The sequence below is a fragment of the Papaver somniferum genome, chromosome 11 (assembly GCF_003573695.1).
Source record: "Papaver somniferum cultivar HN1 chromosome 11, ASM357369v1, whole genome shotgun sequence".
Taxonomy (NCBI): Eukaryota; Viridiplantae; Streptophyta; class Magnoliopsida; order Ranunculales; family Papaveraceae; genus Papaver; species Papaver somniferum.
Window position 1 is genome coordinate 98,087,220 of NC_039368.1, and position 72,089 is coordinate 98,159,308.

Below are 72,089 nucleotides of genomic sequence, written 5' to 3' on the forward strand. Positions count from 1 at the left end.
CAACACCAGATCCCCTACTTGAAAAACTCGAGGTTTCACAGCTTTGTCATATGCTCGGGAAATTCTATTTCTGTATGCTTGCGCGTGATCTTCCGCTTTAGCTCTTATGGAATCCAAAGTGTCTAGCTCCGCCACCCTGGCATTCGATGCTTCGACTTCATTCCATTGGACTCCACTTGCCTTGGCAATCCTAGACGATGGGATTTTAATTTCCGCTGGGAGAATGGCGTCTGCACCGTAGATGAGGGAATAGGGAGAGGCTCCAGTAGAGCTCCCTGGAGATGTCTGATATGCCCAAAGCGCCATTGGCAGTTGTTCGTGCCATGTCCGAGGGTTATCGTGCATTGTCCGTTTGAGGATTCGAATTAGAGTCTTGTTGGTGCTTTCGGCCTACCCATTCCCTTGGGGGTGGTAAATGGTGGATAAGACTTGTTTAATTCCATATTCTTCAAGTAACTCCCGTACTTGCTTGTTGGCGAAAGGAGTGCCGTTGTCGGTGATGATGTGTTTAGGCACGCCAAAACGACAAATGATATATTCTTTAATGAATGATGCAATTGTGGCTCCAGTGGTCCCTCATAGAGGGATAACTTCGACCCATTTGGTAAATACTCCGTTGCGGTTATTATATACTCATGTTGCTTCGACGATGACAGGTTGATTTTCCCAATGATGTCGAGTCCCCATCTATAAAACGGCGGTGCATGGACAAGATATCCATGGATTTGACATTTGTGGCATCTTTGGACAAAAGCAGATGCATCTTCCTCCAAGGTCGGCCAGTACTACCGTTCGTGTATTTGGAGAAACAACTTATTTTTTCTTTGGTGCTCGCCATCGTGCATTTCATTCAGCATTATTGGGATTTCTGCCTCGCCCAGGCATCGTAAAAAACCTCCCCCAAAACGTTTTCGATACAGGATTCCTTCATGGAGTATAGATCTCTTGGATCTTTTCTTCACCTTGGTTGCGTCTTTCTTGCTGTAGGGAGTATGCCGTCGCGAAGATAACTGATGTACGGCTTTTTCCAGTCCCCAGCGTGGTCAACATTGAAAACTTCCAATTGATGCGGCGGTACTTGGCCATTGGAGCAAGATCCTTGGAGCAATCGAGATTGAGCCTCCATTTCTGTCCAGTAGTAGCCCAGGCGTTGAAGACGACGGTAAAGTGTTACCACCAGCGTTTGACCGCAAATTTCGCTATGAATATGGTTAAGCTGCTGCTGTACCTCTTCATCTCCGAGGCATCTTGACAGGGAACCATCTGGGTTCCGGTGGTACAACATCCCCTGAAGCATGAAGAATTTTTGTAAGGCTTTGAGACTGACCTTCCCTTGGGAAAGCGAGCTGTTAAGTTCTTGAATAATCGGTGTTCTCCAATCGCTGGTTTCAGTCTCTTTAGATTATGAAAGCCATGTTGACGCTATGGTTCGTCTTTTTACCGTAAGGGTTTCTTCCAAACCTTCGAACTGCAGCTTCAATGCTAATGTGGCTAGGAAATCAACATGTTTGTTGTTGCTACGGCCAACATGCGTTATGGTTGCATCGGCGAAGTAATTTAGTAGCTTTTGCGCCTCGGATCTATACATGGCCAGTGTCACCTCTTACAGTGCGTATACGCCATTCATCTGGTTACCAGTAATTTAGAATCACTTCTTATTTCCAGACGTATGGCTCCAGCTTGCTTGGCTAATGACAATCCTATGATAAAGGCTTCATATTCTGCTGAATTATTGGTAAAATGAAAGTCCAGCTTGAAGGAATGCGAGAAAACTTCACCGGTTGGGGATACTAGAACCACGCCTGCCCCTCCGGTAGTATTGCTAGGGGTGGCAGAGCCATCGAAAAATAGTAGCCACGCTTCTTCTTTGACAAAAGAGATTCCGGAAAATCTCCTGGAAGGTCTTCGTGCAGTGTTGTGGTACCCTCTCATGGGAAAGATGCTAGTAAATCCGCGACCGCCTGTCTTTTGGTAGCTCTTGGTGAAGAACATGTTATATCAAACTCTGATATTTGGAGGAGCCATTTGGCCGGCCTTCCTATCAGGGCCCGCTTTGAAAGAAGGAACTTCACATGATCGGACTTAGATATCAACACCACTTTGTTTGAGAGCAGATAATGCCTAAATTTCTGGATGGAGTGAATCAGGGCTAGGCACGCTTTTTCTGCTTTGGGATATCTGAGTTCGGTATCCCTCAATGTCCGACTGGAGTAGTATAGTGGGTGCTTAGTTCCTTCATCATCTTCTTGGGCGAGAAGAGATCCAACAACAGTATCACTAAAAGCAGTGTAGAGACACAACGATCTTCCTTGTACAAGAGATTTCATTACGGCTGGGGATGACAGTATTTGTTGAATCTTCCGGAACGCCTCTTGTTGTAGCGTCATCCAAATAAAACTTGCTCCCTTCTTCAGCAATGGGTTGAATGAAGCAAAAAGCTGAGCTAAACCCGGTATAAAACGCCGAATGTAGTTTACCTCACCCATGAAGCTCTAGAGTTCTTCACAGTTTGGGGATGCGGCATCGTGAGGATGGCCTGGTTTTTGGCTGGGTCGACTTTGATTCTCTATGCGATCACCTGGAAACCTAGAAATTTGCTCGAAGAGACGCCAAAGGCACACTTCAAAGGATTCATTTTTAGCTTGTATTCACGACACCTTTCAAACACCTGTCGCAGAACCTCTTTATGGGCCGCCCGGGTTCTTGATTTAACCATTATGTCATCCACGTAATCTTCAACTTGCTTATGCATCATATCGTGGAAAATTACGGTCATGGCACGTTGGTAGGTGGCGCCAGCATTCTTCAAACCGAAAGGCATTATGGTATAGTAAAAGTCTCCGAGAGGAGTTCGAAAAGTTGTCTTACTTGCATCGTGCTCGTACATATTTATTTTATTGTTGCCGATGTACCCGTCCATGAAAGAGAACATACCTTGTCCAGTGGTGGCGTCTACCAGCATATCAATGTTAGGAAGAGGAAAATCGTCCTTGGGGCAGCATATGTTCATATCCCTAAAATCAACACAACACCTGATTTGGACGCTCTTCTTCTTTACTGGAACCACATTGGACAACCATGTGGGATGTTGAATGGGTTTGATGAAACCGACAGCTAGTAATTTTTGAATCTCCGTCTTGATTTGTTCTTCCACATCGTGTCTGAACTGTCTCGGAGATTGTTTGACCGGTTTGGATCCGGGTATTATATGTAGATAATGAGTGACAAGTTTCTCATCCAGGCCAGGCATTTCCTCGTACGTCCACGCGAATACATCTTGATATTCCTTAAGAAGGTCCACAAGTTTTGCATGTTCGTCGGCCATAGAGTTGAGCTGATGGAGACAGGCCGTGGAGATTCCTCGTTTCCGATGTTGACAACTTCAAGTTCATATGTGGTGGAGTTAGTTCCGTCCTGAAATTTTCGTGGTGCATCCGGCACCTCCTCCCGTGGCTCGCTGCTGTGATTGCATTCCATTGAGCGGAGAGACTGGGTGGTAGTATCCCCTGCTAATTGCTAACAGCGGCGCCGATATGCGATTTTCCCTTTTTCGTCACGACTTGCAATAAAAGCCTGCCCCCGCTTGTTATGAGCATGAGCCATAATTCCGTTTGATGAGGGGAAATTGGCGTGCTTTTTCTTTGGATGGATGGCACGAGATTGGGTCTCTTTGTGCGGCGATGCGAGTTTGTCCTCTTCTTCGATTGATGTCCATGTCGGGAGTGGAGTGCAGCGAAATTTGCCTGACAAGTCCCGCGAGTTTTCCTTTGGTTCGAACATCTCCATACCACAGATTGGTGCATAAGGAGTATGGTTGAACATGGTTTCGGTTTTCCGCTGGAACCGGACCAAACCAGACCAATTAGAAAGAAACCAAACCGAACCATTTCCTAATGGATTGGTTATGGTGTAAAAAGTGAAAAACCGATAGTGTTGGTTTTGGTTTGGTTTGACCTCTAAAACCGAGCCAAAAACCATTGGAAAACCGATTAATTTTTAAACTTAATTTCTATCGTTGATTTACAAGTATTAGATTCTACCCATTGATTTAGAGGATAAATAGAAATCCTAAATCTAAATTTTCATTATGATATTCTCCCTCTTTTTGTCTTTCTCCTTCTCTAAGTCGCCTCCCTTCTCCACCGCCAACTACAGCCGCTGCTACTCGACTTTTTTCTTCCCGTCTTCTTTTTTTTATTTTTCAATAACTAAATTAAGATATATTATATATCTTCTTTTGATCTCTAGAATTAGATTAAGCTTTAACTATTCTTGATATTTTTTTTATTTTTTTTTTGTCTGTAAATTTGTGTAAACCAGTACTATCGGCAACTATGATTTTTATATCTGTAAATTTGTGTTTCTTTTTTTTTGTTTTACATAATTATTGGTTAACCAAAAACCACTGGGACAAATCGAAACCAACTGGAACCATTTGGAAACCGAACCAATGGTTAATGGATTGGTTTGGTTTAGATTTTTAGAAACCAATAGTATTGGTTTCGGTTTTGGTTTGGCTAGAAACCGAACCAAAACCGACCATGAACATCCTTAGAGATAATGACGTGGGAACGCGAATAACTTCTTCATTCAACATGGTTTTTAGGCACTGGTGATATGTTGAAGGAATGATCATGTTATCGCGGAACCACGGTCTTCCCAGTATCATGTGGTAGTCTGGCTCCTTTTCGATTACCTCGAACTTTGCCTTCGACTGGATTGGTCCTACTGACAGATTCAGGTTGATGTATGCATACGTGCTGGTTTGGTTTCCTTCGAAATCTGTCATCATTGTAGGTTGTCGTACAATTTTGCTTGGCTGCACCTTGGATGTCCTGAGCGTTCTAAGAGTAATAACATTGGAGGGCCCGGTTACGTCCTTCTTCTGCCATCATGTCTTCTTAGTAAACATAACATTTTTAACGGACATCTCTGACATTCTAGAAGTATCCAAGCGTAAAGGAACCAAACACGCATCTAGGGCTATTTGATAAATCGCAGTAAATGTCTCCACTCGCTGGTCTTTTGAAAGGTGTAGAAGTTCACATAAACTTTCTACCAACACAGCTGCTTCCTGGTTCACCGGTTTCTGATTGGTAGTGAAGTTGACCTGAGAACAATCATCTGGGACGTCAGTCTCCAGTGCTGGAATTTTCGAGGCGGGTGAACTGCTCAAATCTGATGTAAATCTGACAAGAAAGTTGAGTATGTTGTTTATCGTCTCCTTCATCGGGTCCATGTTCCTTGTGTGGATCTCCTGAACCCGTGTCAATTCGGCTAACCTTGGAATTTCTCCATTGTCTGTGCCATTGGTTGCCGTGTTGGGAGAAGAGACATCGCTATTCGCCAGAGTTGGAGTGGAATTTGGGATTACAGACTCAGCTCTAAGACCGACCATCTTCTGGAGATTGGAGTTGCAACCGAGAGATTTAACCTTCCACTGTGGTCGCCAATTGTTTGAGGGTGAAAACGGTTTCTGCTGGTTTTGGTAAATTTGTGTGTGTGGATGATAAACGAGTCTAGACCCTAAACAATGTACTGCACGGGAGTACTTTTGATTCGAGAGATCAATCTGTACAACCCTGGCCTAAACCAAGAAATGGCTGTTCCAGGCTTGCTTCGGTCACAAAGTGAATGAGAAGGTTGGTCTTAGGGAGGGAGGCGAAGAAAGTGTTGAGACCAGAATAGTTGATTCTAAAGGTGTGGTTGTTTATGACTTATATCAGAAAATAGAACTATCTAGCTGAATGAAAAGCTATCAGGTGATTTCTGGATACTGTGTTGCTCTCCTGACCAAAACTTTTTGTTTGGTGGAAATAGGTGAAACCTATTTATGCAAGTCGTAGTAAAACGTACCCTGGTCTCGTAGGAAGTGGAAACGATTGAGTAGTGGAAGAGTGGAGTAACGTGTAATGTTAGAATTTATGCTTGCATGATGAATGAAACGTTTACACCATTACTTCTTGCCATTACTAACCGCCCCTCTTCATGACACTTTCTTGTAACGGGCGTATTGCACGCCGCACGATGTAAACCGCCAGACCAATACCCTGATGAGTATCCCCCAGTTTGTGACATGTTTAATGTCTCGAGTGTTTTCGTGGAAAACATGCAAAACTTTGCTACGTGTGGCAAGTTAAAATCAAGAGGCTTGTCGCAGGAAAATAGCATGTGATGCTATTAGGCTCGTCTTGGCTGGTTGCCTAAAAATTGCCACAAGTCTGTCAGTTCGGTGGCGAACTTCGATGGCTGAGATCGCATCTCATGAGGAAGGGTAGTCGTTGATTATGGCTACCTTGTGTTGGCGCCTGATAATGGCGCAGTGGAGTTTTGGTGTACGCCAGTGGCAATGTGGCATGTCTGGCATGGCTCGTGCATGCCAGTGGCACGGTGATACAAGTGGCGCCTGACGCAACCATGGTCACTAGATTTTAGGCGGCTGGTTGCCTAAAAGTTTCCGCAGGTCTATCAGTTTGGTGGAAAACTTGGATGGCTAAAATTGTATTTCATGAGGAAGGGTAGCCGTTGATTATGGCTACCTTGTGTTGGCGCCTGATAATGACGCAGTGGCGTTTTGGTGTACGCCAGTGGCAATGTAGCATGGCTTGTGCATGCCAGCGGCATGATGGCGTAAGTGGCGCCTGGTGTAGCCATGGCCACATGATTTAGGCGGCTGGTCGCCTAAAAGTTACCACAGGTCTGTTAGTTTGGTGGAAAACTTGGATGGCTGAGATTACATCTCATGGGGAAGGATAGCCGTTGATTGTGGCTACCTTCCGTTGGCGCATGAAAATGGAACAATAGCATGTTAGTGGCGTTGCGGCATGGCTGGTATAGTTTGTGCATGCCAGCGGCGAAGGTGCAAGTGGCACCTGGCGTAGCCATGGCCGCTGGATTTTTGGCACGTTGGTGTTAGATTCAAACGTGGTGTGGCAACATCAGTTTTAATGGCTACATTGATTCCCATGTTCTGTGGAGCATTGTATGAATCGGTTGGCGCGACAACTTTGCCTAAATTAGGGTTTGGCGTGTCGAAACCATAATTAGCATTTATGACATGTAGCATGCGGTAGGTTGCATGTTTGGCATGTACGATTGGCATGCTTTTGGCATGTTTGGCATGCCATTTGGCATGTGCGCCTGGCATGCGCTGGCATGCTATTTGACATGTGCGCCTGGCATGCGCGTTTGGCATGTGCGCTGATGTGTTTTCAAAGTTGTTGTAGTGATAAGATTCGTTCAAGACTTGTAAAAGAACATTTTAGACTTAATTTTAAATAAAAAAAATATAGGAAACTTAAATAAAAGTGATATGAAAAATATGGAGAAGATTGGGGCTATGGATTCCACTAATTACCAATATCAAAGTGATTTATATTCTCTAATTATAATTATGAAAATCCTTCATTCAAATTGATTCTAAATATTGCAAAAGTTGATTTTTTAGAAATAACAATTGTAAATCGAAAGTATGGGACATCAAAATCCTAGGCTAGCATGCTCCATCAATTGAAATAACAATTGTTTAACAAAATCCATTTTATCTATTTATTTATCAAGGAAAATAATCAAAATATTGATTCATGCTCAAAATTTGTTTACAAAGATGAAATGGAGAGAAAATAATGAAAATCGAGTGTTTGCAACGTTTATGATTGTTGCAAAACACTGTTACAAATAACGATAAAAAAGAACTATTGTTGTTGTATCTCTGCGACCCTCGTGTGGCTATCGTTGTCACTGTAGCATGAACGACTTCCTCTGGTGGTCTTTTGTTCTTCGTGTTCTTGGTGCAGCAGCAGAAACAGAGTTCTGAAAACTCTTGATTCACGCCTCCTGAGCTCTCCTCTCGACCCCAAACTCTCTGTACCTTTATTCTGCAACACCAAAACCCTTTATATATCCAATAGCACCAAGAAATCTCGCTATAACTCAAGATACTTCTCTCTTAACTCGGCCTTGATGAAAAATATTCTTGGAATATTTTCTTCCCTGATTTAGCTTCTCACGCTGTTTCCCCACGCCAAATTACTCTCAAGGCATCCATTCATTGTCCAGAAGTGTTCCAACATGCAACAACCACGCGAAAATCTCTTGGTCACTCAATCAGGACTCTGAATGGAAAACTAACCCGTGGTGCTCTGATTTCATATCTTGGGTTATCTAGCCAAATTTGATCGAAACAAACACCCATAACAACTTTTTTCTAACAAATCACATCTACCCATGAAGTTTCAGCGATTGAATCGCACAAAAACTCCTCCAAAATCCGATCGAAATTATGCCAGTGAAGTGAATATTTTTCCCGCCATTTTTTATTTTTGAAATGTTGAAGACAAAGTGCCCCTATCCTTTTATGGGGTGCGAATAGCAGATGGGTGCTGAGGGTGAATTTGTGCTACGCATAACCTTGGGTGTCCCTTAGCCAAACCCGGGGTCCGTATAGCAAATGTCCTCCAGGGGTCCAAATAGCACTTTTTGAGCAACTTTTTCCACACAAGTGTATTTCTCCAAAAACACCTACATAAACATAAAAACACCATAATAAGTACAAAATCAAGCACTAGCAATAGAGACACTGAGAACAATTCAGACACAAAAATGTGTCTATCAAATACCCCCAAACTTATTATTTGCTAGTCCTCGAGCAAATCTAATATAGAAAATAAAAATGACTACACTTAGCACATGCAACAAGCCGTTAAACCACTAGGTGGCCCTAGTGGCGGAGTATTGTCTCCGGAGGGTTTACCAGAGGTGTACCCACAAAACCTTTACTCCAGACCCTAGCTATCTACGCAGAACCTTGGAAGGCACTAAAGAATCTCCTTGGTTGGCATACTCTCATTGACTACAGGAAGAAGTACCCTGATGCGAAATTCCAATTGCTGTACACGAGTTTGCACTCAACATACTAAAATTCATATATAAGTGAAAGAGCTCTACTCAGATAGTTTCTGTACATCATAACCGGAGTCAACCAATCACATGGAAAGATTAAGAAGATGGATAAAGAGATGGTTAAAAGTGAACAGTGTTTCCCATATCTGTCTGAAGGCCTCTGCCAAGGTGAACCTATCCTAATGTACTGAGATACCGGTCTGACTAATGTCAACACAACTGGCATATACAAGGGGACCAGTGGTCGATAAACCTAACTCTAGGTCAACACAACTGGCATATACAAGGGCACCAGTGGTCGACTTTATTGAATTTATTTCGGTTGGTCTAATGGTCTGGTCTCATTTTTTTTTTTAATATCTCAATCACTCTATTCCACCCTAGCAAAGGTAAAAACTTGAATCGTGTGCCCCACCAAATCACTTAATAAAAACAGAAGGATTAGGATTCAACGAGATATGGCGAAACTACCATTTTTTTTTAATTCTAACACCTGAGCTCTGTGCTTTTATGAATAGACTCTTTAGATGTTTCCATCTAATCAGATTGGTTCCTCCACTCCTACAACCAAGATGTTCCCATCCACTTAGATTCGTTAGTGCCAACCTTAATAAGCATAAATTTCTAGGCTCTGGAGTTTATTTATTGCAACTAAAAGCTAACAAAAAGTTTCTTCCCCACCCCCAAACTTAAATCTAACATTGTCCTCAATGTTTGTAATGAAAGAGCAATACCAAACAGTAAAGTAACATGAGAAATTAGTAAAGAGAGAAGTCGAAAAGATAGTACCTGGGTGAAGAGAGAAATCAAAAACTAATATACAACATACAATCGCCTCGATGGTCAATCAAGGGTAAACAGGGACCCCCAGAGGGACCTCCTCAATATTACCTGTAGGAAAGGGCTCTAAAAAGGGTTTCAATCTCTGACCGTTGACCTTCGAAGAACTACTACCATCCGGTATCTCGATATCAACAGCTCCATGAGGAAAGACAGTGCGAACAATAAAAGGACCCGTCCACCGAGAAAGTAACTTCTCAGGGAAAAGATGCAAGCGGGTATCATACAGAAGAACTTTTTGACCTAGAGAAAATGACTTTCTTAAGATATTTCTATCATGCACAAGTTTCATTTTGTTCTTATACTCCTTAGCATTATCGTATGCATCTCTACGAATCTCTTCCAACTCACTGAGCTGGAGTTTTCTATGGGATCCTGCCTTGTCAAGTGAAAAATTTAGCTGCTTAACAGCCCAACAAGCTCTATGTTCTAACTCAACAGGTAAGTGACATGCATTTCAATACACAAGCGATAAGGTGACATTCCAATGGGGGTCTTAAACGCAGTACGGTAAGCCCATAAGGCATCAGTAAGCCTAGACGACCAGTCTTTCCGATTAGGATTAACTTTTTTCTCTAATATACGTTTTATCTCCCTATTGGAAACTTCTACCTGACCACTAGTCTGTGGATGATACGGGGTAGCTACCTTATGTGTAATACCATATTTCTTCATCAAAAGCCTAAAAGGTCCATTACATAAGTGCGACCCTCCATCACTAATTATAGCTCGCGGTGTACCAAAACGTGTAAGTATATTATTTTTCAAGAACTCAATCACAACCCTATGGTCATTGGTTTTACATGCAGCCTCCTCAATCCACTTAGAGACATAGTCTACAGCGACAAGGATGTATAGGTTACCAAAAGAATTAGGAAACGGACCCATAAAGTCAATACCTCACACGCCAAAGACCTCCACAACTAAAATAGGGTTCAAGGGCATCATGTTCTTACGAGAAATGGTTCCTAATTTCTGGCAACGTTCACAAGTCACACAGTAACTGTCAGAGTCTTTAAACAACAAAGGCCAATAGAATCCACACTGCAATATCTTAGCAGCAGTTTTCTTAGCACTAAAGTGACCCCCACAAGCATGATCATGACAAAAGGAAATAATAATGGACTGGTCACTCTCAGGTATACATCTCCTAATAATCTGGTCTGGACAATACTTAAACAAATAAGGATCATCCCAAAAGAAGTGCTTAACCTCAGCTAAAAACCTAGAACGATCTTGTTTACCCCAATGTTAGGGCATTCGACCAGTAACAAGATAGTTCACTATATTCGCATACCAAGGTAATTGGGTAACAAAGAACGATTGTTCATCAGGAAAGCTATCCCTTATATGAAAGGAATCATCAGGGGAACTAACAACTAGCCTAGACAAGTGGTCTGCTACAACATTTTAGGCACCCTTTTTGTCTCTAATGTCTGGAGAAAACTCTTGCAACAAAAGGATCCACCGAATCAATCTAGGTTTTGTATCCTTCTTAGACAAAATATTTTTCAAAGCAGCATGATCAGTATATATGATGATCTTAGAACCTAAGAGACAGGGTCTAAACTTTTCTAAGGCAAACACAATGGCTAACAGTTCCTTCTCGGTAGTGGTATAGTTCAACTGGGCATTATTCAGAGTTTTGCTAGCATAGTAAATCACATAAGTAATTTGTTTTCTCGCTGACCTAGCACAACACCAATAGCATAATATGAAGCATCACACATGATCTCAAAGGGTAGGTTCCAGTTGGGTGCCTGGACTATGGGGGCGGTAGTGAGTAAATTCTTAAGCTTCTCAAAAGCCTCTAAACAAGCATCATCAAAGACAAACTTAACATCTTTTGCAAGAAAATTGCAAACAGGTCTAGAAATTAGGCTAAAATCCTTAATGAATTGACGATAAAAACCTGCATGCCCTAAGAATGACATAATATCTCTTACGGTTTTTGGGACCTGTAAAGTCTTAATAAGGTCAACTTTGGCTTTATCTACCTTTATACCCTTAGAAGATACGATATGCCCTAAAACAATTCCTGAACGAACCATGAAGTGACATTTCTCCCAATTAAGCACTAAATTTTTTTCCTTACACCTAGCCAACACTAGTGACAAATGATGCAAGCACTCATCGAAAGACGAACCAAACACTGAAAAATCATCCATAGAGACCTCTAAGAACCGTTCTACCATGTCAGAAAATATGCTCATCATGCAACACTAAAAAGTCGCAGGGGCATTACAAATCCCGAAAGGCATGCGTCTATACGCAAAGGTACCAAAGGGACGGGTAAAAGTGGTTTTCTTCTGATCTTCTGGGGCAATAACGATCTGATTATATCCAGAGTAGCCATCTAAAAATCAGTAGTGACTATGTCCAGCTAATCTCTCTAGCATCTGGTCGATGAAGGTAAGGGGAAAGTGGTCCTTCCTAGTGACCTTATTCAATTTCCTATAGTCAATACAAACACGCCAACCCGTGGTCACTCGGGTCGGGATTAACTCATTGTTATCATTCTGTACTACAACAATATCGGATTTCTTAGGTACAACCTGAACGGGGCTGACCCACTTACTGTCTGAAATGGGGTAGATAATGCCTTCATCTAACAACTTAAGGACCTCGTTTCGAACTACCTTTTTCATATTAGGGTTTAGTCGACGTTGCATCTCCCTAGAAATTTTGGTATCACTCTCTAAATAGATCTGATGCATACAAACAGTGGGACTTATACCTTTAATGTCAGCTATGGTCCACCCTAAAGCTTCCTTGTTGTTTTGAAGGACGGTTACTATCCTACTTTCCTGGTCACTAGAGCTGGCAAACGGGCGTGCCGGGGCTGGCTTGTTACAGGTTACACGGGTACGGGTTAACACGGGCGAAAGCTTGCGGGTTGTTATTCTTCACGGGTAGTCATTTCTTTAACCCGCGCCCGTAGAAGGTAAAGCTTGCGGGTTCACGGGTTAGCCCGGTTTAATTAATTAAAAATAAAATTAAAATTTAATGAAGTTAATTTGTGATCCTGAGGTCCATAGCCAGCCATTATCTTCATCAGAAGACAAAAATTATCAAACCCTGACATCTCAATTCTCCTAGTTCTTTGATAAAAAGCCATAGAACTTCAGTTTCTCCATTGTTCTTCTCTCTTTCTCGAAAATCTTCATAATCAGATCAGGTGATTAACCAAAAATATCAAAAAACTAACATAAACCCAGAATCAATTACCAAAAGACAAACATAACCGAGGTATTAAAACCTCAGAGCTATTGAGGAACAAAGGAATCAAAAACCGAGTAGCATTTCTATCACCAGAGCCTTCACGACCACAACAACACTTTCTTCAACTTCAATCCATCATCCAACTGCATCACCTTTTTCTTCTATAGAGCATCATAATCACAGTTCAACCACGAGCTCAAAATGGATCCATCATCGCCAGCAAAAACTCATCAGCAATGCAGCAAACTTCATCGATTACAGCAGCTAACATCACATACTAGAGCTCCATTCAAACTAGAGACTCAAATCTCAATGGCAGCAGCAAACCACTCCGTCATTCATCACTACATACCCTGTTAACCTTAGAACCTATCAAGCTTGAAACAACAGTTTATGTTCCATCCTCGTTAATCTGCCCGCATCACCACTACACCCATAGTTCAAGTCCAAATCTCCAAGCAAATCTGTAAATATCACAAAATCTAAATCAATTAAGCAAATCAAATTTCAACAAAAAACTCGATTTGTAAAATTGATTCAATTAAGCAAATCTCTATTCAATTTAAACAATTCAATACCTTTGCCAGCAAATCTCTATTCCTTTAAATTCAAACTAAAACACCATTTAAACAAAACCCCCAAATTTAATCGTCGTTGTTGAGAGAATTGAAGCAATTGGCTTGAATCTCAATCCGAAAACACCACAGATCCCCTTTCAATTCACGACTTCTTCATCTTCTTTTTACTTAATTAACTTCAATAACACCATTACTATTACTAACACCAACTGAATATTTTACCTCAACTCTCTGTCCCAATCTCACCATTATCATCTCTAATTTTCCACCAGCCGAAGAACGCAGAAGAAGAGAAGGAGTAGAAGAAAAAACAAGAGAGAAGAAAGAGAACGATGTCTGTTCATTCAGTTTTAGGTTTAGCTTTTTATACCTTAAATGTAGGGATAAGATTAACCCTAGATAATCCAACGGTAAAATTAAATATAGTTTATTAATTATTATTATTATACACGGGTTAACAGGATTACCCGCGGGTTTACGGTCCGGGCACGGGTTAACCCGTTTTCTCACAAGCCACCATTTCTCTAACCCTAACCCTAACCCGGCTTGTTTATAACCCAGCCGAGCCGGGTACGGGTTTTCACGGGCCGGGCACGGGTTTTCACGGGTCGGGCACGGGTTAATCCGCGGGTTTCGGCTTGTTTGCAAGCTCTACTGGTCACTATCCAAGACGGAAGAAATAATCACAGGTAAAGTCTTAGACGGGCCTAAAAACCTATATTTCAGGGAATCTGGCAATGGTTTTAGGTCCAACTTAGGAGGCTCTTCCAATGAATGAACTAGGATAGACTTAGAAACTGGTAGTGGTTCGACTTTAGGTTTCCATCCATTACTAGTATCTAACAAATGGGTTGAATCTAACAAAGCATTCACCTCATTAATCACATTATCATCATCAAAATCAATCCCAAAGTGAGCTAGGCATTTCTCTAATGGATCTTCTAACAAAGTGTTTGGTAATGACTCCTCGACTAATGTTCCTATCATGTTCACCTCTTCTATGTTCGACTCATCTAGTTCAGAGGGTAGCTTACTAATATTAAAAATGTTCACCTCAATAGTCATATTACCAAAAGACAATTTCATAATACCATTTCGACAGTTAATGATCACATTGGATGTAGCTAAAAACGGGCGACCTAAAATTACCGGTATCTGGTTCTCTGGGTCAGGGACAGGTTGGGTATCTAGGATAAAAAAATCCACTGGATAAATAAACTTGTCAACCTCTATGAGAATATCCTCGATCACACCACGAGGAATTTTAACGAACCTATCAGCTAACTGAAGTGTCATCTGGGTAGGTTTCATCTCACCAAGTCCTAGCTTAAGGTACACATGATATGGTAGTAAGTTCTCACTAGCTCCTAAGTCAAGCAACGCTTTATAAACACGGTATTTACCTATTGTGCAAGAAATGGTAGGGGACCCTGGGTCTTTATACTTAGGAGTAGTGGTATTCTGAATAATAAAACTCACCTGACTAGCTAGAAAGACTTTCTTCTGGACATTAAGCTTTCGCTTTCGCGAACACATATCCTTAAGAAACTTGGCATAAGAGGGAATCTACTTAATTGTATCTAGTAGTGTAAGGTTGATAGTTACCTGCTTAAAAACCTCCAGTATATCATTAAAATTGGACTCTCTCTTAGTTGGAACTAGCAGCTGTGGGAATGGGGCTCTAGGGACAAAGTCGGGCTCAATATGACCCTCACTGGTCTCTTTAGAGACTCTATCAGTCTCCTCAGTTTCTGGTTCAGAAGGGTGAACTATAGCATGTTCACTATCAGGCATGAAAACCTTGTTGTCTATCACTCTACCACTTCTAAGGGTTTTAATAGCATTCACATGATCAGATGGTCTTTCACCTATTTCATTAATTCCTCTAGGTTTGGGTTGAGTCTGACTAGGAAACTTACCTATTTCTCTTAAAAACTCATTTATCTGACTAACCTGGGTTTTCAACTCGGAAATAGCCTGAGAGTTAGCATGACCTATTCTCTTATTTTCTTCTAAACCTTGAGCAACAGATTGCTGAAACTGCACAGTGGTACGATTTAACAAAGCAAGAGAATCTTCTAAACTCATAATCTTCTTATCCGAAGGGTTCTGAAACTGTGCCGAAGCTGAAGGATTCTTAGTATAGCCAAAACCTGGGGGAACCTGAGCATTACTAGACTGACCTTGATTCTGGCCATTGGACCAAGAAAGGTTTGGATGGTTTCTCCAACCAGGGTTATAGGTTTCTGAATATGGGTCAAACTTCTGTCGGTTATCAAACCTAGTGTTGTTATAAAGAGCATTGGCTTGCTCTTCAACAACATGTCCTTCCCAAAAAGGCTCATTTCATCCACTACTACCACTAGAATGACCTAATTCTAAGGTTTCTAACCTTTTGGATATAGCTGCTATTTTGGCATCTGACTCATGAGATCCTTCTACCGTATTAACATTTCCTCTACTTAGAAAGAATTGTTTTCTGAGGTTCCCTACTATTTTCCCATTGTTGGGTCTTATCGGCCATTTCATTCAAAAATGTCATCGCTTCATTAACAGTTTTATTCTCAAACCCACCTGTGCATAAGGACTCAACCATGGTTGTTGTTGAATAATATAAACCCTCGTAGAGGATCTGAACTAACCTAACCTTCTCCAAACCATGATGAGGACATTGATATATCAAGTCATTGAACCTTTCTAAGTACCTATATAAAGATTCTCCCTCATGTTGGGCAAAAGTACATATTTGTGTCCTAATAGATGATGTTTTATGCCTTGGGAAAAATTTATGTATAAAGGCAGAAGTAAGTTGGTCATAGGATTCAATTGACTCAGAGTCCAAACTATACAACCAAGATTTGGCCTTATCTTTTAAGGAAAAGGGGAATAACCTAAGTTTCAACGCATCATCACTTAGGTTTTTAATTTTCAGAGTACTACAAACTTCCTCAAATTCCCTAACATGAAAATAGGGGTTCTCATTCTCCTTCCCTAAAACCATTGGGAGCATATGTAAAGTCCCAGGTTTAAGTTCATAATTTTCCTCGGTATCAGCTAACTTGATACAAGACGGACGAGAGGTCCTATTTGGGTTTAGAAAAGCTTTCAAAGTTGCCATTTCTGGCACTACCAAAGGACTAGGAGTACTAGGGATACTTTCCTCACGAAGAGACAGATTCTCAAAACTGAAGTTTCCAAAAACGGGGCTCTCAAAAGAAGATTCTTCGATCTCCCCGCCTTCACAAGAAGAACTACTAGGTTTGTCACTAATCAAACGACCTAGAGTGTTTCTTTTCCAAGCCCGTTTAAAAACTTCGGGCATACACTAGAAAAACAAAATTAAAAAAAAAGTCCTAAAAAGGAAGGGATGTTCTATGCAAACACAAACAAGGCCGACTCCACCACAGCAAACCTACTGATTTCTAGCAAACAAAAAGCATGATGGCTCCACTTAGATTGTTTCTAGACCAGCCTCTAATCCTTCGAACGGGAATTCGTTACAATTTAAGCAAACCCCTCTGGAATCAATTCGAGTTAAAGTAAGTTGAATAGAGGCGAGGGAAGCTCGGTGGAGCTTTGATACCCCAGGCCTCACCGGTATTACAAGGCGGCGCGGTCACGCATTCAACTTACAAAAACCGTCAAGAACTTCGAAGTATGCTTAAAAGAGTAACCAATATTTTTCGAATGACTTTCCTGTTAAGCTCGTTACCCTATCGGTCTCTTTCTAGTCAAAATTTTAGGCTTAGGTTCGCGTTTGGTGTCGTTTTCCTAAGGAGGGAAAGAAGAGAACGGTGATGAAATCCGAGCCCTTCTCTTGTATGGCCATTCCTTGCCCTTTACTAGGAAATTAAATCAGCCGTTTTCAAGTCCTCAACATATATATGCATATGAAGGAAGACAGTAACTCGTTGACAGGGGATTCGCGAGTGTTTCGACAAACTTACCTCCCGTACCAGACGGGGGATGAACCTTTGTAGTCGACTCGGGCCACGACTCCTATGTCATGTACGAACCCGAGGGGCCGAGGTGATATCGTAATCACCGTCCTTCTCTGCAAACAATTTATATTTAAACTACCCTTCCGTAGGGTTTAAAAAATAATGTCCCAAAATTTAAAGTCCAAAGTCCAAAAATATAAAGTGCAAAAGAAAAAGAAAGTCTAAAAAAATAAAAATGTCTCTCTTTTTTTTTTATAAAATAAAAAAAATCTTCTTCTTTCGCTCCTTTCGCTTTGCCTTTTACTCGAAGTCTTTAAGTGTTTACCAAAAGCTTTGGAAAATTTTTATTTCGCTCCAAATTCCGAATTCTGAAAGAAAAAGACAAAAACCCAAAAACGTAAAGAAGAACAAATAAAATAAAAACCTAAAAAAAAAAAAAATCTAAAAACTCTAGCCTAAAGACAAGTCCGCGTAGGCGGCGCCAAAAATTGATGTGTTTTCAAAGTTGCTGTAGTGATAAGATTCGTTCAAGACTTGTGAAAGCAGATTTTAGACTTAATTTTAAATTAAAAAAATATAGTAAACTTAAATAAAAGTGATATGAAAAATATGGAGAAGACTGGGGCTATGGATTCCACTAATTACCAATATCAAAGTGATTTATATTTTCTAGTTATAATTATGCAAATCCTTCATTCAAATTGATTCTAAATATTGCAAAAGTTGATTTTTTAGAAATAACAATTGTAAATCGAAAGTATGGGACATCAAAACCCTAGGCTAGCATGCTCCATCAATTGAAATAACAATTGTTTAACAAAAACCATTTTATCTATTTATTTATCAAGGCAAATAATCATATAATAATTGCATAAATTAAATAAAATAGAGATTACCACATTTCATTGGAAAAATAGCTTCCTCCGTCGCCCCAGAGGATGGGTTTAGCTCATCATTATGTAAACTTGCTCAAAATATTGATTCATTCTCAAAATTTGTTTACAAAGATGAAATGGAGAGAAAATAATGAAAATCGGGTGTTTGCAACGTTTATAATTGTTGCAAAACACTGTTACAAAGAACGATAAAAAAGAACTGTTGTTGTTGTATCTCTGCGACCCTCGTGTGGCTGTCGTTGTCACTGTAGCATGAACTACTGCCTCTGGTGGTCTTTTGTTTTTCGTGTTCTTGGTGCAGAAGCAGAAACACAGTTCTGAAATCTCTTGATTCACGCCTCCTGAGCTCTCCTCTCGACCCCAAACTCTCCGTACCTTTATTATGCAACACCAGAACCCTTTATATATCCAGTAGCACCAAGAAATCTCGCTATAACTCAAGATAATTCTCTCTTAACTCGGCCTTGATGAAAAATATTCTGGGAATATTTTCTTCCCTGATTTAGCTTCTCACGCTGTTTCCCCATGCCAAATTACTCTCAACGCATCTAGTCATTGTCCATAAGTGTTCCAACATGCAGCAGCCACGCGAAAATCTCTTGGTCACTCAATCAGGACTCGGAATGGAAAACCAACCCGTGATGCTCTGATTTCATATCTTGGGTTATCTAGCCAAATTTGATCGAAACAAACACCCATAACATCTTTGTTCTAACAAATCACATCTACCCATGAAGTTTCAGCGATCGAATCGCACAAAAACTCCTCCAAAATCCGATCGAAATTCTGCCAGTGAAGTGAATATTTTTCCCGCCATTTTTTATTTTTGAAATGTTGAAGATGAAGTGCCCCTATCCTTTTCTAGGGTGTGAATATAATATGGATGCTGAGGATGAATTTGGGCTACGCATAACCTTGGGTGTCCCTTAGCCAAATCTGGGGTCCATATAGCAAATGTCCTCCAGGGGTCCAAATAGCACTTTTTGAGAAACTTTTTCCACACGAGTGTATTTCTCCAAAAACACTTACAAGCATAAAAACACCATAACAAGTACAAAATCAAGCACTAGCAATAGAGACACTGGGTACAATTCAGACACAAAAATGTGTCTATCATGCGCCTGGCATGTTTGTTTTTGGCATGTTTGGCATGTCGTTTGCATGTTGGCGTGGTTTTGGGAAGCCAACTTAGTACGGTAACCTCTTGACATAATTTCCACCCTTTTTAAAGCTGTGGAAAATTTATAGCAACCTGATTGGTCAATGAAAGTAGGGAGCCGTCCAAGCATGGGCGTGGCTACCCTTTTGGTACGCATGGCAGGTTTAGTGCGACCTGATTGGTCAATGGGGAGTGGGTCCGGAAAGTATGGGCCTAGCCACAACTTATGTGCATGTGGCGAGTTTAAGGAGACCTGATTGGTCGAGGGAAATAGGTTCGGTTTAGGATGGGGCGTGGCCGATGGAAAATGGCGTCGGTTGGCCTAAGACATGGCCACGCCTCTCTTTGGTGCCTGCGGCTCCTTGTTTTCTGATTCTGGGCAAGATTTTGCATCTGCTAATCCATGGCAGATTGTTTACCTAGTTTGCCTAGGCTTAATTTCGACAAGAAAGGTCTGATATACTGTGCAAGGCACAAAACCCTAACTTTTGCAGATTAGTCAGGATAATTGATTGAATTCTATGTGTTGACACAAAGTTCTTTTAAGTTCGTTTCCAGAGAGCAACATGCTTTCTGATTGAATACCTTATGCAAAAACCTTATCCTTGATACTTGGAAATTCGTGCTACTCTTCTGCGAGTGAACACAAATCGTCATGCCATATCAACATTAAGGGTTCAGCCGGGGAACATAGCACAGAAAGCATTTAAAGAAACTTATATTAATTGAGTATAGGCAAGGTGCCAAAATTTACAGAATGCTTGGGATTGGTTCTACATGCGCCAGTCTGGATAAATTTCATGTAAATATATTGAACGGCTCAATAAATATGCCAGTGAAGAGGTTGACACTCATGGCTCCGCTTCCTTACAGAGTGACGTCACATCATATGCAAGGTTTTACGATTTTAACCCTAAGCTAAAAACTACCATCAACACCTTTTTATGGCAAAGCAATAATGTATCATGAATATGTTTATCAAAAGATAAGATGTCCTTAATTCGTTGCGCTAGAAGTACAATAGTTGAGTCAAGCTCTTTTTCAACAGGTACCTTGTCCTCTTGGCAACGTTTCTCAGTTTGATTCTTCAGCGGAATTTCTCTACCAAAGATCTTTAACTTCCCTACAAGAGAGCTTCGGGAAAGTATAAAAAGATCATTTCCTTCTATTATGGCATGTTTCTTAGACTCGTATCTGGATGGTAACAATCTGAGAATTTTGCATACTATTTCCTTTTCAGGTATAACCTTTCCAAGAAAGAAAGATGCATTAACAATCTCAGAAAGTTTAAAGTTAAACTCCTCGAAAGTATCGTTATCATCCATTTTGATATGTTCACATAAAGGGAAAAAAGTCTAGCTTCTTTTTCAGAATCATCTCCCACGAATACAGTCTCAAGGATATCCCATGCTTCTTTAGAAGTCCTACAAGTCAGTACGTGGTGTAAATGATCATGACTAATTATATGTATAATAGCATTCAAACCATCAAAATTCTGCTCTGCAAGAATCCTTTCTTCATGAGTATAATATGAAAAAGCGGGGGTCTAACAACACCACCCAATATTTTGCTTAGCAATCTGTATGGACTAACTCTGAAATACTTTATAGAGAATCAACTAGACAGTCAAACTCAATCTAATTAAAATTATCTCAAGGAGTGAATATCTCTCTCTTGTTTTGAGTTACTCGAGCTAATAAAAATCAACGAGTCTTTAATCAAACACAAGGAATAACTTGGATGGTACCAAAGACCAATATCCAAGGATCAATCAATGACAATCAACAACCAAAGGTTGGATTACTCTAATTGATGATCTAACGCACAACCTATATTATTTAAATTATAAAGATAAAACAATATAATGTGGAAGTTGAAATAACACAGACACAAGAAATTTTGTTAAAGAGGAAACCGCAAATGCAGAAAAACCCCGGGACCTAGTCCAGATTGAACACACACTGTATTAAGCCGCTACAGACACTAGTCTATTCCAAGCTAACTTCAGACTGGACTGTAGTTGAACCCCAATCAGTCTCCCACCGATCAAAGGTACTATTGTACTCCCTACGCCTCTGATCCCAGCAGGATACTGCACACTTGATTCCCTTATATGATCTCACCCATAACTAAGAATTGCTACAACCAAAAATCGCATCCTTTGACAATAAACAAATCTGTCTCACACAGACAAGTCTATCAAAAGATCAATCTGTCTCCCACTAATAAACCCTAAAGGTTTTGTTCTGTCTATTGATAATAATCAAGGTGAACAGGAACCAATTGATAGTCCAGTCTTATATTCCCGAAGAACAGCCTAGAGTTATCAATCACCTCACAACAATCTTAATCGTATGGTAGCGAAACAAGATGTTGTGGAATCACAAACAATGAGACGAAGATATTTGTGATTACTTTTTATATCTTTCCTATCGGAGATATCAATCTCAAGCCAATCAATCTGATTGTAATCGTACGATAGAAGATGCAAGATCAGATCTCACAACTACGATAAAAGTAGTATCGGTCTGGCTTCACAATCCCAATGAAGTCTTTAAATCGTTAATCTGGTTTTAGAAGAAGAAAACCAAAGGTTAAAGGAGAAACGACTCTAGCACGCAAACTAGTATCACACGTAAGGTGTGGGGATTAGTTTTGCACAATATTATATGTCTCCTTTATATAGTCTTTCAAATCAGGGTTTTGCCTTGGTAACAAAGCAATCAAAATCCATCGTTAGATGAAAAACTGATTTAGATTCAAGCTAATATTTCTCAACCTTTAGATCAAAAACTTAGCTTGTTACACACACTTGACATGTACGCTTCTAGGTTTGTGTAACCGTACCCAAACATGTACATTGTTGGTTCAACAATAGTTAACCAAATGGTTAGCCATATGAGCATTTCATATCAACCATGTTCTTCTTCACCATAACTAGTTTAAATGACTTCAAGATGAACTAGTTAGAGAGTTGTTCAATTGCAAGGAAATCTTATGTAACTACACAAGACACAATTGAAGCAAAGATGATTTGATTCACTTGAATCGGTTCATGAACTTTATAGCCACGGTTTGCATACTGCATTCCTTAGACTTTATAAGTTTAAGTTCAGAAATCATCTTCAGATATATAACCTTGTTAAGCTCACACTAGGTTCGCGGACTTAAGCAACCGGGCAGAGTTTACAAACTCCAGCAGAAAATCTCGGCAAACCTTCCGCCGATTCGCGGACTGAGTTCGCGGACTTGGAAACAAGCCATTCTTCCGGTTTCTCTTGATCAACAAATTTCGCAAACTTTGGTTCAAGGGATAAGACTTATGTCCATCATTGGTTATGTAATTTAAACTCTCATTCCAATCATTGAAACATTCTTAGAGGATGTTATATAGTTGTTACACCATTTCTCGTCAAAGCAATTTTCAAGATGATTGAAACATACTAGGTAAAGATAAACTTGATCGAAGCGAAAATCTTACCAACACATATTTCGAGATATAGATAGGCGAGGTATACTCGGCTTGAAATACCAAATGTGTATAATAAAGTCTATATATATAGTATATGACTTTTTGTCTCAAGAAGTATGAGATGGAGTAGATAGACTTTTGAGTGATAGATAAGTTCAAGTATTCACATACCTTTTTGTCGAGAAGTTCCACCGGTTCCTTGTGTAGTTCTTCTACTTGTATGATGAATCGCCATGAAGTCCCTGAGCTCAACTACACTTTCTATCCTAGTCCTAGACTTAGTATAATATACTAGAAATCAAGACTTATAGTTTTGATCACTAACATTGACAAACATGCTTGAGATAGCAACGCATGCGAGGTCGATCGAGAAATGCTCTAAAAATCTCTCCCTTTGTCAATTTTAATGACAAAACTATCAATACATATGGAATACAAAAAAGATAATAAACTTTAGTAGCTCCTATTCCATATGTCTAATATTCAACATTCCTCGAAATCTTCGTCACTTCCAAGTACTCCAATGATCCCAAAGGTTGTATGTTTAGCATCACCGTTGTTGAAGATCCGTAGCTATAACAATGAGAAAGCATCGGTCTCGATCATTGTTATACAGTGTCATAGTATTATTACACAGTGTCAAAGTCCAATTGCATCACGACTTCAACAATAATACTATGTTTATATGTATCACCCCCCCTTAGTCAATACTCCATCTCACATGGAAACCACTCCCCCTTACACAATGATTCGAAAACCATATGTATTTGTAGTGTGAACTACATATTAATTCTCCCTATTTTTTCTATAAAATTGGCAAAGGTACAAGAACGGGATCATAATGAAATTTCTGTAAAAGACATTTCATGACTAAATAAAAAGAATACATATCATCTAGTTTAGATGCAATCATATAGCCGAAGCTAATAACATTCATCAAGGAGTTTAAAGATACAAGATAACCCCTCAAAAATGCCACAGCCGCACACCCCTCAAGATATGACCATTAAGCACAAGTTCAAAAGAACTCTCCCCCATTTGATGTCATTCCCGAAAGAACAACAAGAGCGACCTTAATTTTGAAAGAAAAGAAGGATTTTTATTGGACACCAAAAACCATACGAATGATTTTCTATATCCAAAAACTCAATCAAATTAATCACAAGTAAACCCATGATTAATTTAATCGGAATACACAATCAAATTAAACACAAAAGTGATCAATTCAATTGATTGTACTCCACATAAGAGAATTTATGGAGACACGAAAATACTCAACTAGATTAATTACAAGAGAACCCATAATTAATCTAATTGGAATACACAACCAAACTATTTACAAAAGTAATCAATTTAATTGTTATTTGTTTTGCTCGACACAAGTATACTTACGGAGCAATAACTAAATAAACAAACAAGATGATTAATTTAGTTCAAAATACTCAACATAAAGTACCTTACGGAACAACCAACGGAGCTAATAAAAAATTAATCAACTCGGTTGTGTCGTGCTCAACATAAGACACATTACGGAGCCTCACGGTACTACATAAAATATGGATCAGGATGATCAATACTGAGGAATACACAAGGATTCATTCTATTTTCCTTCACTATTTGCATAACGACAATAATAGACATAATCCTTGAACACAAAATATTTTAACCTATCTTCCATCAAATAATTGACAATATAGGCTTAACTTTTGTATTTGTTAAAAGTCTATTCATTCTTTTGCCAGTACGTGAATACCGATCACAAACAACTTTACTTTTGACAAAGTATGGGACAAACATAGTTCTCGGACGTAAACACCAATATCCCATAACAAATTGCAATATTACAAATCATAAAGATTAAATACTGCAAACCATCATCCTCCAAATATTTATAGAATTTAAACCAATAAATCTAAAAAAAATGAAAAATAATAGTTATGTGTAGTCACAATCATTGATATTCAAAGCACTAGTTATTCTTCCAACTAAGCCAAAAAGAAGATATACTAGGCAATAATAAATAAAACTCAATTTTCCTTGATAATTTCATACCTCTGGAATGGTTCATCGAAATAGGAATCACCGATATCCTTGATTTTGTTGACCATATAGACTCTATGTTCATGAGTGAGAACATTAGTTTTTGGATCAATAAAACGAGCAAAATGTCGAGCCTTAGCGCAGTCAAGAATAACTTTCTTCTGATTCCTAATCAAGATGTTCTGAGTACCAAGGATTTTTGCCTGTCCATCAATAAACTGGTTTATCTGCAGTTGAAGGTTAGCAAGTTCATTATTTACATCATTCTGAATGAGAATTAAATCCTTGACATATTCTCCAATCCAAGAGTTATATTCTTTTCTTTCAAGAATCTTCTTCAGAATAAACTCTTGAGCAGGATCACCTTTTTTGAGATCATCCTCTACAGTAGGGTTAACTTCTTCTTTGGGAACAGTTTCCATCAAGTTCCTTTTTGAAAATTAATGAACACATATACGAGATATATATATATATATATATGCTCAAGAGTACACCCTAGATAGAAACCCTAGAGTTCCTTGAGGAGATATGGACGTTCGTGGACTAATCCATGCGCCAAAAACTGGACCCACTCCGGAAAACTGCATACTGTGTTGCTTTCAAAATCAACCCAAATAGAAAGATCACAGTGATAAAAGAAATACTAAAATATCACATCATAAAACACATAACAGATGACAATCAGCTGAATACTTGAGCATCTCTCAAACATCATCCTTGTATCTCTCAAGTTAGATACAAGAATGGAACTCTTCTACTATTAGGTAGCAGAGGGAGACATAGTCTCACCATAGGTATTGAGAGAGTAGTTGTGATTTCCACCTGGATATTTGATCTCAGCATTTCTTGTCTTCCCATGGTAGTTTCCATTTTTAGGGAAATTTCTCATAGTTCTTCCTGAAATCTCAAGAGATGGAGCTTCCTGATTACTGAGTCTAGGACCTCTAGAGATCGGTTCAAGAGGATTTTCTGAGATGGGTTTCCAAACTCTAGACTTAGATTTACCAGAGACGTTCTTATAAGCACAGGTCATGCTTTCATTAGCAGCATACGAATTTAAACCGCTAGAATGCACCGAAGTCCTGTAATGATTCCTAGGAAAGAGATCATTTTTGTAAGATGTCTGGTTTCTTGTGAGCATGAGGTTCACTGCAGTAGTTGACTGACTATTTACTCCATTAACAGTAGAAAGAAGCAAATTACGAAGTTTAGAAATTTGTTTCTTCCTGGAAAAGCAATGGATAGCATAGTGATTTCCTTTACCACAGAAAGTACAGGTTCGTGGAGAAGACACAATAGACGGCATCTGCTTTAACTTTATAGACCTGTGAGAAGATTGTAATTTATATAAACTTTTCTCGACACAATATTTTCTTGGAGGATATTTCGTCATGTACTGTATGTCAAGAGGAATAGTTGGAACAAAAGAATTTTTCCTTAGGACAAAGTTTTCCTTTTTCAAGGTCATACACTGTTCATGGGCTCGTGAAAGTGATGCATATAGCTTTTCTTTAACAACACGAAGTCCATCAAGATCAGATGAATGCGTCTTGATCAAACGTTTTTCTCTAATTGAGCCTTCTTTGACAACCTTTTCAAGATCACAAATTTTTTCACGCTGTAGATTATTCTCTTGAAGAAGTTTCTCAATATCCTTAGATAAGGACTAAATAATGTTATAGAGTACACGTTCTCGATCAATAGACTTTTCAAATTCATCGATGAGTTGATCATGATTCTGAAGATCAACAAACTCAATAGAATTTTTTGCGATTCTGGTGAGCTCCATTTAAGATTTTTTCATTGTGTCCAATGTCTCATTGGAGAAAGAGTGATCAACACAAGATGAGACAATTTTCCTACCTCGGGATTCAGAAGAATCAACTAAGGAGCAATCCTTTGAGGTATTCCCAAGACAACTGACATAGTTGAAAGCTTTAGGAGGCATCTTGGTATGCGTAAGAGATTTTATCCTCAGACTCAGATTGCTACAAACACAGACTTGTAAGGTCTTGAACGTGTTTGCCTGCTCTGATACCAATTGATAAAGCGTGGGTTTAACAACACCACCCAGTATTTCGCTTAGCAATATGTATGGACTAACTCCGAAATACTTTATAGAGAATCAACTAGACAGTCAGAATTAATCTAATTAAAAGTATCTCAAGGAGTTAATATCTCTCTCTTGTTTTGATTTACTCGAGCTAATAGAAATCAGCGAGTCTTTAATAAAACACAAGGAATAACTTGGATGGTACCAAAGACCAATATCCAAGGATCAATCAATGACAATCAAAAAGCAAAGGTTGGATTACTCTAATTGATGATCTAAAGCACAACATGTATTATTTCAATTGTAAAGATAAAAAAATATAATATGGAAGTTGAAATAACACAGACACCAGAAATTTTGTTAACGAGGAAACCGCAAATGCAGAAAAACCCCGGGACCTATTCCAGATTGAACACACATTGTATTAAGCCGCTACAGACACTAGCCTACTCCAAGCTAACTTCAGACTGGACTGTAGTTGAACCCCAATCAGTCTCCCACCGATCCAAGGTACAGTTGTACTCCCTATGCCTCTGATCCGAGCAGGATACTGCGCACTTGATTCCCTTAGCTGATCTCACCCACAACTAAGAGTTGCTACGACCCAAAATCGCAGGCTTTGACAATAAACAAATATGTCTCACACAGACAAGTCTATCAAAGGATCAATATGTCTCCCACAGATAAACCCTAAAGGTTTTGTTCCGTCTTTTGATAATAATCAAGGTGAACAGGAACCAATTGATAATACGGTCTTATATTCCCGAAGAACATCCTAGAGTTATCAATCAACTCACAACAATATTAATCTTATGGTAGCGAAACAATATGTTGTGGAATCAAAAACAATGAAAAGAAGATATTTTGTGATTACTTTTTATATCTTGCCTATCGGAGATATCAATCTCAAGCCAATCAATCTGATTGTACTCGTACGATAGAAGATGCAAGATCAGATCACAGAACTACGATAAAAGTAGTATCGGTCTGGCTACACAATCCCAATGAAGTCTTTAAGTCGTTACCTTGGTTTTAGAAGAATAAAACCAAAGGTTAAAGGAGAAAATATTCTAGCACTCAAACTAGTATCACACGTAAGGCGTGGGGATTAGTTTTGCACAATACTAGATGTCTCCTTTATATAGTCTTTTAAATCAGGGTTTTGCCTTGGTAACAGAGCAATCAAAATCCACCGTTAGATGAAAAAATGATTTAGATTCAAGCTAATATTTCTTAACCATTAGATAGAAAACTTAGCTTGTTACACACACTTGACATGTACGCTTCTAGGTTTGTGTAACCATACTCAAACATGGACATTGTTGGTTCAACAATAGTTAACCAAATGGTTAGCCATATGAGCATTTCATATCAACCACGTTCTTCTTCACCATAACTAGTTCAAATGACTTCAAGATGAACTAGTTAGAGAGTTGTTCAATTGCAAGGAAATCTTATGTAACTACACAAGACATAATTGAAGCAAAGATGATTTGATTCACTTTCATGAACTTTATATCCACGTTTTGCATACTGCATTTCTTAGTCTTTATAAGGTTAAGTTCAGAAATCATCTTCAGATATATAACCTTCTTAAGTTCGCACACTAGGTTCGCGGACTTAAGCAACCGGGCAGAGTTTACAAACTCCGGCAGAAAATCTCGGCAAAAGACCTTCCGCCGGTTCGCGGACTGGCACTCACGCAACTAGTTTGTCAGCTCCAGCAGAATTTCTCGGGATGAGAAGTTCGGCAGTTCGCGGACTTGGCAACAAGCCATTCTTCCGGTTTCTCTTGATCAACAAAGTTCACAAACTTTGGTTCAAGGGATAGGACTTATGCACATATGTGTTTCCACAACAATACTTATGTCCATCATTGGTTATGTAATCTAAACCCTCATTCCAATCATTGAAACATTCTTAGAGAACGTTATATAGTTGTTATACCATTTCTCATCAAAGCAATTTTCAAGATGATTGAAACATACTAGGTAAAGATAAACTTGATCGAAGAGAAAAGCTTACCAACACATATTTCGAGATATAAATAGGCGAGGTATACTCGGCTCGAAATACCAAACGTGTATAATAAAGTCTATATATATAGCATACGAATTTTTGTCACAAGAAGTAGGAGATAGAGTAGATATACTTTTGAGTGATAGATAAGTTCAAGTCTTCACATACCTTTTTGTCAAGAAGTTCCACCGGTTCCTTGAGTAGTTCTTCAACTTGTAAGCCATGAAGTCCTTGAGCTCAACTACACTTTCTATCCTAGTCTGAGACTTAGCTATGATAGACTAGAAATCAAGACTTATAGTTGTGATCACTAACATTTACAAACATGCTTGAGATAGCAACGCATGCGAGGTCGACCGAGCAAAAAGACTTCATTTGGATTGTGAAGCCAGGTTAACCATTGGTTTTCTTCTTCTAAAACCAGGTTAACGACTTAAAGACTTCATTGGGATTGTGAAGCCAGACCAGTACTACTTTTATCGTAGTTGTGTGATCTGATCTTGTATCTTCTATCGTACGAGTACAATCAGATTGATTGGATTGAGATTGATATCTCCGATAGGCAAGATATAAAAAGTAATCACAAACATCTTCGTTTTGTTGTTTTTGATTCCACAACATCTTGTTTCGCTACCATACGATTAATATTGTTGTGAGGTGATTGATAACTCTAGGCTGTTCTTCGGGAATATAAGACCGGATTATCAATTGGTTCATGTTCACCTTGATTATTATCAAAAGACGGAACAAAAGATTTTAGGTTTTATCTGTGGGATATAGATTGATACTTTGATAGACTTGTCTGTGTGAGACACATTTGTTTATTGTCAAAGCCTACGATTTTGGGTCATAGCAACTCTTAGTTGTGAGTGAGATCAGCTAAGGGAATCAAGTGCACAATATCCTGCTGGGATTAGAGGCGTTGGGAGTACAGCTGTACCTTGGATTAGTGGGAGACTGATTGGGGTTCAACTACAGTCCAGTCTGAAGTTAGCTTGGAGTTAGCTAGTGTCTGTAGCGGCTTAATACAGTGTGTGTTCAATCTGGACTAGGTCCCGGGATTTTTCTGCATTTGCGGTTTCCTCGCTAACAAAATTTCTGGTGTATGTGTTATTTCTATTTCCGCATTATATTGTTTATCTTTATAATTGAAATAATACAGGTTGTTCATTTAGATCATCAATTAGAATAATCCAACCTTTGGTTGTTGATTGTCATTGATTGATCTTTGGATATTGGTCTTTGGTACTATCCAAGTTATTCCTTGTGTTTGATTAAGGACTCGCTGATTTCTATTATCTCGAGTAAATCAAAACAAGAGAGAGATATTAACTCCTTGAGATACTTCTACTTAGATTGAGTCTAATTGTCTAGTTGATTCTCTAGAAAGTATTTCGGAGTTAGTCCATACAGTTTGCTAAGCGAAATATTGGGTGGTGTTGTTAGACCCACGCTTTTTCAATTTGTATCAGAGCAGGCAAACACGTTTAATACCTTCCAAGTATGTGTTTGTAGCGATCTTACTCTATGGACAATAGTATTATCTCTATAAACGCGTCGCCAGAAATAAAAGTTCTATCTCATCAAATTCTATTAACGAGAGAGTTTCTTCAATCTCGAATATAGACGAACCTTGTGTTTTGAGGAGACAGACTAACATCGACATGTGTGATCCCGATTACCCTTCAAAAGAGAGCTTCTCTGGAGATGAACGGGATTCTATTAAAGAGAGTGAATTGATTCTAAATCTTGTTAGAATTCAAGATTATAGATTTAATCCGTTGAAGCACCATGTCAATACTCTTCTTGGTGAAGTAAGTGATTGCAAATCCAAAGGTAATGTTGAAGGTCAGTCTTCGTGCACGACTTTTGAGGCTAGCCTCAAAAGGATGCCTTGGAAGTTGAACATTTCTTGAGAAAGCTCTCTATTCAAGGATGCTCAAAGCAATCCAATATGCCAAGTACTTCTGACACAACCAAAGATGGTTCATGCTCAGAAGTAAAAACGGAATACCCTTCTAGTAAAACGGATGTGCCTGAAGTCACCATCACTCAAGGTTGTTGCACATCAAATGGAGGGAAGAAATCTTCTAACGATGATATTATGACTGTACTATCTAATCATTCTGATGATCAGAAAGTATGTCTTGTCTGTGAGACAAAGAGTTTTGTTAAACGAAAGGGAATATCTAGGTTTAATAAAAACTCCTTGTTTCAACTTCAACACATCTTAGATTTAATTATTAAAGGTGTAACTGACATTCGTATGACTAAACCAATTGGTTTTCGTACCTACCCTGTGTATGTTACCAGGAAAGTCAGTTCAATGAGTTCCTCGAACACTCAAGAACAAAACAGACGTCTTAATAAACATCGTCTATATGAAGATCGTGTCATGGTGTCTGGAAATAACGCTGCCCCTAATGAGAAAGGAAGTTCAGAAGAAAGAAGAAAAATTGATGAAATGAGAGATAATCTGAAAGAGATAATTAAAGGTTATAAATAATTCGTACTTTGATGACAGTAAGTTTTATGATAATTTCTCACATAAAAAGGGATCCCTCCCTAGATTCAGGAGGAAAAAGAGACTTGTCCATAAACACAAATATCTTGATGAGCTCGTGGCTCATACTTGTACTAATTAATCACAAGGTTTGAAGAGCTTACTCATAAAAAACTTGTTGAGTAAGATGTGTTAATATCAGGTATACTTTTGGCATCTGTGTCTGTTGAGTTGAGCTATCTTCTTATCGTCCATAGCTGAACTTCTGTTTGCAGACTTACTGTGCCTAAAGTATTATTTGTAGAATTTTCTTCTCTTTTTTCTTTAGGAAGTCCTCGTTTCAGTCTTTTTTTTTGTTATAACCATGCTCAAAATTGCTTTCCTGAGTTATGGAATTTTTCGAGTCTTTTGTTGCAAAAGCCCCTTTTGGTCTCATGTTGTACTCGAACGGATACCCGTGTTCTGGGACGGGTCAACTTTTTAAGAAAACCCTAGAATCCCTTCCCTAAGAGACCCTTAAATACCAAACTATTGAGTTACGAAAGTCACGTACGCATACTCTAGGTTGGCTTCTGGGTTGTCAAGAATGTCTTATTCTTCATCTTGCTATGGTGGTTTTGCAAGAGGATTCCTTGACAAAGGTTGTGTTGTTGAGTCCAAGAAGAAAAGAACCCTTGTAGATTAAGATCATCCTAATGCTTCATGTTATTTTGCATATGTTCATGAGGATGCTAAAAAGGATGATATGATTTTTGCTGAAGTTGTTCATGATTTTCTTAAGTACTTTGGGGAAGCAAAACAAGAGCTCATTGTTACTCTGAAAATTCTTGATGCGTTGAAAAATGAGTTGGAAAAGGTTACTGCTGACCTTGATCTCATAAAGTCTTACATCGATGATCTTCGCAAAGAGAATCACCTCTCTAATGATGCAATGAATGTTGTTGTTCACAAGCTCAAAGACCCATTGTCTCATGAGGATTCTGAACCGTCCATATGATCTTAGTTCGTGTTCAGAATAGCACTGGAGTTTGTTTTTCTTTAGCTTGTTTTATTTGTTGCCTAGTATATCTTATTTTTGGCTTAGTTGGAAGAATAACTAGTGCTTGGAATAGCAATGATTGTGACTACACATAGCTATTATTTTTCATCTTCTTGTTCTTTTTTAGGTTTATTGGTTTTAAATTATAAAAATATTTGGAGGATGATGTTTTGCAGTATTAATCTTTATGATTTGTTATATTGCATTTGTTATGGGATATTGGTGTTTACGTCCATGAACTATGTTTGTCCCATACTTTGTCAAAAGTAAAGGCGTTCGTGGTTGGTTTTCACGTACTGATAAAAGAATGAATGGACTTTTGACAAATACAAAAGTTAATCCTATATTGTCAAAATTTTGATGGAAGATAGGTTAAAATCTTTTGTTTTCAAGTATTATGTCTATTAAATATCGTTATGCAAATAGTGATGGAAAATAGAGTGAATCCTTGTGTATTCCGCAGTATTTATCATCCTTGATCCATATTTTATGTATTACTGTGAGGCTCCGAATGTATCTTATGTTGAGCACTATACAACCAAGTTGATTTTTTTAGCTTAGTTGGTGTTCTGTGAGATATGTTATTTCGAGCATATTAAACTAAATTAATCATCTTGTTTGGTTATTTAGTTATTGCTCGGTAAGTTTTCTTATGTCGAGCAAAACAAATGACAATTAAATTGATTACTTTTGCGATTAGTTTGGTTGTGTATTCCAATTAGATTAATTATGGGTTCTCTTGTAATTAATCTAGTTGAGTATTTTCGTGTCTCCATAAGTTCTCTTATGTTGAGCATAATCAATTGAATTGATCATTCTTTGTGTTAAAATTGATTGCGTATTCCGATTAAATTAATCATGGGTTTACTTGTGATTAATTTGATTGAGTTTTTGGATATAGGAAATAATTCTCATGGTTTTTTGTGTACAATAAAAATCCTTCTTTTCTTTGAAATTAAGTCGCTCTTGTTGTTCTTTCGGGAATGACATCAAATGGGGGAGAGTTCTTTTGACTTAATGGTCATATCTTGAGGGGTGTGCGGCTGTGGAATTTTAGAGGGGTTATCTTGTATCTTTAAACTCCTTGATGAATGCATTTAGCTTCAGCTTTATGATTGCATATAAATTAGTTGGTATGTATTTTTCCTTTTGTCATGAAATGTCTCTCTCGGAAATTTCATTATGATCCCGTTCTTGTACCTTTGACAATTTTATTAACAAAAATGGGGAGAATTAATATGTAGTTCATACTACAAATACATATGGTTTTCGGATCATTGTGTAAGGGGGAGTGGTTTCCATGTGAGATGGAGTGCTGAATAAAGGGGAGTGATACATATCACTATAGTATTATTGTCGAAGTTTTGATACAATTGAACTTTGACGCTGTATAATAATACTATGACATTGTATAACAATGATCGAGAACTATGTTTTCTCATTGTTATAGCTACGGATCTTCAACAACGGTGATGCTAAACTTACAACCTTTGGGATCATTGGAGTACTTAAAAGTGACGAAGATTTCGAGGAATTTTGAAGATTAGACATGTGGAATAGGAGCTATTAAAGTTTCTTTATCTTTTTTGTCTTCCATATGTATTGATAGTTTTGTCACTAAAATTGACAAAGGGGGAGATTGTTAGAGCATTGCTCGGTCAAACTCGCATGCGTTGCTATCTCAAGCATGTTTGTAAATGTTAGTGATCAAAACTTTAAGTCTTGATTTCTAGTCTATTATAGCTAAGTCTCGGACTATGATAGAAAGTGTAGTTGAGCTCAAGGACTTTATGGAGATTCATCATACAAGTAGAAGAACTACTCAAGGAACCGGTGGAAATTCTCGACAAAAAGGTATGTGAAGACTTGAACTTATCTATCACTCAAAAGTCTATCTACTCTATCTCATACTCTTTGAGACAAGAAGTCATATGCTATATGTATAGACTTTGGTTATACACATTTGGTATTTCGAGCCGAGTATACCTCGCCTATCTATATCTCGAAATATGTATCGGTAAGCTTTTCGCTTCGATCAAGTTTATCTTTACCATGTGACGAAATTCATGATATGTTTCAATCATCTTGAAAATTGCTTTGACGAGAAATGGCGTAACAACTATATAACGTCCTCTAAGAATGTTTCAACGATTGAAATGAGAGTTTAGATTACATAACCAATGGTGGACATAAGCATTGTTGGGGAAACATATTTATGTATAAGTCCTATTCCTTGAACCAAAGTTTGCGAACTTTGTTGATCAAGAGAACCGGAAAAATGGCGTGAGCCAAGTCCGCGAACTGCCGAAGTTCTCAAACCCAAGAATTTCTGCTGGAGTTGACAAACTACTTGCGTGAAACTAAGTCCGCGAACCGGCGAAGTTATCATACCCGAGAATTTCTGCTGGAGTTTGTAAACTCTGCCCGGTAACTTAAGTCCGCGAACCTAGTCTGCGAACTTGAGAAGGTTATATATCTGAAGATGATTTCTGAACTTAAACTTAAAAGGACTAAGGAATGCAGTTTGCAAACCGTGGATATAAAACTTCATGAACCGATTCAAGTGAATCAAATCATCTTTGCTTCAATTGTGTCTTGTGTAGTACATGAGATTTCCTTGCAATTGAAAAACTCTCTAACTAGTTCATCTTGATATCATTTGAACTAGTTACGGTGAATAAGAACATGGTTAATATGGAATAAAAATATGGCTAACCATTTGGTTAACTATTATTGAACCAACAAGTGCATACGTTTGGGTACGATTAACAAACCTAGAAGCGTGCATTGTCAAGTGTGTATAAAAAGATAAGTTTTCGATCTAACGGTTGTGAAATATTAGCTTGAATCTAAATCAGGTTTTCATCTAACGGTGGATATTGATTGCTTTGTTACCAAGGTAAGTTAATTACAAACCCTGATTCGAAAGACTATATAAAGGAGACATCTAGTATTATGCGAAACTAATCCCCACACCTTACGTGTGATACTAGTTTGCGTGCTAGAGTTGTTTTTCCTTAACCATTGGTTTTCTTCTTCTAAAACCAGGTTAACGACTTAAAGACTTCATTGGGATTGTGAAGCCAGACCGATACTACTTTTATTGTAGTTGTGTGATCTGGTCTTACATCTTCTATCGTACGAGTACAATCAGATTGATTGGCTTGAGATTGATATCTCCGATAGGCAAGATATAAAAAGTAATCACAAAAATCTTTGTTTCATTGTTTTTGATTCCGCAACATCTTGTTTCACTACCATATGATTAATATTGTTATGAGGTGATTGATAACTCTAGGCTGTTCTTCGGGAATATAAGAACGGATTATCAATTGTTTCCTGTTCACCTTGATTATTATCAAAAGACGGAACAAAACCTTTTAGGGTTTATCTGTGGGAGACAGATTGATCCTTTGATAGAATTGTCTGTGTGAGATAGATTTGTTTATTGTCAGAGCCTGCGATTTTGGGTGTAGCAACTCTTAGTTGTGGGTGAGATCAGCTAAGGGAATCAAGTGCGCAGTATCCTGCTGGGATCAGAGGCGTATGGAGTACAGTTGTACCTTGGATCAGTGGGAGACTGATTGGGGTTCAACTATAGTCCAGTCCGAAGTTATATTGGAGTAGGCTAGTGTGTGTAGCAGCTTAATACAATATGTGTTCAATCTGGACTAGGTCCCGGGGTTTTTCTGCATTTGCGGTGTCCTCGTTAACAAAATTTCTGGTGTCTGTGTTATTTCTATTTCTGCATTATATTGTTTATCTTTATAATTGAAATAATACAGGTTGTGCGTCTGGATCATCAATTAGAATAATCCAACCTTTGGTTGTTGATTTTCATTGATTGATCCTTGGATATTGGTCTTTGGTACCATCCAAGTTATTCCTTATGTTTGATTAAGGACTCGCTGATTTCTATTATCTCGAGTAAATCAAAACAAGATATAGATATTAACTCCTTGAGATACTTCTACCTAGATTGAGTCTAACTGTCTAGTTGATTCTCTAGAAAGTATTTCAGAGTTAGTCCATACAGATTTCTAAGCGAAATATTTGGTGGTGGTGTTAGACCCCCGCTTTTTCACATATGTATGTAGTGCGTAACTACTAATTAATTCTCTCCCTTTTTGTCAATAAAAATTGTCAAAGGTACGAAAAAAATGGGATTGTAATGAACTCAAACAAAAGATATTTCAAGACTTAAAGGAAACACATCAAATTTTATTTAGATGATATCGCAGAGTATAAAATACTTAGCGTCTCATCTAGGAGATTTAAGATACAAGCATCCCTGTAAATTCCACGTCCACTCTCCCCACTAAGCTATAGCAATTAAGCACAAGTTCAATTAAGAACTCTTCCTTATTTGATGTCATTCCCAAGAGAACAACATGGGTGACCTTACTTTAACGAAAAAGAAGGATTTTATCGGAAATTAACAAATCACATGGATTTGTATCCTAAACATCGACATATATTAATCTCAACGCCAGTTACGAACAAAGAGATAATATTAATCGATATGACTCAACATAATAAAATCTTACGGAGTGGATAATGCAGTAATTACACAGAACTGTGATCACGAGTAGATCAATACTGTAAAAATTTCCTCAAAAGGTTTGTTCAATATTTAGGTCATAAAACTTAATAGATTTAACTTTTGAGCACATATGAGATATCAGTTCAATTCACAAAAGTAAAGGACACATATATCTCATAAGACATTATAATATATTAAACCAATAGTGATTAAATACTACAAGTTCATCTTCCAAAAAAACTAGAATTTAAATGAATAAATCTGAAAACATGCAAGACGAAAATTGTCGGAAATAACTTGTGTACTCACAATATTTGCTATACCAAACCCTAGTTAATCCTTCTTGATTGCAAGAATAAATTCTCACAAGAAGTTTTCTAATACTTTAAATTCTTGAAAAAATCTATATCATCTCTAAACTCTTTATCAACAACAGGCATAGGAACATGCGGTTCATGAATAAAAGAGTTAACTCCTCCAAACATGTTAGGTTGTTGCTTGACAATTGCTTCTTGTATCTCAAGAGATTTTTGTAGACTCGCTTTTAGTCCTTGGACCTCCCTCTTGATTTTCTTAAGTTCTTCAAGAAGAATTGCAAACCTTTGCTGATTGGAGCGACCGGCTCTAGGTTTCTTCATATTCTTCCTTTTCCTTCTTATGAGATGAATCAAAAGGATAGGACATCTCTTGTTGGTTTCTAGTTGGATGAACATCAACAACCATTGGAACATAGATTTCATGAGAAGATTTTGTGCTTGGAGTCTCCATAATTTGTAAGAATAAATGGATTTGCGAAACACAAATATATTGCTCAAACAAGCAAACTTCTTGTAAAAGAGATATGAGTCTTGGTGAAGAGGATATTTACCATGTAGGGTTTCGGAACACAATTGTTCAGTACTACAAAAAATACATAAAACTGAAAATACGGGGGGTCTAACTACCACACCCAAAAATTCGTTTGGAAATCTGAGAGGACTTACTCCAATACACTTTTTAGAGATCAACTAGACAGTCAGACTCAATCTAGAATAAAGTATATCAAAGAGTTTAATATCTCTAACTCTTAATTCAATCCGCAATCAGCAAATAGAAATCTTCGAGCCCGATTGAATATAAGATGAATTACTTGAATGGTAGAAAAGACCAATGTTCAAGTGTCAATCAATGTAAATCAACAAACAAAGGTTGGATATTCTAATTGATTGATCTTAACGCACAACCTGTGATATTTCAATTATATAACAAAATATAATGCGAAAAAGAAATAACACAGACACCAGAATTTTGTTAACGAGAAAACCACAAATGCAGAAAAACCCCGGGACCTAGTACAGTTTCAACACCACACTATATTAAGCCGCTACAGGCACTAGCCTACTACCAATTAACTTCAGACTGGACCGTAGTTGAACCCTAATCAATCTCACATTGATTCAAGGTACAATTGCGCTCCTTACGTATCTCATCCCAGCAGGATACTACGCACTTGATTCCCTTAGCTGATCTCACCCACAACTAAGAGTTGCTACGACCCAAAGTCGAAGACTTGATAAACAAATCTGTCTCGCACAAAAAAGCCTATAGGATTGAATAAATCTGTCTCCTACAGAAATACCCAAGAGTTTTTGTTCCGTATTTTAATAAATCAAGGTGAACATGAACCAATTGATAAAGCGGACTTATATTCCCGAAGAACAACCTAATATAATCAATGACCTCATAATAAACTTAATCGAATAGCGAAACAAGTTATTGTGGAATCGTAAATGATGAGACAAAGGTGTTTGTGACTATTTTTATATCTTGCCTATCGGATATATAAATCTCAAGCCAATTTTACAATTGCACTCAATCACGATAGAAACAACAAGATCAGATCACGCAACTACAAAGAGAATAGTTGGGTATGGATTCACAATCCCAATGAAGTCTTCAAGTCGTTAACCTACAGGGTCTCAAGAAGAAACCTAAGGTTAAAGGAGAATCGAATATAGTTATGCAACTAGTAACACACAGGAGGTGTGGGGATTAGGTTTCCCAGTTGCTAGAGTTCTCCTTTATATAGTTTTCAAATCAGGGTTTGCAATCCAAGTTACCTCGGTAATAAAGCGTTCAATATTCACCATTAGATGAAAAACCTGATTCAACCAAGCTAATATATTTCAACCGTGAACCTTTAGATCGAACTTAGCTTGTTACACATAAATGAAATGTACCCTCACTTAGGTTTATGTAACCGTACCCAAACGTGTATACCATGTTGGTTCACAAATAGTTAACCGAGGTTAGCCATATAATTACTTTCATATTAACCTTATTCATCTTAACCATAATTAGTTCAAATGACTCAAATGAAACTAGTTAAAGAGTTGTTCAATTGCTATATTCACATAGATTTATACAAGAACACAATTGAAGAAAAATCGGTTTGATTCACTCGAATCAATACATGAACATTATAGCCACGGTTTGCAAAGATTGCATTCCTTATTAATAAATGTTTAAGTTCATGTACACTACCGATTTTAGAAAGTAACCACTTAAGTACGCGTACTTAAGTAAACGGTTTTTTAAGTTTGGTTTTTCAAAACTCAGCAGAAATTCACGGACGTGAACTTCCACCAGTATGCGTACCGGTACGCATACTTATCCAGTCTCCTTCAACCATTTTGTATACACACAAGTATGCATACTTCAGGTTCCCAGTTTTGGACTTATACACAAATGTGCAAACACACTCTCTGCTTATATCCAAAGAAGGTTACATGATTCTAAAATCTTTATTTCAATCATTGAAACATTCTTCTATAATGACAATAGCTGTTTTTACACACTATTAGCATCAAAGCAATTTTCAAGATATTGAAATAATCATTATCGAAACATTCCAAGTCTTACACCAAATGATTGTATCACACAAACCATGTAAGATGTTACTCGGCAATTTTCTCATGATATAAGATGAACTTGGTCGAAGTGAAAGCTCACCAACACATATTTTGAGAAATATGTAAGTGAGATATACTCAGCTCGAAATCTCAAATGTGTATATAGAAAACTATATAGTAATACGACTTATGTCTCAATATAGGAGATAAAGTAGAAATAGACTTTCCAAGTGATAAATGAGTTTAAGTTTCCACATACCTTTTTGTCGATAAAGTTACACATACCTTTCTGTCGATGATTATATCGATATTGAAATAATCATTATCGAAACACTCCAAGTCTTATACCAAATGATTGTATCACACAAACCATGTAAGATGTTACTCGGTAATTTTCTCATGATATAAGATGAACTTGTTCGAAGCGAAAGCTCACCAACACATATTTCGAGAAATATGTAAGCGAGATATACTCAGCTCGAAATCTCAAACGTGTATATAGAAACCTATATAGTAATACGACTTATGTCTCAATATAGGAGATAGAGTAGAAATAGACTTTCCAAGTAATAGATGAGTTTAAGTCTCCACATACCTTTTTATCTATGAAGTTCCACAATCTCTCCTTAGTAATTCCCCGTCTTCAAGTGATAAACGCCGTGAAGTCTAAGCTCAACTACATAAACTATGTCCTAGTCCGAGACATCTATAAATAGGCTAGAAATCAAGACTTATAGTTTTGATCACTAACATTGACAAACATGCTTGAGATAGCAACGTATGCGATTTCGACCGAGCAGTGCTCTAAAAATCTCCCCCTTTGTCAATTTTTATGACAAAACTATCAATACATATGGATTACAAAATAAATAAAAAATTTAGCTTCTCATACAAATGCTTGATCTCCTTGGTATCTTCAACATGACTCGAAATCTTCGTCACTTCCAAGTATGCCAATGATTTCAAAGGTTGTAAGTTTAGCACCATCGTTAGTTGAAGATCTGTAGCGATAACAATGAGAAAACAAATGCTCTCAATCATTGTTATACGGTGTCATAGTATTATTCCACAACATCAAAGTTCAATTGTATTACAACTTTGACAATAAGACTATGGTGATATGTATCACTCCCCCTTAGTCAATACTTCATCTAAACATGAAAACCACTCCCCCTTACATAATGATCCGTAAACCATATGTATTTGTAGTATCACAGTACACATTAATTCTCCCCCTTTATGTCAGTATAAATTGGCAAAGGTACGAAAACTAGTGGGATCCTCATGAAATTTTCATAGAGATACCTCATGACCAAAAGAGAATACCATATCAACTTTTTTAGATGCCATCATAAAGCCGAAGCTAAATGCATTCATCAAGGAGTTTATAAAGATACAAGATAACCCCTATAATATTCCACAGCCGCACTCCCCACAAATATTTGGCAATTAAGCACAAGTTCAAAAAGAACTCTCCCCAATAAAATGTAACTCCCGAAAGAACAACAAAGGCGACCTTACTTTCACAAGAAAAGAAGGATTTCTTTGGACATAACCAAATTGAAAAGACGAGGGTACCCGAATATACCTTAATCTAAAACTTTTCCACCTATAAGTCCCTTATTTCTGAAAGTGATTGCCTATGGAATGTGTCGAGACAATACAACTAATCGGTTGCACACTTCGTGTGATCGTTTATGGATACGAGATCGATACAATACAACAACGAAGTATGTTTACTTGATAATAGATTCGGACTTAACCAAATACTATAGGATTATCTATCAAGTAAACGAGAATTAAAGTTTTTGTATTTTACTTCTAACTATAGTAAAAACAATTATAATTGCGAAAATAGAAAGTAAAAGACACAGCAAGATTTTATTAACGAGGAAACCGCAAATGCAGAAAAACCCCGGGACCTAGTCCAGATTGAATACTCTCAGAATTAAGCCGTTATACAAAATCTAAACCAACTTCGTATAGTTGAGACCAAGCAACTAAACCTATAGTTCACCTAGTTTCCTCAGTATCCCTGCGCCTCCAACTTGTAATAAGTCACGCACTTGGAACAATTCCTTTGGTTCATATTCCAAACTGTAAAGGAACAACAAATCTGTTCGGTAACAACTCTTTTCAAACAACGTAATATGAGTTTGACAAAAGCTCTCTCGTTTAACTAATAAACACCTTTGTCGGGTCCTTAGATCTCTTTCTTACCAGTCACCAAAGTGATTGCAAGCCTTAAGCAATCAATACTATTAATCACAAAGAAGTGTATTGATGCCGATCTACACAACTAATCAATCACGATTATCACAAGGATAAATCTGATTATAGTCGGATCCCTTTCCAGCCGAAACAAGTATTGTGCACACCAAAGATTATGAACCCAAAAAGACTTTTTGTCTTCAAATCTTCTTTGATCTTCAATAAACACCTGCATACAATCAAGTTGAATCTCTTGTGATCAATCACACACAGAACGGAGTCTGTTAACGTTGGATTATCACAAGACGTCTTTAGATCTACAAACAGTCTAAAGATCCCCGTCAAAACTTCGATCTAGTTTGAGTGAATCTTATATCAGAAGAGAAGATTCGCAAGCATAAACAAACTAGGTGCAATCAAAGTTCAACCACCGTTAGTCAATCAAATCAATCGAAAACTAATAATAAACCGCAATTATCTAGTTTCCCACCAACGGTACTAATAGAGCTTCTCAATCCCAAAGAAGTCTTTAAACTGAGCGGCGGTAAGAGATTTCGCCTAATTAGGGTACTTTCCTCTCCGAATAGGCGGCTCCACCAATAACAACACAACTAAGGTAGTTTTGCTGGCTCTGAGGATTAGTTTGCTAGAATTGCAAACTTCAGTATTTATAGACAAGGAAGTTTGGACACCGAGGAATTTCCGAAACCGAATATTCTCAAAGATATGCAATAAACACAAAATCGGTTTTCATAATTCTTGGAAATGCTCTGTCCAAATATTGACGAAATTCCAATACAAAAATATATAATCAATAAATGCACATTAGTAATTATTATTTTCTAAAGATATGTATTTAATTGCTGGAAATTAAATACCATATAATAACCAAGAAACCTTTAATACAAATGGAAAATGGGTCATTTGTCCAAATATTTTTAAAACATGGTTCAAATGGACGAGTAAAAATTAGTATGGGTGAAATGGACTCCAAAAAATAGCAAGGATGAAACTGGATTCATCCTGGCTTAAACTTAAAAAATAGCGAGGATGAAACTGGATGCATCCTGATGTAAATTAAAAATAACAAAAATCATTTGAAAATGGGTAGGATGAAACTGTTTACATCCTGGCTATTTTTACATTTTTGTCCATTTAAACAGTATCAAAATCTAGATGTCTTTTTCACCCAGGATTTGTTGATTTTGGTCTTTTTAACCAATTTTGTGTGATTAAAAAGATTCTCAATTAATTTCGATTCTGGGATTCTCCTTAGCTATCAAGGAATATTTTGAGCAATTAATGATAAGAGTTACAACCCTTGTTCAAAGATTGACGACATCCTTACTTTGTAAGTCCTCTTTCATACTTACAATTTTGGAAACGAAATGCAATCGACTTCCAAGAACCATGTGATTGATTATTCTATCAAATCACCAATCATGGGTATCACAGTTCTACCAAAACAAGTTTCGGTTCTACCTCCATGTGAGTATTGTGCATAATCACACTAGTTACCAAAACTCGGTTGACTAGGTACTAGGATCGGTTCCCCGCATACTTATGGTAACTACCTGTAATTTGATGCACATATGCATATGATCAGTTCCCCTCACTTCTAAGAACTTTTTGCACATGTTCATAGGATCGGTTCCCCTCACACTAATAACTTGTGGCACCTCTTACAAGGATCGATTCCTCTCTTGCAAATTTACCTGCACCTTTTACTAGGATCGGTTCCCCTTTCACTAATAAAAGTTGTTATTTACAAGGTATCGACCATACCATCTTGAGTGGACTTAAGATCGGTTTTACTAATAAAAGTTATACCAATAACTTAAGTCAGGCATCCGTGAATAGTTTTACCAGCCACATAAACAAGTTTATGATAGGTTATACACATCACGCATGTTGGTAGTTCAAAATAGATTTGCAATGAATAGCATAACCAATAATCCTAGCGATTTCCCTTTCGATCCACAAATAAGTTTGTGTACTTACTTCCTTTAAACTAATGTAAAAACATTGTTTCCTAGGATGAAATCTTCACTCACACCCATACATAATCACAATAGCATTTAAACGACTATGTCGATGTCTTATATACAAAGTTTAATGGTTAAGAAATAAACCTCGTATTGTATTCCTTAATACTATGTCTATCTAGAGTTTCATACACATCTTCGCAGTTTCATTTTCAATATGCACGACTTGAAAGATACATTGGGGAATGAAACAGTTCAGGTAAAATATTACTAACCTCAAGAGGAAGGATGATTGTTGTCGTTGTAGCTCCATACTTCTTCACATCTTCAAGTCTTCATGTAATACTTGTAAGTCTCAAATCCTAATACTTTCAAGCTAACCTATACGAAGTTGACTCTAGTAAATAATCAAGCGACTCTTTAAATGAGTTTTGATTCACTAAAATATGACAACCAAGCTTGACATACCAACGCTTGGTGGGTTCAACCGAGCAATGCTCTAACATAAATCACATGAAAACATGAATTTGAATCTAAAGTATACAATTGAATTAACCACAAGATAATCCATGATTAATCCAATCGAAATGCACAACTAAATTAACCACAAGAAAACCCATGATTAATTCAGCCAGAATTACACAACTAAATTAACCACAAGAAAGTGATCAATTCAATTGGTCATGCTCGTCATAAGAGAACTTACGGAGAAACAACTAAACTGACCACAAGAGAATGATCAATTCAATTGGTCATGCTCAAACATAAGAAACTTATGGAGCAACACAGTACATGCACAAAAATGTGGATCGGAGATTGACCAATACTGCAGAATAGACAAGGATTTATTCAATTTTTCATCACTATTTGTACAATTGATAGACGCATATATGTGTCTATTTTGTTCTCAATTCTCTGTATTGTTAGTACTTGTTTTCGTCCTTATTATGGTATTTTGCGTGTTTGTAGGTATTTTTTGGAAATAAATAATTTTGGAAAAATCGGCTCGAAAAATTATGCGGAGCATCCCCGGTGGAAATTTGTTATTCGGACTCTCATTTTGGTTAAGGGGCAACCCAATTACTAAGGGGCCCTCAGTTGGGCATTTGCTACTTTCACTCCACAGACGGTTAGGGGGACACCCTTCTTCACGATTTGAAAATTCAAAATGGTGGGAAAGTTCATGCAGTTCACGGAAGAAATTTGTGTTCGATCTTGTGTGGGCTTTGAGCGAGATTCAATCACTGGATTTTGTTTTGATTGACCTGCTTGGGCTAAACAGGGATTGTATGGTTAATGGATTCGATCCAGTTGGGCTAGAACATCGAGTCTTGGTTAAACAGGGAAGAGAGATTATCACGGGATATTGGATGATACGTAACTGCATGGGAGAATATTTTCTTCTTTATTCAACAAGATTCGACCAATCAAGCCAGGATAAACAAGGAAATCCATCTCAGAACAAACGTGTGAGAAGAGAACAGGAAAGTAGCTAACAGAAGACGCGTGAAAGGTGAACAGGGAAAGAAAATATTCCCGTGAAAATAAAAATCATTAAGGGAGAATTATTTGCATTTAACTCGGATTATCTCGGTGCTTTTGAGTATAAATATGTCTATGGGGTTGAATAGAATGGTTGTCGAGAGTTGGGAGAGAGTTAGAGACGTAAAAATCAAAGAACCAGACGCTGTGAAGAAGTTCCTGCTGCTGCTGGAACTGAAGAACACGAAGAACATTGGACGAGGCAGGAAAGTCGTTAAAAGCTGTCGCTTTATTGCGACACTTTTCCACTCCTTTCCGCGAATGAGTCGTTGTACCAACAGAACTATATCTGTGTCGTTGATTTTGGACGCCTTCTGTGGGTCGCAGAATCCTGTTTTATACTATTTACTTATCTTTCTCTTCATTGTAAAACACTTTTGAGCATCAATGAAATTCTTTGAGAGGTTTTCCAATATGATGAGCGACTAATTCCCTCGTAACCAAGGCAATGGAGGAAGCTATTCACGCAACATAAATGGGTAACTATTTCATTTAATTATATAATTCACCTAATCGCTGCTTTTGCAGAGTTTTAAATTATTTGAATGATTGTCTTAATTATTTGTTATTCAGTTTGATAGGTTATACTTGGTTAAATCTCTTGATAATCTATGCTTAAAGTTTACAAATAAAATTTGAGAATTTGTATGATTGATAGTGAATTAAAGATAAAAGAGGACTTAAGAATAGAATAGAATTTTGAAATATTTATCAATAGATTTTGCGTAATAGTGGAATCTAGTGTCTTGGTTACCTATCGCACCCATTGTTAATATTTTTGTATATATATTTTTAAATCTAAAAATCCATTATCTTTACAAGTCCGAGCAACGAACTTTTACTACCACTTTCAAAACTAAAACAAAATGGCGCCGCCGACGCGGACTTGTATATAGATTGATTTATTTTTTTTAGGTTTATTATTTTTTTTAGAATTGTTTGTTCCTTTTTACGTTTCTTTTTGTCTTTATTTTGCAGGTTCAAAGTGAAAACTAAGGACTTGGAGAGGAAAAATCTTAAAGCGAAAAGCGAAAAGAGAAGAAAAAAAGGACAATTTTAGGATTTAATTTTTAATTTGTAATTTTTTTAGAGTGTGTGAGGAAAACTGTAATTTTTTTTTTATTTATTTTGGACTTTGGACTTTAAACAATTGGACTTTGTTTTTTTTAACCCTACGGAAGGGTATTATTATTAAAAAAAAAAAAATTTATATAAACTGTGTGCAGGGAAGGACGACGATTACTATATCGTCTCGGCCCCTCGGGTTCACACACGGCATAGGAGTCGCGGCCCGAGTCGACGACAACGGTTCATCGCCCGTCTGGTACGGGAGGTAAGTCCAATCGAAACACCCGCGAATCTCCTGCAAGCGGGTTACTGTCTGCCTTAAGGTGATAATTGTTTGAGGACGAACCGGACTGTCTTTATTTTCCTAGTAAAGGGCAAGGCCTGGCCTAAACAAGATAAGGGTTCGGATTTCATCACCACTCCCTTCTTGCCCGCCTTAGGAAAACGAAACCTAACGCGAACCCAAGCTTTAAAATTTGGAATAGAACGAGACCGATAGGGTAACGAGCTTAATAGGAAACTCGTTCGAAAAATATTGGTTGCTCTTTAAGCACACTTCAAAGTTCATGATGGTTTCTGTGAGTTGAATGCGTGACTGCGCCGCCTTGTGATAGCGGTGAGTCCTTGGGTATCAAAGCTCCACTGAGCTTCCCTCGCCTCAATTCAACTTACTTTGACTCAGATTGATTCCAGAGGGGTTTGCTCAAATTGCAACGAATTCCCTTTCGAAAGATAGAAGCTGGTCTAGAAACAATCTAAGTGGAGCCATCATGCTTTTTGTTTGCTAGAAATCTTTAGGTTTGTTTTTGTGGAGTCGAGTCGGCCTTGTTTGTGGTTGTGTAGAATTACCTTGCAATTAAGAATGTCGAACTGGTATGATAGAAGCCAATACAATGAGTATCGACCTGAATTTGAATATGGACATCATCATTTTTATGACCATGTTGGGAATAGTGGTTGGGAACGCCATCCTTTGGAAGGATATGGGTCATACCCTGGTGAGCCCAATTACTATCCACACATGCATCAGTCTTACGAGCAAGAAGATTATAGTACTAGTTCTTCGTCTCTAAAGGATACAATCAAACTATTAAAAAGTAGTCCTTTTTATGATCCTTCTGATAATTCCTCTTTACTAGAGTCAACACGTAAGTTAGCTGAGATGAATAGTATAATTATAGAAGAAAGAACTACAATAATGAGTGAACCTTCTTTAGAAGACCACCTCAAGCGGATAGCTGAGACGAACGAAAGAATTGCTCGAAATTACTTGAATTGCCAATATAGTATATCCAATAATACCCTTGAGAATGAAGATAGTTATTTACATAATCAAGATAACAAGGTTAGAATTGGTAGTACTACTTGTTTAGATAAGGTTCAATCATCTTTGTACTATTATGATGATGAGGATAGCATTAATGAAGAATCTGAAATATGTAGGCATAGTGATCAGGAGTCTAGTAATCCAATGAGCTGTGTTGTGATTATATTATTTCTAGTTCAAATCCAAATAATTTTTATGATTATTCACCTATTCAAAAGGACGAGGATTTGATTAGGGATACCACCGTTTTATACGATGTAGTTTTTCCTTTTGATTACGAAGCTGATAGTGGTTTAGAGGAACGGGTTCATTTCGAAAATACTGTTTTAGAGTCTAGCGACTTAGAAACAATAGTCTTGGAAGAAGAAGATAGACCCGTAGAGATGAGTGAAGATGCACTACCTGATAATAACTTAGAAGAATTTCTTGAACATTTTAAGGACTCTGAAGATACGGAAATTCAAGAAATAATTAGAGGTCTATCTAGAGACACTGAAAACTCTAAGTTCGGGGGTGATTATCACTTCCCTAGTGCCTTACCTTTAACTCTCAGAAAGTCCCCACACTTAAAACTTGATATCTGTGCCTCGACCATTTTACAAGATTACCTTCATACTCGTTTTCCCGAGCCTAATGATGTCCATGAAGGAGTTCAGTTATTAGAAACCCATCCTCTGGTTGATGTGGTTTGCCCAGGCTATGATACCCAGATTGACTTTGTTTTCCCACCAAATAGTTTTCTTTCAACTGTGGGAACGTTTATATTCCAAATGTGTCGAATATTAAGTTCTGAGACTAAGCCTAAGTACTTTAGGTTAATAGAATCGACACATTTTCCTAAGAATGACCACTACTCTCACTGTGGTCAACTTTGCAATTCATATCTGATTGACTTAGAGGATCCGCAATTATTTAGGTTATTAATTCGTGATTCTAAGTTCGTATTTGAGTTTTTCCAGACTCTAGGACCTAGTAATTTGGATCCAATCTATGAAGAAACGCAGCCAATAAAAATATTCTATTTAGACCCTTTCATAGAACCTGAACCTGAACCGCAATTAGCGATAATTTTCAGGAAAATAGGTAAGGGCATGCTTTTCTTGTCCATTTTCTTGGTTCACTGCAGTTTCCTATGGTCATCTCTATTTGGTTTTGAAGACCCAAAATTATTTCGACTGTTACTTTATGGTTCGAGTTGACCAATCCTTTTCTAAGTCTGGCTGAAGACTTTAAACTTAGCACTTCTTGGAGGTAACCCAATCTCATGCAACACGGTAATATCCTTCCTTAACTCTTTTGCTTCAAATGGTAACAGTTTCTCCTTGTTCATGCTTTTAGTTTTATCTTTAGAACATTGAGGACAATGTTAGATTTAAGTTTGGGGGTGGGGAAGAAACTTTTTGTTAGTTTTAAGTTGCAATAAATAAACTCCAGAGCCTAGAAATTTACGCCTATTAAGGATAGCACTAACCAATCTAAGTGGATGGAAACATTTTTGTTTTAGGAGCTGAGGAACCAATCTGACTAGATGGAAACATCTATAGAGTCTATTCATAAAAGCACAGAGCTCAGGTGTTAGAAATAACATGATAGTTTCGCCATATCTCGTCGAGTCCTTTTCACTTTCTATTTTTAGTTTTCTTTTATTTCAAGTGATTTGGTGGGGCACACGATTCAAGTTGTTACCTTTGCTAGGGTGAAATAGAGGGATTGAGTTACCTTTTCAAAAAAAAAAAAGAAAGAAAGAAAAGAAACCGGACCAGTTAGACCAATCGGAATAAGTATTAACACTTGGATAGCAATATGCGTGTGTTCTCCCTGTTTCCGTCGCCTAAGCAAGCGTGGAATGCAGGACCCGTGGGAACTATCGTGTAATCTGCTGACAAGAAGCATGCGCTTGGATCAAAAAGATCTATTCATGCCGTTAAGTTAAAAAAAAAAAAGGGGGGGTTATTGTTCTGTGTAGTCAACTGCTGGTTCCCTTGTATTTGCCAGTTTGTTGATCTAGATTTAAGTTATTGACCTCTGGTTCCCTTGTATATGCCAGTGCGTTAACATTAGTCAGACCGGTATCTCAGTCATTTAGGTTAGGTTCATCTTGGCAGAGGCCTTCAGACAGATATGGGGAACACCGTTCGCTTTTCAACCATCTACATTTTTCTTTTTCCATCTTATTAATATTTTCATGTGATTAGTCTGACTCCGAGTATGATGTCCATCGTGAAACTATCTTAGTAGAGCTCTGTCACTTATATGAATTTTAGTATGCTTGAGTGCAAACTCGTATACAACAATTGGAATTTCGCGTCAGGGTACTTCCTCCTGCAATTAATAAGTATGCCGACCAAGGAGGTTCTTTAGTGCTTTCCAAGATTTTTCGTAGATAGCTAGGGTCTGGAGTATTGGTTTTTGTGGGTACACCTCTGATAAACCCACCCGAGATTAACTCGGTCACTTTTCAAGAATAAATTTTGCTCGAGGACTAGCAAATAATAAGTTTGGGGGTATTTGATAGACGCATATGTGTCTATTTTGTTCTCAATTCTCTGTATTGTTAGTACTTGTTTTCGTCCTTATTATGGTATTTTGCGTGTTTGTAGGTATTTTTTGGAAATAAATAATTTTGGAAAAATCGGCTCGAAAAATTATGCGGAGCATCCCCGGTGGAAATTTGTTATTCGGACTCTCATTTTGGTTAAGGGGCAACCCAATTACTAAGGGGCCCTCAGTTGGGCATTTGCTACTTTCACTCCACAGACAGTTAGGGGGACACCCTTCTTCACGATTTGAAAATTCAAAATGGCGGGAAAGTTCATGCAGTTCACGGAAGAAATTTGGGTTCGATCTTGTGTGGGCTTTGAGCGAGATTCAATCACTGGATTTTGTTTTGATTGACCTGCTTGGGCTAAACAGGGATTGTATGGTTAATGGATTCGATCCAGTTGGGCTAGAACATCGAGTCTTGGTTAAACAGGGAAGAGAGATTATCACGGGATATTGGATGATACGTAACTGCATGGGAGAATATTTTCTTCTTTATTCAACAAGATTCGACCAATCAAGCCAGGATAAACAAGGAAATCCAGCTCAGAACAAACGTGTGAGAAGAGAACAGGAAAGTAGCTAACAGAAGACGCGTGAAAGGTGAACAGGGAAAGAAAATATTCCCGTGAAAATAAAAATCATTAAGGGAGAATTATTTGCATTTAACTCGGATTATCTCGGTGCTTTTGAGTATAAATATGTCTATGGGGTTGAATAGAATGGTTGTCGAGAGTTGGGAGAGAGTTAGAGACGTAAAAATCAAAGAACCAGACGCTGTGAAGAAGTTCCTGCTGCTGCTGGAACTGAAGAACACGAAGAACATTGGACGAGGCAGGAAAGTCGTTAAAAGCTGTCGCTTTATTGCGACACTTTTCCACTCCTTTCCGCGACTGAGTCGTTGTACCAACATCACTATATCTGTGTCGTTGATTCTGGACGCCTTCTGTGGGTCGCAGAATCCTGTTTTATACTATTTATTTATCTTTCTCTTCATTGTAAAACACTTTTGAGCATCAATGAAATTCTTTGAGAGGTTTTCCAATATGATGAGCGACTAATTCCCTCGTAACCAAGGCAATGGAGGAATCTATTCACGCAACATAAATGGGTAACTATTTCATTTAATTATATAATTCACCTAATCGCTGCTTTTGCAGAGTTTTAAATTATTTGAATGATTGTCTTAATTATTTGTTATTCAGTTTGATAGGTTATACTTGGTTAAATCTCTTGATAATCTATGCTTAAAGTTTACAAATAAAATTTGAGAATTTGTATGATTGATAGTGAATTAAAGATAAAAGAGGACTTAAGAATAGAATAGAGTTTTGAAATATTTATCAATCAATTTTGCGTAATAGTGGAATCTAGTGTCTTGGTTACCTCTCGCACCCATTGTTAATATTTTTGTATATATATTTTTAAATCTAAAAATCCATTATCTTTACAAGTCCGAGCAACGAACTTTTACTACCACTTTCAAACCTAAAACAACAATGACATGTAATAAACTTAATCCTTGTAAACAAAAGCTTTATCCTTTCTTCCGTCAAAATAATGACATAAAAGTCTTTAACTTTTGTAATGTCAAAAGTTCATTCTATCTTTTATCAATACTTTCATACCGACATAATAGAGATAACTTTTGAACAAATATGGGACATTCACAGGTTCACGGACATAAACAACATATCCCATAAAAATTTGCAATATATAAAATCATAAAGATTAAAATTGCAAAAATCATCTTCCAAATAGCTTAGAATTTAAATAAGTAAATCTAAAAACATTGAAGATGAAAATCGTTGGACATAGCTATGTGTACTCACAATAATGGCTATTCCAAACCCTAGTTATTCTTCTAAAAACAAGAAATAAATTCTCAAAAGAACATTTACTAGACATAATTAAATCAAAAAACAACTCTAAAATCAAAGAGTAATCACAAGCTATAATCAGAGTTCCGGTACGGAAGCTTCACTGGTTCCAAGACTTTCAAATTTGTGACTAACTGGATCAACTGCATCTTCGAAAAAGATATCCTCATTGAGAAGATCCTTAACTTGTGACTTCATGAGAACAAGGTCAGAATCAACCTTTTTCAAATCAGTTCGTAACAAGTTAAGATCATTTACATAGTTTTCGAGCTTCAGTTGAGTCTTTCCAAGATCGGTGAGAAAACCATGAACTACTTCAACAAAGACCATCTCAGCATTTTCTCGATCATGATGAGAGAACGCATAATAGAATGAGGCACAAGATTCGAGTTCTTCAGACTTAACAAGGGTTCTCTTCTTCTTCAAAACAAACTCCAAATAAACCGAATCATCAATTGAATCGGCTGGTAAATCCCAAGAAAATGGAGTAGACCCCATCTTTAAGAGATCACAACAAGAGAATGCGTACTCTCATCAAGGTTTTGGTATATATAGGTTTCACAAGAACCAGAATTCAGGGTTTCCAAGTTTGGTTCAATCCTATGTTAAGAGAAGTACACGCACGTACATAGACTTATCCATATACAAAAAGGTTGCGAAGAAGATTTTAGCAAATATTGCTTGGTGAGTAAATAAAACTCAGCTCAAAAAAAATTCTCACAAGAGAAAAATTTAGAGCATAGCAATTTGACATCCCATTTTTTTTTAAAAGAAAAAGGAAAAAAAAAACGAAACAACTAAACAAACAAAGATACTCAAGCAACAAAAAATGTTTGCGAAAAAACGGGGGTACAACAACCACACCCAATATTTCGCTTAGCAATCTGTATGGACTAACTCCAATATACTTTTAAGAGAATCAATAAGACTCAATCTATAAAAAGTATATCAAAGAATTATATCTTTCTTTCTCGATTCAATTCTTACTCAAGCAAATAGAAATCTGCGAGTCTAATTGAATACAAGAGAAAACACTTGAACGGTACCAAAGACCAATGTTCAAGTATCAATCAATTTCAATCAACAACCAAAGGTCCGATTTCCAATTGATTGATCTTTAACGCACAACCTGTGATATTTCAATTAAAAAGATAAACAATATAATGCGAAAATATAAATAACACAGACACCAGAATTTTGTTAACGAGGAAACCGCAAATGCAAAAAAAAAAAAACCCGGGACCTATTCCAGATTGAACAAACACTGTATTAAGCCGCTACAGACACTAGCCTACTACAAACTAACTTCGGAATGGACTGTAGTTGAACCCCAATCAATCTTACACTGATCCAAGGTACAGTTGCTCTCCTTACATCTCTGATCCCAGCAGGATATTACGCACTTGATTCCTTTAGCTGATCTCACCCATAACTAAGATTTGCTACGACCCAAAGTCGAATACTTTAATAAACAAATCTGTATCACACAGAAAAGTCTACGGTAATACATAAATCCGTCTCCCACATAAATACCTACAAGTTTTGTTCCGTCTTTTGATAAATCAAGATGAACATGAACCAATTGACAACCCGGACTTATATTCCCGAAGAAAAGCCTAGTATTATCAATCACCTCATAATAATCTTAATCGACGCGGCGAAAGAAGATATTGTGGAATCACAAACGATGAGACGGAGATGTTTGTGACTACTTTTATATCTTGCCTATCGGAGATATCAAACTCAATCCAATATTTGCGATTGTACTCGGACGATAGAAACAACAAGATCAGATCACACAACTACGAGAAAGTAGTATCGGTCTGGCTTCACAATCCCAATGAAGTATTTAAGTCATTAACCTGGTTGTAGACAAGAAACCAAAGGTTAAAGGAGAATCGACTCTAGCTTACACAACTAGTATCACACGTAATGTGTGGGGATTAGGTTTCCCAGTTGCTAGAGTTCTCCCTTATATAGTCTTTCAAATTAGGGTTTGCAATCAATGTTAGCTTGGTAACAAAGCGTTCAATATTCACCGTTAAATGAAAACCTGATTAGATTCAAGCTAATATCTTTCAACCGTTAGATCGAAAACCTAGCTTGTTACACACAAATGAAATGCACGTTTCTAAGTTTGTGTAACCGTACCCAAACATGTACATTTGTTGGTTCAACAATAGTTAACCAAATGGTTAGCCATATGAGAACTTTCATATCAACCATATTCCTCTTCACCATAACTAGTTCAAATGACTCAAATGAACTAGTTAGAGAGTTATTCAATTGCAAGGAAATCTTATGTAACTACACAAGACACAATTGAAGCAAAAACGATTTGATTCACTTGAATCGATTCATGATCTTTGTAGCCACGGTTTGCAATTAGCATTCCTTAGTTTATATATATATATATATATAAGTTCACAAACAATCGTCTTTAGATATAACCAACTCAAGTTCGTGGACTGGGTTCGCAAAGGTTGTGTGATCTGATCAACACATATGGAATACAAAAAAGATAAATAAACTTATGTAGCTCCTATTCCACATGTTTAATCTTCAACATTACTCGAAATCTTCGTCACTTCCAAGTACTCCAATGATCCCAAAGGTTGTAAGTTCAGCATCATCGTTGTTGAAAATCCGTAGCTATAACAATGAGAAAACAGAATTCTCGATCATTGTTATACATGGTCATAGTATCATTACACAGCATCAAAGTTCAATTGCGTCACAAATTTGACAACAATACTATGGTGATATGTATCACTCCCTCTTAGTCAATACTCCATCTCACATGGAAACCACTCCCCCTTACATAATGATCCGAAAACCATATGTATTTGTAGTGTGAACTACATATTAATTCTCCCCCTTTTTGTCAATAAAATTGGCAAAGGTACGAAAACATGATCCTAATGAAATTTACAAAAGAGACATTTCATGACCAAAAGAGAGCATATATCAACTTGTTTAGATGCAATCATAAATCCGAAGCTAAATGCATTCATCAAGGAGTTTAAAGATACAAGATAACCCCTATAATATTCCACAGGCGCACTCCCCACAAAGATTTGGCAATTAAGCACAATTTCAATTAAGAACTCTCCCCCATAATATGTCATTCCCGAAAGAACAACAAGAGAGACCTTAATTTCAAAAGAAAAGAAGGATTTCTTTGGACATAACAAATCACATACGAGTATGAATTTGAATCCGAAAAATACTCAATTAGATTAATAACAAGAGAACCCATAATTAATCTAATCGGAAATATACAACCAAATTAACCACAAAAGTGATGAATTTAATTTATTATGCTCGACATAAGAAAACTTAAGGAGCCTCACAGTAATACATAAAAGATTATGGATCAGGGAAGATCAATATTGCGAAATACACAAGGATTCATTCTATTTTCCATCACTATTCGCACAATGACATACAATAGACATAATCCTTGCAAACAAAAGATTTTAACCTATCTTCCATCAATAATTGACATAATAGGCTTAACTTTAGTATTTTGTCAAAAGTCCATTCATTCTTTTATCAATACATGCATATTGATTTACAAAAGACTTTACTTTTGACAAGGTATGAGACAATCATAGTTCACGAACGCAAACACACATATCCCATAACACATTGAAATATATAAAACCATAAATATTAATACTGCAAAAATCATCTTCCAACCAATTTTATAATTTAAACAAATAAACCTAAAAACATGAAGATGAAAACGTTGGACATAGCTATGTGTAATCACAATAATGGCTATTCCAAACTCTAGTTATTATTCTAAATAAAAACAATAAAAGAAGATTTACTAGGAAAACTAAAAATTCAACAAGCTAAGGAACAAACACAGACTCCAGTGCCATGGCCGAACACGAACTACAATCATATAGACGGTTCAGGATCTTCACGAGTCTTGAGGTCTTTGAGCTTGTGATTGACAGCATCCCTTGCATCTTCAGAGAAGAGATTCTCTTTGTGAAGATCATTGATGTGAGATTTTATGAGATCAAGGTGAGTGGTAACCTTTTTCAACTCAGTTTCAACACATCAAGACTTTTCAAGGTATCAACGAGCTGCAGTTTGGATTCCTCGAAGTATTTAAGAAAATCATGAACCACTTCAGCAGAAACCATATATTCCTTCTCAACATCCTCATGGGTATAGGCATAGTAACATGAGGCATTGGTATGATCATCTTCTACAAGGGTTCTTTTCTTCCTCCCTTCGGACTCAAAACCGATACCTTTATCAAGAAAGCCTCTAGAAAAACCACAAGCTTGTAAAGAGGAAGACATTCTTGACGAAACCAAAATAACCACGGGTATGCAAACGTGACTCAAGGTTTTAGTATTTAAGGGTTTCTTAGGGAAGAAGGTTTTTAGGGTTTACAAACTGTTGACTCGTGATGGTAACCCGTGTACACATACAAATACAACATGGCCCAAAAAGAATAAAACAAACAAAAAAAACTTTTGATACATGAACATTCATAAAATGTCTCAATAAATTTCATAACTTCAGAGAAGCAATTTAGAACACAAGTGTAGCAGGAATCAATACTATGAAGAACACTTCCTTAAGATAACAAGGAGAAACTTTAAACACGGCCAATACTTAAGCAAAACTTGTCTGCAAACAATAGTTTAGCTATGGACGATAAGAAAATAGCTCAACTAAACAGAAGCAATTTTGCCAAAAGTATACCTGATTATTAACACATCTTATTCAACAGGATTTTTATGAGTAAGTTCTTTAACCCTTGTGATTAATTAGCACAAGTATGAGCTTTAAGCTCATTAAAAGATTTGTGTTTATGATCAAGTCTCTTTTTCCTTCTGAATCTAGAAAGGAGTCCCTTTTGATGTGAGAAATTATCATAGAACTTACTGTCAACAAAATAAGAGACATAGTTTGAGTTCTTACCAGAAGAATTTTGACTTGAGGAGGATGCCATCATGTTGACAGTTTCTTTATATCCTTCAATTTTCTCCTTCAGGTTATTTATCATATCATCAATTTTTCTTCTTTCTCCTGGGATTTCGTTCACATTAAGGGTAACGTTGTTTCCAGAGTAAATGACTTGATCTTTCCTTAGACGATGTTTATTAAGACGTCTGTTCTGCTTTTGAGTATTCGAGGAACTCATTGAACTGAACTTCCTGGTAGCATACACAGGTTAAGTACGAAAACAAATTGGTTTAGACATACGAATGTCAGTTACACCTTTGAGAATTAAGTCTAAGTTGTGTTGAAGTTGAACAAGGGAATTTTTATTTATCCTAGAGTTTCTCTTTTGTTTAGCAGAACCCTTTGCTTTGCAAAAGAGGCATAATTTCTGATCACAAGAGTAATTAGACGATGTAGTCTTAACAACCTCGTTAGGAGATTTCTTCCTTCCATGTGATGTGGAACATCCTTGATTAATGGGGATTTCAGACACATTATTTCTGAATGGAAGGGATTCCGGTTTTACTTCTGGAGTTGTAACTTTTTCAGTCGTAGATGAAGTACTTGGTATATTATACTGCTTAGAGCATCCTTGAATAAAGAGCTTACTCAAGCGATGTTCAATTTCCAAGGCATCCTTTTTAAGGCTAGCCTCAAGAGTCATATGTGAAGAATGATCTTCAGTATTTTTTTTGAATTTGCAGTCTCTTATTACACCAAGAAGAACATTGACATGGTGTTTTAACAGATTAAATCTATCAGCTTGGACTCTAACAAGATTTAGAATCAAATCACCCTCTTCAGCTGTTTCCCATTCATTAATAAAGATAAAATCTTTTTAAGGGTAATCGGAATGACACATGTTAGTGTTTGTTTGTCTCGTCAGAACACAAGGTTCGTCTATATTCAAGATTGAAGAATCTTTCTCTTTAATAGTATTAGACGAGACAGAACTTTTATTTCTAGTAACGCGTTTATCAAAGATAGTACTCTTGTACATAGAGGTCAGGTCGCTACAAACACAGACTTGTAAGGTCTTTGAACGTGTTTTCCTGCTCTGATACCAATTGAAAAAGCGGGGGTACAACAACCACACCCAATATTTCGCTTAGCAATCTGTATGGACTAACTCCAATATACTTTTAAGAGAATCAATAAGACTCAATCTATAAAAAGTATATCAAATAATTATATCTCTCTTTCTCGATTCAATTCTTACTAAGAAAATAGAAATATGTGAATCTAATTGAATACAAGAGAAAACACTTGACCGTTACCAAAAACCAATGTTCAAGTATCAATCAATTTCAATCAACAACCAAAGTTCGGATTTCCAATTGATTGATCTTTAACGCACAACCTGTGATATTTCAATTCTAAAGATAAACAATATAATGCGGAAATAGAAATAACACAGACACCAAAATTTTGTTAACGAGGAAACCGCAAATGCAGAAAAACCCCGGGACCTAGTCCAGGTTGAACACACACTGTATTAAGCCGCTACAGACACTAGCCTACTACAAACTAACTTCGGTCTGGACTGTAGTTGAACCCAAATCAATCTCACAATGATCCAAGGTACAGTTGCGCTCCTTAACGTCTCTGATCCCAGCAGGATACTACGCACTTGATTCTCTTTGCTGATCTCACCCACAACTAAGAGTTGCTACGACCCAAAGTCGAAGACTTTTATAAACAAATCTGTATCACACAGAAAAGTCTACGGTAATAGATAAATCCATCTCCCACAGAAATACCTACAAGTTTTGTTCCGTCTTTTGATAAATCAAGGTAAACAGGAACCAATTGATAACCCGGATTTATATTCCCGAATAACAGTCTAGTATTATCAATCACCTCACAATAATATTAATCGACTCGGCGAAATAAGAAATTGTGGAATCACAAACGATGAGACGAAGATGTTTGTGACTACTTTTATATCTTGCCTATCGGAGATATCAATCTCAAGCCAATCTTTGCGATTGTACTCGTAAGATAGAAACAACAAGATCAGATCACACAACTATGAGAAAGTAGTATCGGTCTGGCTTCACAATCCCAATGAAGTCTTTAAGTCGTTAACCTGGTTTTAGAGAAGAAACCAAAGATTAAAGGAGCTTCGACTCTAACTTACACAACTAGTATCACACCTAAGGTGTGGGGATTAGATTTCCCAATTGCTAGAGTTCTCCCTTATACAGTCTTTCAAATCAGGGTTTGCAATCAATGTTAGCGTGGTAATAAAGCATTCAATATTCACCTTTAGATAAAAACCTGATTAGATTCAAGCTAATATCTTTCAACCTTTAGATCGAAAACCTAGCTTGTTACACACAAATGAAATGCACATTTCTAGGTTTGTGTAACCGTACCCAAGCATGTACATTTATTGGTTCAACAATAGTTAACCAAATGGTTAGCCATATGATCACTTTCATATCAACCGTATTCTTCTTCACCATGACTAGTTAAATGACTCAAATGAACTAGTTAGAGAGTTAATTGTAAGGAAATCTTATGTAACTACACAAGACACAATTGAAGCAAAAACGATTTGATTCACTTGCATCGGTTCATGAACTTTATAGTCACGGTTTGCAATTAGCATTCCTTAGTTTCTCTCTCTCTCTATATATATATATATATAAGTTCACAGACAATCGTCTTTATATATAACCAACTCAAGTTCGCGGACTTAAGTTCCCGGATGGAGTTCTCAAACTCCAGCAAATTTTCTCGGGTCGAGAACTTCCGCCAGTTCGCGGATTGGGTTCGCAAAATGAGTTCGCGGACTGAGTTCACCGCTCTTGTTCCGATTTTCTTGATCAACAAAGTTCACAAACTTCGATTCAAATAATAAGGACTTATACATATATGTGTTTCCACAACAATGCTTATATCCATCATTAGTTATATAATCTAAACTCTGATTTCAATCTAACATTAAAAAACATGCTTGAGATAGCAACGCATGCGAGTTCGACCGAGCAATGCTCTAACAGTTTGTAAATGATAAATCAGCTAGGAACGATAAGAGGATGGCTGAAGAATCAGAAACAAATTTTTGTATTTAAGTATACCTGAAAAATTTCTCAATCTGTCAGGATTTTTATTGAGAGTGAGGTTTCAACGTTGTGATTATGAGCCTTGAGCTCATTAAATGAACCTTGCTTATGTTTAAGCCTCTTTTTCCTGATCTTTGGAGGAAAACCATTATGATGTAAAAGTTATCATAAAACTTACTATCATCCAAATATGACGCATAGTGTTGATTCTTACCTGAAGAATTTACATAGGGACTTGTCAGCCTGTTGATGATATCTTTATATCCTTCAATTATCCTTTTTAGGTTGGCTTCCATTTTTCCATTGCTTCCTTCTTCTGGTACCTTTTTCACATCATGAACAACATAATCTCCCTTCTTAATTGAAGAATATCCATGAGTTCTTCTTCGTCGATATGGCTTAGGCAGACTGTTATGTGTTTGAACATTTGAGGAACACATTGAACTGACTTTCTTGGTGGGGTACACAGGGTGACTACTAAAACCAATAGGTTTAGACATACGAATGTCATTTATACCTTTAAGAATTAAATTTAAGGTGTGTTAAAGACGAATAATTTAATTTTCATTCAACCTATATTTCCTCTTTTGTTTACACGTCCCTTTTAAATCACAAATGGGACACACTTTCTGATCACCCGAGTGATTAGCCAGAACAGTCTTAACACCATTGTCAGGAGAATTCTTCCTTCTGTGTGATGTGGGCTTCCCTTGATTAGAAGAAGATACGGGCACATCTTTTTCAACAGAAAGGGTTTTCGGTTTTGATTTTGAACCAGTAATTTTTTCAGTTAAATCAGAAGCAGTTGGTATGGCGAACTCTTTTGAACACTCTTGAAATGAGAGTTTACTTAAGAGATTTTCCATTTTCAAAGCATCCTTTTTGAGATTTTCCTCTTGAAGAATCTTTAAACGAGAGTCACGCTCACATATCATACCAACAAGGATATTGACTTTGTGTTTCAACCGGTTGACATTATCACCCTGGATTCTAACAAGATTTAGAATCACTTCACTCTCTTTGGCTGCATCCTTTTCAACTTCAGAGTGAGACTCGTCGGTAAGGTGGTCAGGGAAACACTTGTCAATGTATGTTTGTTTCCTTTGAACACAAGGTTCTTCTATATTCGAGATTGACAAATCTTTCTCTTTAATAGACTTGAAGGAAACAAAACTTTTATTTCTGGCAATGCGTTTATCAGAGACAGTATCGTCCATCCTCAGATCGCTACAAACACAGACTTACGAGGTCTTTAATGTGTTTGCCTGCTATAATACCAATTGAAAATGCGGGGGTCTAACAACCTCACCCAACAATTCGTTTGGCAATCTCAGAGAACTTACTCCAATACACTTTCTAGAGAATCAATTAGACAGTCAGACTCATTCTAGAATAAAGTATATCAAAGATTTTAATATCTCTAAATCTTAATTCAATCCGCAATCAGCAAATAGAAATCTGCGAGCCTGATTGAATATAAGAGGAATTACTTGAACGGTACCAAAGACCAATGTTCAAGTTTCAATCAATGTAAATCAACAACCAAAGGTTGCATATTCTAATTGATTGATCTTAACGCACAACCTGTGATATTTCAATTATATAATAAAATATAATGCGTAAAAGAAATAACATAGACACCAGAATTTTGTTAACGAGGAAACCGAAAATGAGACACTAACCTACTACCAATTAACTTCGGACTGGGCTGTAACTGAACCCTATTCAATCTCACACTGATTAATAGTACAGTTGCGCTCCTTATGTCTCTGATCCCAGCAGGATACTACGCACTTATTCCCTTAGCTGATCTCATCCACAACTAAGAGTTGCTACGACTCGAAGTCGAGGACTTGATAAACAAATCTGTCTCACACTGAAAAGTCTATAGGATTGAATAAATCTGTCTCCCACAGAATACCCAAGAGTTTTTGTTTCGTCTTTTGATAAATCAAGGTGAACAAGAACCAATTGATAAACCGGACTTATATTCCCGAAGAACAGCCTGGTATTATCAATCACCTCACAATAAACTTAATCGACTAGCGAAACAAGTTATTGTGGAATCACAAACAATGAGACGAAGGTGTTTGTGACTACTTTTCTATCTTGTCTATCGGAGATATAAATCTCAATCCAATTTTACAATTGCACTCAATCACGATAGAAACAGCAAGATCAGATCACGCAACTACAAAGAGAATAGTTGGGTCTAGCTTCACAATCCCAATGAAGTCTTCAAGTCGTTAACCTATAGGGTCTCGAGAAGTAACCTAAGGTTAAAGGAGAATCGACTCTAGTTATGCAACTAGTAACATACAGGAGGTGTGGGGATTAGGCTTCCCAGTTGATAGAGTTCTCCTTTATATAGTTTTCAAATCAGGGTTTGGAATCCAAGTTACCCTGGTAACAAAGCGTTCAATATTCACCGTTAGATGAAAAACCTGATTCAACCAAGTTTATATCTTTCAACTGTTAGATCGAACTTAGCTTGTTACACACAAATGAAATGTACCCTCATTTAGGTTTATGTAACTGTACCCATACGTGTACATCATGTTGGTTCACAAATAGTTAACCAAGGTTAGCCATATGATTACTTTCATATCAACCTTATTCATCTTAACCATAACTAGTTCAAATGACTCAAATGAAACTAGTTAAAGAGTTGTTCAATTGCTATATTCTCATAGATTTATACAAGAACACAATTGAACCAAAACCGGTTTGATTCATTAGAATCAATACATGAACATTATAGCCACGGTTTGCAAAGATTGCATTTCTTATTAATAAATGTTTAAGTTCATTTACACTACCGATTTTAGAAAGTACCCACTTAAGTACGCGTACTTAAGTAACTGGTTTTTTGAATTTGGTTTTTCAAAACTCAGCAGAACTTCACGGACGTGAACTTTCCGCCAGTACGAGTACTTAGTAACTGAACGAGTTTGTTTTGAAATTCCAACATCAGCAGAAATTCACGGACGTGAATTTCCGCCAGTATGCGTACGGGTACGCTTACTTATCCAGTCTCCTTCAACCATTTTGTATACACACAAGTATGCATACTTTAGGTTCCCGGTTTTGTACTTATACAAAAATGTGCAAACACACTCTATGCTTATATCCAAAGAAGGTTACACGATTCTAAACTCTTTATTTAATCATTGAAACATTCTTTTATAATGACAATAGCCGTTTTCACACATTATTAGCATCAAAGCAATTTTCAAGATATCGAAATAATTATTATCGAAACATTCCAAGTCTTACACCAAATGATTGTATCACACAAACCATGTAAGATGTTACTCGGAAATTTTTCTCATGATATAAGATGAACTTGGTCGAAGCGAAAGCTTACCAACACATATTTCGAGAAATATGTAAGCGAGATATACTCAGCTCGAAATCTCAAATATGTATATAGAAAACTATATCATAATACGACTTATGTCTCAATATAGGAGATAGAGTAGAAATAGACTTTCCAAGTGATAGATTAGTTTAAGTCTCCACATACCTTTTGGTCGATGAAGTTCCACAAGCTCTCCTTAGTAGTTCTTCGTCTTCAAGTGATAAACGTCGTGAAGTCTAAGCTCAACTACACAAATTATGTCCTAGTCAGAGACATTTATAAATAGGCTAGAAATTAAGACTTATAGTTTTGATCACTAACATTGACAAACATGCTTGAGATAGAAGCGCATGCGAGTTCGACCGAGCAGTGCTCTAACAAAAACCTAAGAAAAATGAAATGTCAGTTCTATCATTCCTTAAGTTTCTACATAGATCAAATTTTCCAGTTCCATTACTTGAGACATGGATTAAAATGAACATGTTGGTTGATCGATCAAAACCTTAGTTGATTTATGCCACTCTTGACTATATCGAAATGTCGATATCAATGACAGTAACATTGGTAGCATCAGAAATGACGCTCATGAGTATAAATTTACATGGAATAAGTTATATGACCGATTTATGACCAGATCGAATTATCCTGTACTATTTTGATAAATCAAGGCTCAACAAAAAAAATATTGTTATTCTCTTAAGAGATGGCAAGACAATGTAAGAAGTCTCACTCTATCAACGAATATTAAAAGATGGGAATCCAAGTAATAATATTCAAATTTGATCCTATTGTAGTGTTAAGATTGCGGTAAATAAGAATTCGTTTCTCGGACTTGTAAAGATTTAAAAATAAAAATATATACACAATATTTGTCACAATGGGCGAGAGGTACTGGGACTAAAGATTCGGCCATTTTTCATTTTCAAGTGGTTCAGAATTTAATTCTAGGCGATTATAGTTCAAAAAAAAAACAAATATTAACTCTAGTTTATTGCCAAGATAGATTTTATAAAATATTACTTGTATTTCTTAAGCATGGCATATCCCCTAGGACTAAGCATACTCCATCAAATGAAATCACAAGTAATTAATTTAAAATCTTAATTCAATTAAAATTAGTGCAAAAAGTAAATAAAAGAATTAATGAAATTACCCCAAGTATGAAGTTTGGCCTCCTCCGTCGTCCCGGTGTTGGGTTTTAGATCATCATAGTAAAAATGCTCTCAAAATAATTATTTATTGCTCAAAAAGTGGTTTACAAATGATGAAAAGGTGTAAAACAATTGAACAGAAAAATCGCAACAGAAATAACTGTTGCAAAGGCGTTGTTCAGCTGTTACAAGAAGAACGATAAATGATAACTGCTGTAGTACCACGAACTACGACCCACATTACGACCCAAGGTTGTGCGTCTTAGACTCTGTTGAAGAACGACGGTCTTTGGATGTCTGTTCTTCGTGTTCTTCATCTTCATCAATGGCAGCAGCAGCAGCAGCAGAGAGAAATCATGGTTCTCGATTCTGCAGCGTTCCTTCTCTCCTCCCAACTCTCGACCGCCTTCTACTTGACCCAAGGGGTCCTTTTATACCCTCCAGAAGCCTTTAATCCCTCTCATTAACTCGTATAAATCTTCATAACTCGGAATATTTTTTTTTATTTTCTTGAGCAAAAGTTTCCTAAATTAGATTCTTCACGCGTTAGATATCCCCCAGCACGTTCCAAATAATCTAGTCATCACCCAAGATGTTGCTCGAACCCTCACACATCATCAGAACACACATTGATCCTCCCAGAACTCACGATTATCCCTTTCCTGCACGTGCATCTCTGTTTTCTGCCCGTGACTTCCTAGATAATCCTAGCCAAATTCGATCGACCAGCGCGCAACCAATAGATTTATACATGTCCCAGGAACAATCCCACCAAGTTTCAGCCATTGAATCTCTTTGTAGATCGTTCAAAAATCGAAACAAAAATCTGCCAGAACCTGTTCTTGGTTTCCCGCCATTTCTCAAAATTTGAATTTTTGAGAACAAAATGTCCTCCCCCTAATCCTGTACGGGTGTCCCTTTAGAAATTTGGGCTGAAATAGTAATTCTTGGGTGGAAATAGTAATTTTCTGGGTTCCTCCGGGACATTTCTGGGACGTTTCCGGTGCATTTCTGGGGTGCCTTTAGTACTTTTCTCCGGGGTGTAAATCATCACTTTTTGAGCAACTCTTTCCACAGAAGGGTATTTTCTCCAAAAACACCTAAAAAAACATAAAAACACCGTAATAAGAACAAATGGGTACTAACAAAATACACAAAAGAGATGAAAATAGACACATAAATGTGTCTATCAGATCCAAAGCCCTAATGTGCACAGTTCTTGTCTCTTTTAAGGGCACATGAGATAAGATGCACTTTTCAACACAATTAAATTGTTTTGAGGTGGGCAGTAAAGTGCTCACCACTAGGTTCCTGCACGAAATTTGTAATACCCTTCTTTATGGAACATTTAAACCCGACTCTTCCCTTTTGAGATTTTACCCTTTCCTTTGAAACGTTCAATCTTTTAGGAGAAGAAGAGTTAACTTTACATACCTCAGGGTTGGACTTTTGAACAAGTTTTAGCATATTTTCCAAACAACTAGCCCTCCTTTGCATCTTGTTGACATACCTTAGTTTGTTTTTGTACTTGAAACATTTGTGTGAGTCCATGACCCTCAGTGGTACAATAAGGACAATGTCAGTTTGGAGACCGATTTAAGAACGACATTAGCAGCTAAACAAAGAGCACGTACTTGAAACATTAATAGAGTTTCATTAGTACAAGAAAAATCCATACATCCTTCAATGATTTTGATGAAGAGTCATTAACCAAATTAACAAGATTGATATGAGTATTGCTACATTCATCAAAATTTATAATTTCACCCAAGTGTACTACACTTGATTCATCATCCTCAGAATCATAATGATCAGATGTTTCATCAAGCATTGCAGCAAAACTCTTGTTGCCAGTGTATTTCTTTCGATTTGGGCACTCATTAAAAAAGTTATCGAACCCTTTACACTTAAAGCACTGTGGCATATCCTCATCGTCAGTATCATTTGAATCTCTGTTTTTCACAGGAATACGATTATGTGGCTTTGTTGATGTATGAGGCTTTTCTCTAGTGAACTGTTTATTTCTTTCCCTAAGAAGTTATCTAAACTATCTTGTGATTAATGAGACGGATTTATCAAGATATTCAACTGAAAATTCAGGATCAACAAGATTGTTCACAAAGTTATCAACAGTTTCACTTTTACGAGTTTCAATGTTTTTAAGTGCCCTTGAACGCAATATCCTTTTTGTTAGAGCACTACTCAGTCGAAATCGCATGCGTTGCTATCTCAAGCATGTTTTTCAAGTTTAGTTGTCAAAACTATATGTCTTGATTTCTAGACTACTTGTAGCTAAGTCTCGGTAAGGACAAGTTAGTGTAGTTGAGCTCCAGACTCCATGGCGATTATCTTGCGAAGATGAAGAACTACTCAGGGAACCAGTGGAACTTCATCCGACCAAAAAGGTATGTGGAGACTTGAACTTATCTATCACTCAAAAGTCTATTCTATCTCCTACTCTTGAGACAAAGTCGTATAATTATGAATAGTTTTCATACATACACATTTTTGATTTCGAGCCGAGTTTACTCGTCTATCTTTTATCTCGAAATACATGTTGGTAAAGCTTTCGCTTTAACTGTTGTTCATATTTATCCGTGATGAAAGGCATGAAGATGTTTCGATCTTGAAAATTGCTTTGATGACGATAGTCGTGAATAACGATTATTATAACATTATAGAAGAATATTTCAATGATTGAAAGGTAGAGTTGAGAACATGTAATCAACTATGGGTATAAGCATATATGGTGTGTTCACGCATTAGTGTATAAATCCATGTACCGGAAACCAAGTGTGTGCACTCGTGCATACGGTATTGGAGAAAGGAGCCTAGTTAGGTATGCGTACCCGTACGCGTACCTAAGGAAGTTTTCGAACCGAAAATTTCTACTGGGTTTACAAACCCAATTCCGGTGAAGCTAGAGTACACGTACCCGTACGCGTACCCAAGCTGGTTATATCTCAAATCGGTAGCTCATGAACTCAAAACAATAAATCAATAAGGAATGCAATCTTTGCAAACCGTGGCTATATTGTTTATGATTGATTCAAGTGAATCAAAACCGATTTTGTTTCAATTGTTTCTATTATAAAGATCTAAGCAATTGAACAACTCTTGAACTAGTTCTTTTGATGTCATTGGAACTAGTTATTGATGAAGATGAATACGGTCAATATGAAAGTTGCTCATGTGGCTAACCATTGGTGAACCATTTTTGAACCAACCAAATGTACACGTTTAGGTACGGTTACTCAAACCTAAATGAAATACATTTCATTTGCGTGTGACAAGCTAAGATTCGATCTAACGGTTGAGAGATATTATCTTGGAGAAAATCAGGTTGATCATCTAACGGTGAATATTGAATTCTTTGTTACCAAGGTAACTTAGATTGCAAACCCTGATTTGAAAACTATATAAAGAGGACTCTAACATCTGTGCAAACCTAATCCCCATACCTCCTATGTGATACTAGTTGGTTTGCTAAAGTCGATTCTCCTGTAACGGTAAGTTTCTTCGCGAGACCCTGTCGATTAACGATTAAAGACTTCATTGGGATTGTGAAGCCAGACGATACTACTTCTCTTGTAGTCTGCAATCTGATCTTGCCATTTTCTATCGTACGAGTTTAATTGTAAGATTGGCTTGAGATTTGTCTCCGATATGGCAAGATATAAAAAGTAATCACAAACATCTTCGTCTCATCGTTTGTGATTCCACGACATCTAGTTTCGCTACCATACGATTTGGATTGTTGTGAGGTGATTGATAACTCCAGGCTTTTCTTCGGGAATATGAGAGCGGATTATCAATTGGTTTCTGTTCACCTTGACTATTATCAAAAGACATAACAAACCTAAATAGGTTTATCTGCGGGAGATAGATTTATCTATCTTATAGACTTTTCTGTCTGAGTCAGATTTGTTTATACAAGTCTTCGACTTTGGGTCGTAGCAACTCTTAGTTGTAGGTGAGATCAGCTAAGGGAATCAAGTGTGTAGTATTCTGCTGGGATCAGAGACGTACGGAGCGCAACTGTACCTTGGATCGGTGTGATACTTATTAGGTTTCAACTACTGTCTAGACCGAAGTTAGTTTATAGTAGGCTAGTGTCTGTAGCGGCTTAATACAGTGTGGTGTTCAATCTGGACTAGGTCCCGGGGTTTTTCTGCATTTGCGGTTTCCTCGTTAAAAAATTTCTGGTGTCTGTGTTATTCCATTTTCCACATTATATCGTTTATCTTTATAATTGAATTAATACAGGTTGCGCGTTGTAGATCATCAATTAGAATATCCGACCTTTGGTTATCGCTTTAAATTGATTGATCCTTGGATATTGGTCTTTGGTATGACTCACTGATTTCTATTAGCTTGAGTAATATCAAATCAAGAGAAGAGATATTAACTCCTTGTGATACTTTGCCTATATTGAGTTTGACTGTCTATTTGATTCTCTAGAAAGTATATCGGAGTTAGTCCATACAGATTGCTAAGCGAAATATTGGGTGGTTTTGTTAGACCCCCGCTTTTTCAATTGGTATCAGAGAAGGCAAACACGTTCAAGACCTCAAAAGTCTGTGTTTGTAGCGATCTGACTCTATGGACAGAGGTGTTATCTCTACTAACGTACCACCAGTCTTCGATGACTCTAATTACTTATGGTGGAAAATTTCTATGCAAGATTTTCTTCAATCGCGTGATTTTCAATCAGGGGTATATGTTGTTAATGGCTATGACGCTCCCGTTATTGCAGTAGGTAACGTTAATGTTCAAACAAATATTGGCGAATACGATGCTGCTAAGATACTTGTTGTAAAGAAAAATTCCAAGGGATTGAATGCCATCATACATGCCATTGTTCCAAATCTTCAGCACCATGTGTCTAATTGCACCCGGTCTAAAGATGCGTGGAACATCTTAGAAAACGTATTTGAAGGAAACACCAGTGAAAATGAAGCTAGGCTTCAAAACCTTAGTTCCGATTGGGAAAACCTTCGTATGGAAGATGAAGATTCATTTGACGAGTTTAATCACAAAGTGCCTGAAATTGTTAATGCATCTTTTGCATTGGCTAAGACTATCCCTGAAAAGGACATTGTGATGAAAATTCTCAGATCGCTGCCATCTAGATACGATTCTAAGAAACATGCCATCGTTGAAGGAAATAAACTTGATAATCTCTCTAGAAATACGCTGGTTGGGAAGCTTAAGATCTTTGATCATGAACACGCATCTAAATCTAAATATGTTGCGTTCAAAGCACAAAAGGACACAAAATTACCTGATAAAGGTAAAAATGTATATATATATCTGAAGATGATCACTCTGAGACAGATTCATCAGATGAAGATCTTGACAAGTTAGTCTAGATGATCACAAGACAGTTCAGAGATCTTCTATTGAAGAGAAGTAAACGGTTCTCCAGATATAAGCCTAAAGCATCAGTCAAACCTCATAACCGTATTCCTCCTAAAAACAGGGAAACAGATGAAACCGATGACGAGGATATGCCTCAGTGCTTTAAGTGTAAGGGTTTTGGTCAGTTTGAAAACGAGTGCCCAAACCGTAGAAAATACATTGGGAACAAAGGTCTTGCTGTAACACTAGATGAGATGTCTGACCGTTATGATTCTGATGAAGACAAGAAATCAAGTGTTGCTCTTCTGTCTGAAAAAATTGATTTTGATAACTGTAGCAATACATACATCAATCTTGATATGTTGGCAGAAGAAAACCCAATCAAGATGGAAGATTCAATTGACCCTTCTTTTGGAAACTCCATGTTTAGTGTTTCAGTATCTACTATGTGTCTAGCAGCTTGCACTTCACGAACGCCTGATTCAACCTATTTATTGACTTGCTCCTATTGTTCTCTCAAGGGTGATGAACTGTCAAAGTGTTTCAAGTACAAACACAAGATGAGATATGTCAACAAGCTTCAAAGAAGAGCAGATCGCCTAGATACCAAGCTTAAATTAGCGGAGAAAACAGCTAAGGTATGTAAGATGTTATCTTCTTCAAAGAAAGTTGTTTCCAAAGATAGATTTAGGCCAATGGAGAAGAAAACTTGGTCTAATCAAAAGGAAAGGCAAGGTTCCATGAATTCCATCCAAAAGGGTCATGGTGGACAGATTTTTTTTCACCACACCACAGCACAACTTAATTGTTTTGTTATGTGCATCTTGTTTCATGTGCCTGATTAAAGAAACAAGATTCTGCACACCTCAGGCTATAAAATAAAAAAAATAAAAATTTGATTTATAAATTTTGTGTTGTTTTTAGTTTTCTTGGAATTCTTCCAGATCATTGTTGATTTTGGAAAGGACCTATTTTCCAAAAGAAGAGGGTTATTATCGACAATTCTACTCTGTATAGGGTTTTGAGTTGGATGTGTACGAACCTGTTGAAAGGTTTCAACCCTACATTTCTTTTTCCTTATCTGATATCCTTTATATCCTCAGACTGCTTGTTGAGATTGTGAATTCCTCTCACAAATTTGTTTGCATAAGTTTTCTCCAAGCATCATGTCTTCAGAAGGAAAGGATATCAACATGAATGTTAAGCCATCAATCAAGGAAAAATAAAAATCTCCAGTGTCTCCATCCTTGAAATGAAAAAGGAGGAATACGAGGAAGCCAGGGGTTGTTCCTTCTAACTCTCAGAAGTTTTCTGATGTTCTTGATGAGTTGGAGGAGGCAAGAACGGAGATTCTTCAAATAAAGGATTTCGTTTTAAGATCTTTGGATATTCAAAGGCCCTTGTTCGACATCATCAGCCAAGACGGTTCGTTGACGTTAACTCCTCCTCCATGAACCCTATGTTCCAATGGTTGTTGAAGACAAGGAGTTCGGGAACGATAATGAATTTCTCAAAGATAT